This window comes from Onychostoma macrolepis, chromosome 05 (genome assembly GCF_012432095.1).
Source record: "Onychostoma macrolepis isolate SWU-2019 chromosome 05, ASM1243209v1, whole genome shotgun sequence".
Taxonomy (NCBI): Eukaryota; Metazoa; Chordata; class Actinopteri; order Cypriniformes; family Cyprinidae; genus Onychostoma; species Onychostoma macrolepis.
The window spans coordinates 26,710,951-26,783,039 of record NC_081159.1 but is presented as its reverse complement, the minus strand read 5'-3'; the positions used below and the strand labels follow the sequence as shown (position 1 = coordinate 26,783,039).

The window sequence follows — 72,089 nt, the reverse complement described above, 5'->3', positions numbered from 1 at the left end:
GAATGTAATGAGAAAATGAGAAGGGGGATGATGTATAGCCACCTTTGATCCTCCGCTGCTTTTATCAACTGAATCGACTAGCCGCAGTGTACGAGGTTGTAAATTTGACAAGCTGTTTATACGAGTGTGTGTGAGAGAAGAAATATAGAAAGAAGCAAGAACGACAAAGCCATTTATCACAAACCACTGAGCCATATCAGATGTGATAAGTCAGTCCCATGTCTCTGTTTAAGATGCTGCAGTTTTTGATCAATGGAATCGGATTAAGCGGCGGCCATCTTGGTAATACAAATAGCCGTATTAAGAAAAGCTACTTTGTAGCTTGTAACTACTAAAACCTTATTTTACTCTACAGGAGTTAAAGAACAGTCAAAATATGCTTTTGTAGTTAGCTAGCTATACACTACAAGCTACTAGCAAAACATGTTAATATGCAACAACTATTGAAGCTACTTCAATATATTAATTTAAAGATAATTTCTCAAATTGTTTTGAACCATGTTCATTTGGCATCAAAACAAACACCATGTGAGAGATTACTTTTGATTACTTCCTCAACATCCCTTACAAAAAAAATATATATAAATAACCATGGTTTTACTGTAGTAAAATTGTAGTAACCATGTTTTTTGGCATTTGATTAACTTTTGTATAACCACAGTTTTACTACAGATACCATGGTTAAACTATGCTTAGTGTAGCAAAACCATGGTTAATTTGTGGTTACCATGGTTTAACTATATGACTTTTTGGTTTTATTTGTAGTAAAACCACAGTTAATTTTTGTAAGGGATTGCTAGTATTTGAAAATTAGAGAGAAAAAAAAGAAATTAAGCTGTGAAGCTATGTGCAAATCAATGTAATATAAAAAGAACATAATCAAGAATATTAAACTGAATATTAACACTGGGGTGGACAATTCACCATGATTGTTGGTGGTTACAGCTACTGTATGCATAAATGTAGGTTCTTCAGTTCACTCACAAAAAAATAAAAAATAATTATATATATATATATATATATATATATTATTATTAATTTTAGTTTTCATGCTGGTCCAGAGCATTTAAGAGCAAACATCCATTCCTACAGTCACCAATTTGAGTGTTGTGTCATGTCTGCAAGTGGTATTTCTTCTCCCCTTGCATCAGCTTGCACGTCAATGTACATGATGTGCGTAGTGTGTTAGCATGCTTCATGCTTCTATAAGGGAACATCATTATATAGACTGAACACGTTGCCCTGGAGGCAGAATTCAGACACAGGCAGTGACGATCTAATCTTAAGAAGTGACATGGGAGAAATCATGGTTTGAGTCACACTGTCGAGTGTTGGGTACATGCTTGTTGGACTGACGTTCAAGGGCAAGACTGCGAGTGCACTCAACCGGTGTAGATAGGATTCAACATCTCAAATGCACATTGGCCTACAAATGAACACAAATTAGTTATAGAATATATGCAGCAAGTCATAAACACATAATAGCATGTAGGCCCTACATCTGTATCGAGACAAACACATATTTGCACAAGCGTATATATATATATATATATATATATATATATATATATATATATATTGTACATTTCTTCAAGTTTGGCTACACAAATCTGTTAATCATGTCCATTGTTATTTCCCAGGAAAAAGATACTGTGCAGTTTATTAAACGCTTTTTTTTTTTTTCTGACAAATTGCCCCTATAGCCTTTCCTCGGTTATCCTGATTTAAGGTTTTTGAGGTGTTATATGAGGTAGAAAAAACACATTTGACTCAAAATTTTATGAAAATTAACTCCATCGTTCCTTATACACAAATATACCAACGCTATCTCAAGGCAATTTGTACATATTTTACGAGGTGGCTAATTCGTACAAATTCGTACGACCTCACTCGTACAAATTCATACAATTTGTGCAAAATCGTATGTATTTTACGAGTTGCCAATTCGGATGAATTTGTACGAATGACCAACACCTAACCCCGGCCCTAAACCTACCCTTTAGACAAATCGTACAAAATCGTACGAGTGAGGTTGTACGAATTCGTACGAATTAGCCACCTCGTAAAATATGTACGAATTGCCGTGACCGCTTGAATTTAATTCAAATTTTTGTGGTAATCTTTGAAGCCCTAACATGTTGTTATATTTACAATAATACTGATCATTGATCATTCTGTGTTTATGTGTGTGCTTCATTGTGTGTATTTGATGGTTAAAGCTCGCATGCAGCCTTGTTGCAAAACATGCATTGCTGCTCAGTGAAAACTACAAATAGTTTTTGCCTTTAGTGTCTTAACATATCTTCATCATTATATACATACTGTATATATATATTTATACTACGGGGCCGTTGAATGCTTGAATCTGAAAGCACATACTCTATCTCTCCCGCTCTCTCTCCCTCACATACCGCACATACATAACAGTTACAGTTTGCACACACACTAGCATACATAGCGCCAATGTTGTGATTTTATCAGTAAACAACTTAAAAACTACATGACTTCTCACAAGCGAGGTAACAACAAATAAATTTGCAATTTAAAAACATAATGATACTATCAATATTACATTAATATTTCTTTCATCAATATTACATTTTTTTTTAAAAAGTCAATTAAATATTATTTTAAATAATTTAAATAGCATTTATGTTCATAAGGGTAAGGTTTTTGGCCTGTCCCTCACTATGATTTTTCTTTTTCAGCAGGACTTTTAATTTGCAAAATGAAGGCAAAATGATATAAAAATCACATTTGCATATTGTTTAAAATATAGTCTCATTGTTAAGCAATGTTTTTGGCACAAGTATGCATTTTTTCTATAAAATTTTAATCTTTTTATAGGTGTCCCCTGATTTCATGTCCTACACTTAAAACACAAGCATGTTTCTCTCTCACTTCTATAATGTTCTATTTTTGATGATTTATGAGGCTTGGCCATGATGCAGTGTCAATACTGTTACCATTTTTAAAATGTAAATTTAAACAATTATTTATTACATTTAATAATAATCAATATCTACAAGTAAAATCCTTTAAAATTGTACAACATGTGCTTTTGTGAACTTCACTATTAGTTAGAAATTAGCAAATTAATTTGAAATTGTCAAACCTATTACTGTCATACCTGTTACTTTTTAGGGTAACAGGTTTTGACATTTGGGTAACAGGAATGACATAGATTAGGTGTCGCCCTGTTTTTAAAGATGCAAACATTTTTAAAGGCCACCCTGGGTGTAATTTTGAGCTAATGCCTATATCATTCAGTGGCATATGAGCATGAGTTACATTTTAGTTACTTTTATTGGTATTGTTACTATTACTGTTGTTTTCAATGACCAGGATAGGATGATCAGTCTCAATAAAACTGCCCCCCCCATAACTCTTTGTCAATAATGCATCCATGTGAATTCAGTTACATACAAGAGCAGCAAGGTGACTGCAGACCTTCACCCCAGACCTTCAAAAAAGTCAAGATCTTTGGTTTCAGATGATCACAGAAAGAACAAGATCTGATCATCTTCCTTGCCTAATAATTGAAACAGATCAGTCAATTTGAACTTCTGTGAGGGGACACAGACAAACAGATGGACACATTATCTAATTACAATACCCTTAAAACATTAGATCTCTTAGAAACGTAATGTGCTAAATCAACAAAGTACTGACTTAAACTGAAAACTGTTTACTATTGTCATAAAACTATGCTAAGTGCAAAACAATATAATGCAATTTAAAGTTGTAAAACTGTGCAGTGCTGAAGAATGTGTGTGCTGTCATCCCTGTCAGTCCTGTGACTATGACGTCAATCCTGTTACTGTCATTAATTTCATAAAAATTGTAAAGATTATATTTGATACAGCCTTCGAGGTTTGTCCATTACTATATTTTATTTTAGCCAAAGCCCTTTTTTAATGTCTCTCTTGTAACATTTTTATATTTTTCATATTTGACATGTGGTCACCCTCCAAAATTAGGATGTTCTTGGTCATCTGAATGACAAATATGAATATATATAAAAAAAATTCACAATTTGAAACAATCCCAGTTAAAAGAGGGACTAAATTGCTGCTCATATATGTGAGAACTATCACATAGCTCTAATTAAACTAGTATCCAACGCTTGTGTCGGTAACAGGGTTGACAAAAATACCAAAACATGAGGTAGAAAAATAGTCACAAAATGTTTTGTTACATAGCCTGAAATGGCACAACAAAATTTCTTGTCATTTTAAGGTGTCTTCATTTCATGGATATTTAAAAAATGTTGATTTAACTTATTTTATTTTTAAAATTTTCCAAGTTCAAAAGTCACCGATTTCGTGGAATGACCCATATATATATATATATATATATCAGCTCTATTTCAATGAATGAAAATTCCTTTTTTTTCTCTCTTGCTGGGACAGAAATCTCCACCTCAGTAACTTTTACCTTCAGAGGGGTTTGTTCATATATGATTTGCCTGATTTATGTAACATTTTTTGTCTAATTACATAATGATTTTTTCCTCTGGCTGTTGACAATATTTTCTGATTTATGGAGTGATAAAAAGAGACATCCAAAATCCCCTTGGTAAACACCTGTGACTCTAATATGTCAACTAAATGAAACCAGACTTTGGAACATGTTCAGAAATGTATGCAGATTAACGTATATTTAATTAGATAATTAATTGGATCATTATGCATATTTAAACATAACAGTGAAGAAAACTTCTTATACAAAACAATTGCCTTTACTGTGATTAACAAGGAGAAGTATGACGAGATTTAACTGTTAAAATGTTTACCCTATCCATCAATAGTTGATAGCCTATAAGACATTTTACTGGAAGACAAGACAAAATACTTATTAAGAGAAAGATTTGAAGATGAAAGGTACAAAAAAGAAGTGGGAAGACAGTATAGGGGTATATCATGCACTGATGCCAGCTCGCTCCAGCATGTTTGAGGAATTGCCCTACACGCACCGTTTGTGATTACAATCGGAAAATCAACAGCTGCATTGAGTGTGGATCAGATCTCACAATCACGGCCGAGTGGAGATGTAAGATACTGCTACGGTTGAATTCTGCTGAATATTTCACTGCACACTGATAACTATTAGAATCCAAACAACCCCTCTCTGCTGAGCTATCATGCTCACAAAGGACTGTACGATGATTATAATGATGGCTGTAGCCTGGGAACTATTGCATTTAACATCACATACTGTTGGCATTGACATAATGTGCAAAATATGTTCCCCAGCATAACAAGGACACGATACCCTTTCTGTTTCACTCTTAATCACTTTTAATTTAATTTTATTTCAAATAAAAAATTCTCTCTGTATCCACTCATCTCACTACAGTCCGTCTTCACTTCCTGGCACAAAAGGGGAAAAGACCCTGACAGTTATGTCAACACATGTTAGTGCTTTACGGGTTGATGATCATGAATCACACAATGAGTAAATGAAGATTGTCCTGGGTCTGTTGGGTTACACAAAGTATTGTGAGAATTTTTTTTTTTCCAAACCAGTTGTGAATGATGCTGAGAGTAATTAGTTATAAATGATTTGCAGGTGAATATGGTATTGCATTAAAGGGATACTCCACCCCAAAATGAAAATTTTGTCATTAATTACTTACCCCCATGTCGTTCCAAACGCAAAAAGCTTCATTCGTCTTCGGAACACAATTTAATATATTTTAGATGAAAACCGGGAGGCTTGTGACTGTCCCATTGACTGCATAGTAAATTGCACTGTCATGGTCCATAAAAGTATGAAAGATGTCGTCAAAGCAGTCCATCTGCCATCAGACGTGCAATCTGAATTTTATGATGCGACTACAACACTTTTTGTACGCAAAACCCCCCCCCAAAATATCGACGTAAACGGCGTGACATACTGATGTCGAGGCCAGCGTACACCGTAAATGGCGTTTACGTACTGCGTCATCTGAGACGTGCTTGCATCGTGCTCTGCTAGTGAACTCATGAACACGCTTGCAGGAAGTGTCACGGAAGAGCAGAAAAAGTTGAATAAAGTAGATATTTTGGGGGTTTTTTGCGCACGAAAAGTGTTCCAGTTGCATCATAAAATTCAGATTTCACGTCTGATGGCAGACGGGCTGTTTTGACAACATCTTTCATACTTTTATGGACCATGACAGTGCAATTTACTATGCAGTCAATGGGACAGTCACAAGCCTCTCGGTTTTCATCTAAAACATCTTAAATTGTGTTCCGAAGACGAACGAAGCTTTTACGGGTTTGGAACGACATGGGGGTAGGGGTGGGCTATATGGCAAAAATATAATATCACGATATTTTAAAGAAAAATCACGATTCACGATTTTATCACAATTCTTTGTCATGTTAGTTTTACTATTTTGCAAGTTGTCTGAGCATTACAGCCAAACTAATTTCCCTATTATAAAGACAAAACCTTTCAAGATAACAAAAATATTAAAAAAGAATGGCGGATATTTAGGCCAAAGTGGGCGAAGATAAAAATCTTTGTCATTATTTTATCTTTGTTATTAAAAAATGAGAACAAAGATACACATTACAAACACACATACAAATAAAACAGTGTTTTATTTTCAGGTACAATAGGTGTATTTAGCAGGAGCATTCAATAAATTGAATAAACAAATATAAAAATAAAACACTATATAGATTGATTCCTATTAAATCAACTGTATTAACGTTTTTCAGTCAAGAGTAGTGAGTGATTTTTCTCTTTGTGTTTTGGTGTTTTATTAACATTGAAGAAATAATTAACCCCAAAATAAAAAGTGTTTTATATTTATACCATCATTTACTCACTCAAAAGTTTATTTAAACCTGAATGAGTTTCTTCTGCTAAACATAAATGCTATTTTGAGGAACTTGGAAAACCAAACAGTTGCTGGTCCCCAGTGACTTATTCCATAGTATTTTTTTTTCCTTCTATGAAAAGTCGATGTGGACCAGATACTGTTTGGTTACCCACATTCTTCAAAATATCTTCTTTTGTGTTCAGCACAAGAAAGAAATTAATACAGGTTTGGGACAACATGCGAGTTAGTAAATAATGACAGAAATTAAATTTTAAGGTGAACTATCCCTTTAATGACAGTCGGCAGCATGTTCAGTACTGCCCCTTTAAGACATGCACGCATCTAATATACAGAGGCACGCATCCGTTTCTCTCAGCTGTTTACTTACTCATTTTAGACATAAGCAACGGAGTCTATACATAAACCTTGTGTGTTTTGACAGTATTAGTGCACAAGATAACTTAGTTCAGTAATCAGGCGCTTTTTGACAGGCTTTAGCTCGCGCGCTTCGGGTTTACAGGCTCAGAAAAAGCGCACGTCAGACCAACGCATGAATAAAACATTTAACCGGCAAGGCTTTAAAGCAGATCCGAATAATGTACAGTATATTGAGACGGAGGAATATGAACTGCAGCTGATAGAATGTGCGCTGTAGCACGATACTACAATATTTCTTCAAAAGCAGATCATGGAGACATTTTTATCGTCCACGATCAAAAATCGTCATATCGCACACCCCTACATGGGGTTAAGTGATTAATGATAAAATTTTCATTTTGGGGTGGAGTATCCCTTTAAAAGCCCCCATGTGGTGAAAATCAATGTTTAATGTTGTTTATGTCAATACACAAAGACAAACCATGTGCAAATTCATCAGTCAACATCATTGCTGAACAGTTTCTTCTTAAAACTGCAGTGTACCATGACAGTCTCAAAAAAATAGTCCCTGTTTCCTACTGTCACAAACATCAACCAATCCTGTCATACATGTGATGTGGGACTTTTCATATCATTAGTGAAGCATGATGTTGATTTTTAGAAGGTAGCTTTTCTGAGAATTGAAAACAGGCACATGGTTTGTGTAACATTAGCAACACAATACTGGCTGTTTGATAACGTAGTCAAGCCAAAGGCTAATGTTCATTACTGTTACATGTCCCATGTTGTAGAGAGTGATAATGTTACATGAAATGCTTTACCATTCTGATACATCGACTTGTAGACAACCCTGTATAATTTGCTCTTCCACTTATTTTTCGAATCAACACATATGGTGTGATTTAATGGAATGCCGGGACTAATCTGCATATTCATGAAGCCATGTACTAAATTTGATAAGGGTGTAGAATTATATTTAAGCCATTTTAAGGCATGAAGAAACTATTTTCACCAAAAAAAATGTTTAAATTGATAATTTTGGTTATCAAAGATTAATTTTAAGGGATAAATCAGTGACTGCAGGGGGGCTTCAAATAAAATGTGCTGATGGAAATATGTACAAGTGGTTTAGGATCTGTATTGGATATGTATCCTAATGCATCTAAATAAAATAGGTTATTACTTTTATACCATAGACCCCCATTATCACATGCAGGGCCAGAGACTGTTTTTCCTCTTTGATTGGTTTCAGTGGGTGGTTTATTAAGGCTCTGCATGTGTCAGTTTAACGCAGCAGTATTTTAGGAAGGACCTGATGTATGAAATATTTGTTTTGATGTATAGGCTTTAGTAGAGCAAAAACTACTTGGTGGAAGTGGGATTCTGTGGGCTCTGAACAAATAAGTGTGGCAGCTGGCAAGCATTGAAAATGTCGATGACCTTACCCTGCCTGTATGCAGGAAACTCCTGTGTCCTGTTGAGGAAGGGTGAGGTGATGTATAAGAAAGACATCCTTGGATGAACTGCACCTTCTCTGCGATAAATTTACTTGCACCATTAAAATAGGGTGACCAGATCACACTATCAAAACAGTTAACCACACTATGAAAAGTTAATAGTGACCATTGTAAATAGCAAGCAGTTCAAAACAATAACAAAATTATGACGTTACAAAAACTCATTATGAAAATATAACAAAATAAATATCAGAAGAAATTATAAATAAACAAATAGTTTTACCATTTTCTAACTTAATATTCTAATTTAACCAATACACAGAACCGGTAAATTAAAGTAAATTCAAGATTGACGTACAATTTATTGGAGAATGAGATTCATCTCAGGTACACCGTAACAGACACCTGCACAGATATACATGCTACATAAGTGCTGTATGTCATGGTACTCTCGATAATGACGCAGACTGTCCCAGGAGATGAAATTGTTGAATAATGTCATTATTTTTGTTCTCTTTGCGCACAAAAGGTATTCTCGTAGCTTAATAAAAGTACGGTTGAATCACTGATGTCACATGGACTATTTTAACAATGTCCTTACTACCTTTCTGGGCCTTGACCGTGGTAGTACCTGTCTATGGAGGGTCATAAGGATCTCGGATTTCATCAAAAATATCTTACTTTGTGATGAATGAAGATCTTACGGGTTTGGAACAACATGAGGGTGAGTAGGCTAATTAATGACGGAATTTTCATTTATGGGTGAACTATCTCTTTAAGTTCATTACTCAAATTATTGGTAAACAGAAATCAACAGCTATTTTTGTGTAACTGTCTATCAGTAAAGTACTCTGTTATTCCAAATCTGCTTTCTATCAGCAGTTGTGAAACGAACCGGACATGTCAAAAAAACTGTTCTTGATTTGATTACTCGAGATTCACTACTGATTCTGATTCGTTCTGAGGTTTTGTGAAACGTTTTAAAGGTAGGGTAGGCAATATTCGAAGAGGCTAGTGATAGCAAGCTAGCTTTGAAAGCTAGCTTGCAAATCATTCTCCAAAGCCACACCCCCTCCAAAACACATTATCACATTCCGGCAGACCAGCGGGTAACCAGCGGCACGATGTGAGACAGCGTTGGCGGAGTGTTGAATAGAATGCTGTCAGATTACTTCATGTCTCATATACCAGTGAGAAAACATTACAGGACAAAGTGCATAATGTCTGAGCAGACAGGGTGCGCTGGAGGTATGCAAATACATACGTTGACAGGCAGTTAGGACAGCCTATCGTAGCCCTCGGACCGAGTGATATGATTGGACTAACATTTTATGGTCCTGCGTCTTCCACAGATAATAAATACATATACATTTATACCACTTAACTTAGTGATTGCTGTCGGGATGTGACTTTCAACCAGCATAACAAAAAATGTTTTTGAACCAAATCACCTACCCTGAAACAGTCCATGATCATGTAATCTGAATTTATTTTAAAAAAAGGGGAAAATATGTGCATTTTCTTTACAGATGTAGTCTAATATAAGTAGCCACTACTTTTCATTATTATAAAAACAAATAATTAGTGTTAAGGGACACATGCTTTATTTCAAATTCTGAACTTATTATTGGAGCTTTAAGAACAGCAAAACTCTGGATTTTCTCACTTATTATTGTTTGTTATGACCATATTAAAGTAAATAAACTTAGTGCAGGCATTTATATACTCTGTAAGATACGTGTTTATGGCTTATTGCAGGATGCTCCACATTTTACTAAAGATTAAAAGCTGCAGTCGGTTAATTAAGGAAATCGTGCCTGGAATGAATACTTTGCCGTTTTAGACGTCGCCATCTTTGATGTTTACTCTAGTTTCTGTCGCTATGGTTACAGGTCAGCCTAGTTCAGACTGTCAGCCCAAATCCGATTTTTGTGCAAATCCGATTGAAATCCGATCATATTTAAATAGTCTGAACGGCAACGAACTACATGAAATCCGATTTGTGCAAATCCGTTTCGAGTTACATTCGTATGTGGTTTGGAATCCTATTCAAATCGCATTTCTGGAAATTCCTTTCAGTCTGAACGGTCAGATCGGATTTAGCGTAGCTTTTTCACGTCCTCACGCCACGCAAAACGTAAACAACGTAAACAACGTTTTTGCAGAAAACATGCTGAACATCTTTGCAGAAACAAGCTTGTGTCTTTGCGAAGTGCAAGTCAAGTGTAAAAAAACTATGTACTGCTAGTATACTTACCTCTTTGTGTTTTGAAAGTAGAAGAGACCAAAAAAAAAAAAAAAAAAAGCATAAAAAAAAAAAACACACAAACAAAACAAAGCAAAGTAGCGGAGACAGCATCACAGAATAAAGCCACACATTTAAGCTTCCTGCGTTTCTGCCGCTGCCTCACGAGACGAAATATAATATTACAGCACAACCGCGACGGTAAGACAACAACACTGCTGTATTGCAAACTGTATTGCTGTTACTGTTGTTTTTAGCGTAGTCATAACAACGCAACGGCATTACCATAGAAACCAATGCACATTCAGTAAAATCGAAAGAGCGCTTATGGACACACAAATCAGATATGAACAGTTGCGATACGCTGTGTGGACAGTCAGTTATTCAAATCCGATTCCACCCGGATATGCACAAAATCGGATTTGGGCTGACAGTCTGAACAAGGCTTTAGTCGCAAAATAGAAAACACATTCATTATGTTACTTCTATGATGTCGCACTTGAAGAGCCGTATGCAGTTGCTTTGGATCGTGTTTGACTAGGACGATTCAAGATATCTGTCCATTTATGAAGGTAAATCTCTATAAAAATACATTAATAGAGCGAAAAGTATCGACTTGTTCAAGTTAATTCCACAAAAAGAATAGGCTATCTTAACCACTTTCACTACCAGAAAGGCAGTAATAAAATGTTAGCTAAGTTTGAATTTACAAAGAAATCTTAATGTCTAGCATAATACATTAAAACTGTGTTAATTCCAGCATGAACCTTTCATTCTGGAAAATCACTATTTCTGAACATGTTCGTTGTTTCTCTTTCCGTCTGCATGTCATGGTTTGAGCTGTCACAATGACAAAATGATGAAAAGATGTCATATTACAGCATATTGTATTGTATTTATATGAATACATCGGAAAAACTGTATCAACTGATGTTAAATTCCAGCATATGAACCTTACCTGGAAAATAACTGTATTTCTGAACATATCCATCTGTTTATTTCTTTGCATGGCTCATACATGCCTCTGTTTGATCTGAGATAATGGTATACTGTACAATGATGAAAAAGTTCATGTGACAACAATAAAGGCAAGTCAAATCTGAATTATGTGTATATGAATCAGGGGCGTAGCCACGGGTGTGCCAGGGTGTGCCGGTGCCACCCACAGTGGCAGCTGGCACACCTAAAAACAGTTTCAGAATTATTATTTTTTTAATCGTAATAAACATGGGCGGCGCTAAGGGCTTCAGCACCCCCAAGAAAGACCAAAGCACTGCCATAGCACCCATAAGAAATGAAATAAAATAAAAACATTTGACTTATTACGCATTCATAACTCGTGCATTGCAATATAACGTGACATGATTAGCAGGCGCACTTTTCGAATTTTATTTTAAAAATGGATCGGTTCCTTGTGCCAAGTAGGCCTGTCCCCGACTAAAGATTTCACTAGTCACACGTAAATTGATTAATATAATAACCCAGGCTACTAACCGTCCTTTAATATATAGGCGTATAGCCTATTCCGCGCTCAAGCACACGTATAAAACTTGCAATGGCAAAAGTAGGCTAATGATTATGAATCTGTTGGGGGAAAGGGAAAAGAAAACATTTTAATTATTTGTTAATAAACTAGTGATTTCTTCTCAGTCAGTGTCGGCTGAAAAGATAAAGTTGCCGAATGCGACGCTGCACTCGCCATCTCCACATGAACTTTAATAAAGAAATGCACCTTTTCATTCTGACTACGTAATTAGAGATGTTATATATTTTTACAGGCTATATCAGCCCAGTCTGTTCTGTTCTGTAACGTTAGTAATACACAGTCTTGGTGTTTTTTTTGCACATTAATCTGACAGTAAATGTGGCACACCCAGTTTTTCTGATGCACACCCAGAGTCTCTTTTCTGGCTACGCTCCTGATATGAATACATCAACAGATTGTATTAAGTGTAGCATGAATCTTACATTCTGGAAAATTACTGTATTTCTGAACATGTTTTTCTCTTTTCCTTTATTTGCATTACTTTTTTTTTGTCTGCATGCCATGGTTTGATGTGCCACAGTGGTGAATATGGTAAGAAAGATTGTGTGATGACATGAAAACAACCTGTCTTAACGTGTGTTAAACTGCAACATGATTTTTTTTTTATTCTAGAAAATCACTGCATTTATAAACATGTTATTTTCTGTTTCTTTCTTTGCATGACTCTTTCCAACTAAGGTTTGAGTCATCACAATAACAAACATGGTAATACAACAAAGAACTGTATCGAATTTTGTTAAAGTGCAGCGATTTTGTTTTGTTTTGTTTTTATTCTGGAAAATCATTTCTGAATATGCTGTTCTGTTTCTTGCCTTGCATGACTCTTGCCAACTACATGACTTGGTTTGAGTCATCACAATCGCAAAAATGGTAAGAAATGTCACAGGTGGCAACACCAAAAACCTGTATTAACCTTTGTTAAAATGCAGCATAAATCTTTTATTTTGAAAATCAATGTATTTCTGAACATGTTCTTCTAATTCTTTATTTGCATGACTCTTTCCTACATGCCACGGTTTGAGTCGTTACAGTGGTGAATACGGTAAGATAGAACACATGACATCAATTTGATTATGTTTATCTGATTATCTGATAATCTGATTATGATTTATTCAACCAAACAATACATCAAATACACTGAAACCTGTGTTAAACCTGTGAATATCACTGTATTTCTGAACAAGTTCTTCTCTGTTTCTTTCTTTGCTTGACTCCTGCCAACTACATGACTTGGTTTGAGTGGTCACAATGGCAAAAATGGTAAGAAATGTGACAACATCAAAAACCTGTACTAACTTGTGTTAAAGTGCAGCATAAATCTATGCATTTCTGAAAATGTTCTTCTGTTTCTTTTTCTTTCTTTTTTTTGACATGGTTTGAGCCATCACAATTGTGAATATGGTTAAGCAGATCACATGACAGTAATACTGTAAAAGGTAAGTCAAATCTGAATGTTTTGTATGAATACATTACAAACTGTATTAAATTGTTTTAAAGTGCAGAATCATTGTATTTCAAAACATGTTTTTCTGATTCTTTGCATGATACTTTCCATCTACATGTCATGGTTTAAGCCATCACAATAACAAACTTGGTGAAAAAGTGTCATATGCCAACAATAAAATGTAAGACAAAGCTCAATGTTTTATATGAATACATCGAAAAACTCTTTTAACTGATGATAAATTCCAGCATGCATAAACTTTTATTTCTGGAAAATAACTGTATTTCTGAACATGTTCTTCTTTTTTTCTTTATTTGCATGACTTTCCAACTACATGCCTCTGTTTGATCTGCTATAATGGTAAACATGATGAAAAAGTTCATGTGACAGCAGTAAAAGGCGAATCAAATCTGAATGTTTTGTACATGAATCCATCAACAAACTATATTAGCTTGCATTAAAATGCAGCATGAATCTTATGTTCTGGAAAATTACTGTATTTCTGAACATGTCCTTCTCTTTTCCTTTATTTGCGTTACTCTTTCTGTCTGCATGCAATGCTTTGAGGTGCCACAGTGGTGAATATGGTAAGACAACAAAAAACCTGTATTAACTTGCGTTAAACTGCATTGCGATTTCTTTTTTAATTCCATAAAATCACTGCATTTCTGAACATGTTGTTTTCTGCTTCTTTCTTTGCCTGACTCTTTCCAACTAGCCTATATGCCACAGTTTGATCTGCCACAATGATGTGGTAAAGTAAATCTGACAGCAATATAAAGTTGGCTAAGTCCAGTCTGTTTCTTTGACTGACTCTTACCAGCTACATGCCAAGGTTCTAGCTGTCACAGTGGTTAAAATGGTAAGATCACATGACAGCAATAGACAGTGCTCGAGGTGGGGCAGTATGCACACAGTGCACACTTTACAATACTTTAATTTTTAGTGTACCTTTACATTTTCTATGTACGTTGACGTCTGGCCACTCTACAACAAAAAAGTGTGCTATATGATATGATACGATATGAAGAAATCATATTAGCCAGATTAAGACTATGGAAAACAAAGTTTAAATCTTTTATTCTCAGTGCATCCCATGAATTGTGAGGTTTGCAGGATTTCAGAAAATACAGGAAAATGTTATTTTGTGTGAACACTGAAGCCCAGTGCTTTTGGTTGGTATTTTGCAGTGTTGTGGGAGCTATTCTGAAATTTAAGTGCAACTGAGAAAACATTGGTCATTATGCAGCGTCACATGGTATGTTTACCGGTTTATACCCAAAAACGATGTAGATCCACTGGCAGTAATGCAACACTATGGATGCCAACTGCCGTAAAACTCCAACGAAGAAGAAGAAGATGAAGCTGTAGATCCACATCGGTCCAGTAGATGACAGTATGCGCTCTGAGATCTGTGCACTGCCATCAATGAACAGAAGAAGAACTCAAAACCTGGCTCGAAGAAGGCTCAGGAAGAATCATGGCGGTGGACAAGAAAGATGCGCGATCAGGAAAAGCTCCTAAAAAAGAGTCCCAGCCTTTAATTATCGCCAAAACTCCAGCAGAGGAGCAGCGTTTAAAGTTGGAGAGATTGATGCGAAACCCCGTGAGTTTACTCTTTAACGCAAGCTAGCGGTTTTATTTGGAGGAGTAACTCATGCTAATAATGCTACTTAACTGTTGCAGAAGCATTGAACATAGTATTGAGTTTTATATTTTAATTTTCAAGGATAAACCTGCGCCCATTCCAGAGAAACCAAAGGAGTGGAATCCACGCGCTCCGCCAGAGTTTGTGCGGGATGTGATGGGTTTGTGTTGTTTGTTTACGGTCTCCGATTTAGAGATGAAGCTAATATGAATAGCTACTTAGTTCTAAAGATGTAATCAGTTTTACTTATTTAAATATGACTTTTCCAAAAGGAAATTTGTATTATCTGTTTGTTTTTGATCTTAGGAAAATATTAATCAGACTAAATGGAGAAACTCAAAATTTTTCTTATTTTCAAATAGCCTTTAAAGTTTTTCTTTTTTTCTTTATTTTTTTAAATCAAGAAAATAAGCCTTAAGAAAACAAGAATGCCCTTAGAAAAGTAAAATGTATCCTTTGCTTTTTAATTTTTTTTTCAAATAACATAAAACATAAGAAACACATGAACTTATACAGTGCATTAAACAGAAGTTGTTTTCAAAATTCCAAATTTGTGTTTCCAGTGGTTGGTCATAAATTTCTATTAAATAAAATGTCAAGTAATCAGATCTGTGGTAACATCATTCACTTTCAGCTGATTGCAGGAATTCATTCAAATTGATTCTAACATTTTAGAATTTATCTTTGCCCTCGCCGATAATCTGCCAGGATTAATTTGTGTTATATTTCTTTGTTGAATTTCCGCAGGTTCCAGTGCTGGAGCAGGCAGCGGTGAATTCCATGTGTATAGACATCTGCGTCGTCGGGAATATCAGAGACAAGACTTCCTGGAACGAATTTCTGAAAAGGTAAGTTTATTTTTTCCCCTAAAGCATATGATTATCAAATAGGATCTGCTTTACCATTTATGGAAGTTACTAGTTCACTAAGAAAAGGTGAAAATATAAGGTCCTCAGCATTGTTGCAAAACATTATATGAATGAATGAGGAGTACAAAAAGCCTGTGTAATGTTTATTGGTGATATGCAGAGTTTTTTTTTTCTTTCCCAGTCCTGCCTGAGATTTTTTTTACACTTTAAATTGCTGCCACAGAAATAAATCCAAGTGCTTCAGTGGAATGCGGACCCACTTGTTATTTGTAGTGGCTTAAATAACAGAATTTGGGTGTGAGCAGCGGTGGATCTGCTCGGCTCTCCGGCTCACAGGTGCAAACGACAGATGTTTTACTGTTGCTGTGACAGTCATGTGAATCAAGCAATATTTAATTGAGTTTGTCAATAACCAGGTTTCCATCCAAGGATTTATTTGCGAAAAAATATTTAGCGCTTTAAAATATTTACAATATAGCTGATGGAAATGCCAATTATTGATTCAATTTCTCATGTGTCGACACAATCTTTTTCCGTTTAACTTTAGCGCACAAATTCCATATCGATATTCCACTTAAAATGTCGCAAAGATTTGTTTGGAAACACTTTTTGTTGAGAAAAAGAGCTTTAACGCAAATAAATGTGGCAGCGTGTTCATGGTGTTGCTCACATTAAAGCACCGTTTCCCTGTATTTCAAAAGCGCATTAAATCATATTCATGTTATTAAATTGCATCTAAAATTATTTTATACATGGTAAGAAAAAGATGAGTTACCACTCAAACATACTTATCTTAATTTGATGTTCCTTTAGTAGGCTATAGCCTACGTTTACATTATTTTTTACAGTGCACTGTTCAGTTTAAATAGCCTGTAGTCCGTGCCTTTCAGCTTGACCACCATACATACCCCTGCGATATTATGCCAAGCACATTTTGTTTTACATGGATATTGGAACGCGAAGTACAAAAGTTTAAATTAATTCGTTTTGACTTGTTAGCTTCTTATATTTTTATTCTTGTTTTGTTCTGAGTTCTTTCTACCGTTAAATTTAAAGGATTTGTTGTGGAATGAGGGGAAATAAAATAGCTGACTGTATTTTATTATGACAATGAACAGGCTGCGTTGTCGAGTCAGTAGGCTATGCTTAACTGTGTGTGTGAGGCGCTGGCACGATCACTTGATTATTTATTTATTTATTTTATTTTTTTCCCTTATAAAAGTGGAAACAACTTACCATAGCCTACTCCTACTCCGTAAGACATTATTCAAAATATTTTATTTGTGTACATTCACAATAAAAACAAAACGCGTGCTTTTGTGAAATAAAGGAAACAAACAGGATGCCGCTTTCTCGAGCGCTAATTGTTGCACAGTTTTTTTTTTTGTTTGTTTTTTTTCCTTTCGTCACAGCCACCTATCAATTTAAATTTAATTGTAATTTAACATAATCTTGTTGGTTAACGGTTAATATGGCTTAACGACCGTAAGTTAGGAGAAATAAAGTAACCGAAATGAACATTCCTATTTCCTATAAATAATAATAATAATAATAATAATAATACAACTGCACCTGTTTATGATTATTGCTTAAGTAGCCTATCTATCTAATAGTCTATAACAAAGTACAAAAAAAAAAACTCATGACACTTGTTAGGCTAATAAAAATAATTTTATGTAGGCCTATACAATTTAATAATAGGCTGTTTTGTTTCAAATGGATGAAAAACAGGCTACTAGCCTATAATTTACGCAATAGGAGAAATTATGTATGGAAACAGCTCAAGGGCAATTTATTTTGCGCTACACCAAAACATATGAGACAAGTCGTTTTTTTAGGGATGACGTCATCACACACACACCATTTTATCGGTAAAAGGCCAGTTGGATGGAAACAGGCTGTAGACAGCAGTTTTTTCGATAACAAAACAGAGCAATAACTGGATGGAAACTTGATTAATGTAATATTCCAGTGTGTGATGCATTGTTCCCCACTATTGCATTTCCTTTGGAAATACACTTAGGTTACATCAAAAATCAACTCCTGTACATTTGTCACACCAAGTTCCTCTTTCTTACATGTGCTGTTGGAAAGTCAGATTCATTCAAGTGAAATTTGATTGAAATTTGGATTTACACTTTCCGTTCAAAAGTTTGGTTTTTGTAAAATTTTAAAAGAAGCTTCTTACACTCAGCAAGGCTACAAGGCTACATACTGTGATCAACACAGTAAATTCAGTAATATTGTGAAATTATTGCAAAATAAATTACTGTTTTGTATTGAAATTTTTAAAATTTGTAAAACTATAGTACAAAAAAAAATTTGTACTATAGTCTTTTAGAAATCATTCTAATATGCTGATTTGGTGCTTGGGAAATATTTATGCCGAGAACAGTTTTTGCTGCTTAATATTTTTTGTGGAAACAGTGATGCAATTTTTTTTGTTTTTTTTCTAGATTCTTTGAATGGAAAGTTTAAAAGAAAAGCATTTATTTGAAATAGATGATAATGTAGATAGTGTAACGTTATAAATGTCTTTTCTGACACTTTTGATAAATGCAATGCATTCTGGCTGAATAATTTTTTGAAAATTAAAAAAAAAAAAAAAACACACAAACAAAATAATAATAAACTTGTTTCATTATAAATTGATTAAAAATAACTTTTGCCAACACTATTTGAGTATGTTCCGGGTCTTGAACTGGGTTGATGGTGCCCCCTGCCCCCCTCCCCCCCAGTACAGTTAGTATTGGTTCACAAATAGTTTCTTTTACTCTTGCAGCAAAAGATGGATGAAGACTATATTGAGAAGGTGAAAGAAAACGAAAAGGCTGCTGAGGAAAGAACAGCCAAACGCAGAAAGAAGAGGTTTGCAAAATACTGTCTTGTCTATTTTAGATACTTTAGAATCATTAGAAAACCACTTTAGAAGTTTATTTTGTTTCTGAATCTTTGTTCTTTTGTGTCATTTAGGGAAAAGTTGAAACAAAAGAAGCTGATGGCCAAGAAAGCCAAGATGGAGAGCCAGAAAGAAGGAGGTACGAGATAATGAAATTATCTTAGAAATCCACCCCATTGTTCCTTGAACGCCAGCTGGAAGACATTTACTAAACATGAGTGTCCGAACACTTAAGTAAACAAATATTTTATAATACTAAAATTGTAGTTAATCGAGCTGACTGGTTTGTGTACATTTTCTCTGTTGTTTCAAAAAAGCTAAATAAATCCTATGTAATTAAATGTTGTAAAATAAAACATAAAAACATTCGTGAGGGTGAATGTTTATTATGAGTGTTATATTTAAAAGTGCTATTTATGGATGGCAACACAGGTCATCATAATCATCATTATAGTAACTGCAGTTCTTGAATTTCAGCATTCATCTGTCTAAGCAGTGAGTAATAATGTTTGTTGTGTCAGCAGGCTCAGAGGAGAAGTCATCATCCTCTGCTTCTGAAGCAGAAGAGCAAGAAGATGATGCAGAAGCGCCCAGCTTCATCATGGGGAGGAGGTGACCTAATGAAAGGATGGAAGTATCCAGCATATACTACCGTACGATACCAGAAACGCCTCCAGCAGTGAACATTTACTGAGCTGTGCTTAAAAATACTCAAAATCAGTTTGGAATCAATGTTTCAGAAGCGCATTCATTCAGATGTTCAACATTTGAGGTGGTCATTGGAAAAGCTGAATGTTTTTGATTGAATGAGTGCTGATGATAAAATAATGTGACCAGGATAGACTTATTCAGTTGTAAATATGTATTATTTTTTTTTTTTAATAAACAACAAAGGGAATCATTTTGGCATTTCAGTGTTTCATGAAACATTTTTCTTACTCCCCTTTAACTGCTTCTTATGGAAGCCCTTTTCCGCCACTGAATAAAAAATAAAAAAGGTTGTTGCGACTTTTTATCTCACAATCCTGACTTTTTTTCTCATAATTGCGTGATACAAACTCGCGATTGCAAGTTAAAAAGTCATAATTCTGAGATATAAACTCGCAATTCTGACTTTTTTCCCCTCAATTACGAGTTTATATCTCGCAATTCTGACTTTTTTCCTCACAATTCTGCATTTTTTTTTTCTCACAATTCTGACTTTTTTTTCTCAGAATTGCGTGATACAAACTCGCGATTGCAAGTTAAAAAGTCATAATTCTGAGATATAAACTATATCTTGCAATTCTGACTTTTTTTTCCCTCACAAAGTCAGAATTGCGAGTTATAAAGTAAGACTTGTGAGATATAAACTCACAATTCTGAGAACATATCAAATTTTTTCCCCCTCAAAACTGGAATTTAACTCGCAATTGCGAGTTTATATCTCACAATTCTGTGAAAAAGTCGCTGCAATTTTTCTTTTTCTTTCAGTGGCGGAAAAAAAGGGCTTCCATAGCTTCTGCATTTCCATTGTATGAATAAATTATATTTAAAAAGTTAAAATAGAAAAGCTGTTTCAAATGGTAATACTTGCTATGTACAATAATCACAATCGTATTGTTTTTACTGTATTTTTCCCAAGGGTCTTAATTCACCCCTTCACAATTTAAGGCCTAAAAAAGGTCTTAAATGAGAGCACAAAGTCTTTTAAATTCTTAAAGTAATGGCATTAAATGTTACACACATTGAGAAAAAAAAAAAAAAACTCTTTATTGTAGTTTTTGTCTTTCAGTACAAATATCTAAACTATCCAAAATCAGGATATCAGAATTACTCGAAATATAAAATGAAGTCTGTGTGTAATGTAACAATTGCATAACAGTTAAAGTGAGTTCATGCTTAACAAGAACAAATATTGGCCAATGGCAGATATTTGTTACTGTTTTACATAAGCTTCATTTTGATAAGTTTCTGCTTATCAAAGCAGGTTTTGCTTCTAAATGTCTGAGAACATGTCATTTTTGTTAAACCTGAAACTAAAACGTTGCTCTTTTTAATCATTATTCATGCACACCATTTTATTTTATTTTATTTTTTTGCCTTGTATTAATGGCATAATAGATATAATAGTTTTTGGAGATTAAAAAAAATACAATGTACGCACAGGACCATTTAAAATGGCAAAAAATTAAAAAATAAAATACAAAATGGTTCATTTTGAGGATTTTGGCAAATGATCTCTAATTGGCAAAAATCACCTAAATGCTAAATAATCCCTGCATTTAAAACATTACTGAGAGAGCTAGTAGTGTAATTGTTCGTTAGTCACTAATGGACCCTGTTGTCATGTGTACTACATTCCTTTGCAGCACACGCGAGAAAAAAACCCAGCATAATTCTCTCCACCCTGTATTACCACTCTGCAAATACTGTTAATAGCTCTAATTCATAGTCTGATTCACCACAATGGGATTCTGGATATTGTTGTTTTACTACTACGTCATTATTTCAACTCACCCGTCCGGTCTTTGCAAATAATATGAATTTTGAGTTTTACATGCTCACACTGAGAGAGAAAGTTACAGAGAGAATGTCGGTCACTTATACCTATAAACAGCGGTTCATTTGCTTCATGTCCAAGCAGATCAGGTTAAGCCGGTTTTACCAACAAACACAATTTTGATGATTTGATTACAAACACTTCAGACACTTGCTGGAGCTGCAAAACATACAGCCTAGTTTGTCCTAGAAAACCAATATAATGACGTAAAAACATTTTGATGCATATTACATTATTAATTACTATGTAACACTTTGCCCTCAAGACACTAGGAATAAACTCCACACCTCGTATCAACTCACGTCATGTGCTTGCTTGGTGGGAATTAAGTCACCAGTATGTGGAGGGTTTGTTGACTTTAACATTAGTCATTCAAACACGTTTGCTTTATTTTCCATTTTAAGTGTCAGTTTGATCACATATTGCTTGCCCTTGAATCGTGGCATCGGCAATGAAAACGTGTTCTGTGCTATAAGATTAAAGCAGAGAGTGTTTTAACATGATTCAAGCATTTTTCACAGCTTACAAAGTAGCAACAGTCAGTCTTTGGAATTTCAAAGCACTTTTTTTTATGTCCGAAGCACCTCCCAGTTTCTACCTGGGATTCACACACCCTCATGAAAAACTCTCCTCCCTCCCTTCGGCTTCTTTTTATAGGAGTTGATTAGTATCTTCCAGGCATATTGCTGAGCATAGACACCAGCCAGGTTGACTTCTACTCCCAATTTTATTAATAAGAATCTATCTGCATCCTTGTTACAAGATGAAGACAAACACAGTGATCCGTTTGATGTCACTGATGTCTATCTGGATGTGGACCGGAGAAGGTAAGTGCATTTTAGCCTTAATTATCAATGTTTGTTTGTTCTTTTCAGATGGGGGTTACTATAGAGATCTGGTTTCTGCGTTCTATCACAAATGCACTTCAGTTATACTTTAATTACATTGTTTGTCTTATCCTTCAGTTTAAATGGAGAGGCTTTCTTAGGTAATAGCTCATTAAGGACATTAAAGTGCACACAAATGTCTCATTAAATTTTCATCATGTTGAATTAGATGTTGGATGTCGGACAAAGATGATTATAGAATAACAAGCTAAAAATCTTCCTTCCATTCTGCGAAAATACCCTGGTGACAAATTAGTAAAATAATTCATGAAATATTATTGAAGAATTGTACTAGTGGCCCACTGATGCTAATGTCTAGCATATATGTGTGACCCCAATTATAATAAATCATAACAATTCATTGTGATACCTTCAGTTCAGATAATGTGCGACCCTGGACCACAAAACCAGTCTTAAGTCGCTGGGGTATATTTGTAGCAATAGCCAACAAATACATTGTATGGGTCAAAATAATCGATTTTTCTTTTATGCCAAAAATCATTAGGATATTAAGTAAAGATCATGTTCCATGAAGATATTTTGTAAATTTCATACTGTAAATATATTGAAACTGAATTTTTGATTAGTAATATGCATGGCTAAGAACTTCATTTGAACAACTTTAAAGGCGATTTTCTCAATATTTAGATTTTTTTGCACCCTATTCCTATTTTGCATCATAAAAATCCTCCAGGTATAACGACACCTCATTACAAATCAAACTTATTTAAACTTTTGAATGGGGTCATTTTTTAAGCTATTATTTCATCCTGTGTTCTATATTTGTTATAAATAGGTGAAATAGCTCACTAATTAGTAGTCATTAATTAGTAGTATGTCATAGGATGCCACACTCATCACACATTTTTTTAATGACCTACTACAGAAATACAGAATACAGATACAACGACTCCTTTCATATGTCATGTTCATAAAGCTGTAAAAACAGAATCTATATCGAGACTCGAGGGAAACGCACACTAGCAGGCAAGACTGAGCCTGTATGTTCTGTTTCGTGGCCACTTTTCCATCAATACACCTGTAGCACTGCAGTCACAACATTTAGGGTTGGTAGGTGTTACACAATCCATTTTTCCCTAGGACAGGTGCATGTGAATCAGACTGAACCTGCTTTTATTCTGTGACAGACTTGAATGGGGATCGAGTTGGAACAATGAGGTCACTTTAAAACTGGCTCTTTAAAGTCTTTTTCTCTGTCTACAGGTCAGGCATTCCACCCTGTGCTTACATCGAATGCTTTCCTAGCCAATGTCACCAGTAATACAGTGATACTGAAGCAGCCGTATTGTGTATTTAATCAGCCGTGCCCTGGCTGTGAGATATGGCTGGTGGCTGGGCTGTGCTCAGGTAAAACGTCTTCAGAAATTGTAATAATATTTTCACAATATTGCTGTTTTATGTATTTAATCAAATAAATGCAGCCATATTGAGCATAAGGCAAAAAAAAAAAAAAATCTAATGCAAATTCTCCCATCTGTTTGCATTATCAATCCTCTTTCACTTTTAGCAAACGGCAAATTTGATGCGCTAGTAAACAACTCAACTACCAACATCCTCAGCTTGTCACCCTACCCAACAGCATTCAACCCATCATCACAGAACTTCTTTCTGACCAGAGTTGGACTTCTGTCAGACTTCCCCTGTAATCAGTTCTCCAATGGTCCTTACTTCGTAGTCGGCGCTGATGGGATTTGTAGTGGCGTCAACTGTAATGGAGTATTACCTGATGGATCCACCGTTTGGTAGGACCTTTTAATGTATTGTGCAATGTGAATGGAAGACATTATTTAAGACAAAGTTCCAAATCTGCCATTCTAAAAACCCATAGGACATTTGCGTTGACTCTGAAATGCCCTTTTAAGATTACAAAAGTAAATAGAACTCTCATTTTGATGTCATGTGGTCATTAGGTGACGAACCTAATTTGTCTAAAATTTTGCAAGCAAAAATGAAATCCGAGAGCATTCTGACCCTGCATAGACAGCAATGCAATGGACATGTTCAAGGCCCAGAAAGGTAGTAAGGACATTGTTAAAATAGTCCATGTGACTTCAGTGGTTCAACCTTACTTTTATGAAGCTATGAGAACACTTCGTGTGTGCAAAGAAAACAAAAATAACGACCTTAATTAACAATTTCTTCTCTTTCGTGTCAGTCTTCGTTGCATGTTCACGAGAGCACGACAACACATGTGTTGTTATTTTTGTTTTGTTTTGCAAAACGTTATGGTTGAACCACTGATGTCACATGGACTATTTTAACGATGTCCTTACTACCTTTCTGGGCCTTGAACGTGTCAGTTCCATTGCTGTCTGTGCAGGGTCAGAAAACTCTCAGATTTCATCAAAAATATCGATGAACGAAGATCTTACAGGTTTGGAACAACATTTTTTGATGACATTTTTGGTTGAACTATCCCTTTAATGCTCACACAGAAATCACTTTCAAACCGAACAAACTTGAACCCAAACAAAAACAGCTCAGCTGTGATGATATTCAGATCCACAACTGCAAATATAAGATTTCTTTTATACCACAGCTAAATTAACATTTAGACACAATATTGACACTTTTCTCTGCAACAAAATTAGTTGAAATCTCAATCAGAGTCAACTTTTGCACATTTCAGAGCAACACACAGCAGTTCTATTCATTCCCGAATTAATCAGTTCATTTGAACCAATCGGTTGAGTGAATGATTCAGTGATTCACTGTCGCCACCTACTGGCGTAACAATGTAACCTGAAAGAGTTATTGAAAAATCCCCACCTCTAATGTGCAGACTGACAGTATTTATTTATTCTACACAAAATATACCGTTCAAATGCTGGTATTCTTCTCTAATGGTGTCCTTAAAGGATCATTTGATAGTTTTATATTTTAAAAGAGTTTTGAAATGACTTCACATTGTCAAAAGGGTGTCTTGACTGCAGTTGCGAAGTAGCTTCTTAAACACTAGATTTGAGTTTGCTTTTAATGCATTGAAACTATTTTTCCCTTACAGCTTCAAGTATCTTCTAATCGATGCTAATAGGACTCTTGTTAATTCGTCAAACTGGTCTGGCAACATTACTCTTACCAAACGTAAGAATTCATATAAAATCCTTTGAATCATTGCTAAATAATATTGGAGTCATCCTAATAGCTGCTGATATCTTAATAATCTATTCATACAGTAATACCCCTTCACACCATTTATGATGGTCTGAGTGCGAGATCTGGTGCCATGGTTGTCATTACTACCATCCTATGTGTGGCTGTGGCTCTGCTTTTACTTCTTTTCCTCATTATGTTATGCGTAACCTGGTGAGTAAATTACACTTAAATCACACTTGTGTACATATATGATATATTATCATCATATTTAATTTCTTAATTGTCCATATGTAATCTAACATATGACTCAATCTTGTCCATCCAGCTGTGCCAAGAAAGACGGTAAGCAAATCTCAGTCATGAACTCAATCCGTATCCCCCGCTACGACACCCACAACCTAAAGGAGCGCGTGCATCCCTACGACAACCCTGCTTACCAGTCGGACTTGAAAAATTACTCCACATCTTCCACTCTGCCCAAGGATGGCGCACGGAAGCTGTGATCTCCCACAGACACCATCACTGCACTACATATTCCAGGGGACAGCAAACTACGTTGCAGTATTTTCTCTTTCACAGTTACAAGGCAAAATAGAGGACAGGAAGTAAACTTGAAATTAACACGTCAACTCTATGAAACTCACATCATGCATGTGTTACATTGGTGTTTGGCATCAGAAATGTTTCTTGTGTAGAATCAAACCAGAATGGTTGTGCTAAAAGCTTCTTTTTAGTCATCATCTTCCAGCTTTTTGTAAACTCTTGTGGCCTCAGTATTGTTTGAGATCAAAGGAACAGATGGAACAGAACTGCACTACAATGACTACAACATGCACATTCACTAGATGGCGCTGTTTAGTAGGAAATATGTGGTTAGAGTGCCACTCATACTGTAGTATTTACTAGTGCAGTGTTTTCTAACCTTTCTTGTCTTATTAGGGGTCAAATAGGTCTAAATAACCCTTTATCAACAAACCAGGTGAATTGGTTTCTTTTAAGTCATATTATACTGGATATCTTTTATTATTAATATCACAAAACTTTTTTTCTTTTTCTTTTTAATGTTTAATCATAATTAGTCATCATTCTCTTAGTTAGTGGTTTTATAAGTTGTTTTAATCTTTGTCAGCTGTATGCTATATGTACACAAAGCAGTTACCCTGGTCTTTAATCATTTTGAGTTTAGGTTAAAATGTTATGAATTTACATATATCACAGGTGTTTTAATTTTTCTTTATTTTTATGATTGTTAATCATGTTTTATGCAGAAATCTTGCTTAAACAGTCTTGGAGTAATAGTCAAAAGTTCAGCCATTCCATGTAGTTTCTCTGTTAATACAATGCAATTAATAAAAACTGGATGTTTAATAATTATACAGTTAAGTTCTGAGGAAGCATCCTAACTGTGATACAACCTCATAAGCGAGTAAATGATACTCTAACGAGCATAAAAATAAAGAGAACACACAAATATTGGGTAACTCATTTTAATTTTTTTGTTGATACTGCTCAGTATTGAATGAAATAAAAGTTTATTTACAATGCTGCCTTAAATTTTGTCTATCTGTTCATTCATTTTTAAGCTTAATTAAGCTTTTGGAACAGTTGTAATATCGGGAGTGAAGCCTTCAAATTCTACCTTTGGAAACCTTTAAAATGTAAAATCTGATTATTATTTGGTTATTTTGGACATTATCCACTTTTATTGTCCGGGTAATTGTACTACTCACTATACCTTAAAAAGTCAAGTGATACATCAATGCAACACACTTTTAGGCAATTTGTAACTATTTTACTTTTTGGTGTGATAGAAGGACTAGGAGATGAATAGGAATCATTTGTCAAGTTCATTTGTGTGTTTATGTACTACCTGATTATGCCCCATTAATGGTCAGATCAGATTTATTCATGGGCTTCATACTTATGTTTCCGTACAAATTCATACAAATCGCGACCTCGTAATACATTTTATCATGACTTTTAACATCACTTGCTCATAAATGGATGACTGCAGTGAATGGGTGCCGTCAGAATGAGAGTCCAAACAGCTGATAAAAATATCACGTCTGTTATCATGTTTCTCTCCTGATTCAGAGGAGATGAGTGTTCACTGGACAAACCAATATTGAGAGGATTCATATTTTGACATTTAAAGTTAAAACATGATGAATCTATTACAAACATGCAGCTTTTCGCTGTACAAAACCTTAGCTGATGGCCTGGAGTCATCTGGATCACTTGTGGATTATTGTGATGTTTTTATCAGCTGTTTAGTCTCTCATTCTGACGGCACTCATTCACTGCAGAGGATCCATTGGTGAGCAAGTGCTACTTTTGCTAAGCGATAATACTACTAATGATAATTATAATTCTACATTTTTCCAAATCTGTTCTGATAAAGAAACAAACTCATCTACATCTTGGATGGCCTAAGGGTCAGTAAATGTTCAGCAAATTCTCATTTTTGGGTGTACTATTCCTTTAACATTAACAATGAAAAAAATGTACTAATTTTGTGTAAAGTCAATACCAATATTTACTAATACATTATTAAAATAAAAAATATCTGTTATTTAATATACCCTAGTAACGTGAATTAACAACAAACTGTTGCATTTTTATTAACTAATGTTAAAAAAGATGAATACTGTAACAAATATGTTGCTCTTTTAATGTTTGGAATTTTTAATTATTGGGAGCTTATTGTAAAGTGTTACTTGAAATAATATGCAAAAAATTGGGATATCCTCATATTCCAGATGAAAAGCCTGTGCTAAACACACACACACACACACTTTATATCTAAAAACTAAAAAGAGGGCTGCACCGGTTAACTCTTTGATACGGTGAGTCACAAGAAGCCCACACAGCACATCTCCTCCTCTGGTCACAGCTCTAAAGGTGCGTCTGTATTCCTGGATTAATGAGTCAGCCGTGCCCACACTCACATACATGAATTACGTGGCCTCCAGTTCGCCTATATTTTGTAAAAACATATAATTTTAAGGAAAACGTCACTGAAGCCTATATACAACATTCTCAAACATTTTACCTTGCTTGAGAATATCTTTGAATGAAGACTACCATTGTGTGAACTTCCCTTTCATTACTGTAGTATTGGTCAGTTTGTTTTTCTCCGTCTGGAAAGAAACTATGTTGTGATTCGTCAGTGAATCACCTTCCTTTTTCCATGATAAAGGAACACTTCTTGATCTTCCACCTGCTCATGTTGACAGTGCATATCAGAATATGTCAGTGCTGACACTCTGTGAGAGTCTATGCTTTGATTTCCACCAAATACCATAATCAAGGAGTCGTTCAGTTTTCCACCTTGCTGCATGCATTTAGTGAGGCTGTCAGCCTTCAAAAACAGCTAGAAAGGTATTTTCTTTCAGTTTTTGCTAGTATTTTTGTTTTTATGTGAGTCATTTCAGTTAAAGTGAAGTGTCTTTCCATTATGATGGCAGACTGGGGTTATTCGGTCAGATCATGAGCTTATCAGTCAAAATAACTCATGTTGAGGCATAATAAAAGGAAGTAGCCTACACAGTCATATTACACTTATAGCTCTCTGATGTTCTGAATCACTATTTTGAACGTAGCATTTTCTCTACTGCTTTCTTAATACTAAATGTTATATATACTGAATCATTAGAAAAAAGCACTTTAGCATTTCACCGAGGCTTGTGCCACAGTAAAAAAGGGATCTAACAATGCCTCTATGAAGATTTTAATTACAGAAATAAGAGAGAAGTGGATAGCTGCCTTCAAATAAACTTTTAAAAATAAATAAGGTTCAAAAAGGGGTTTTTATGATGCCATAAAAGAACCATTCTGGGTTCCCTAAATAACCTTTCAGTGAACAGTTCTTAAAATAACCATTTTTTGGTCTGAAAAACATCGCAATAATCTAAAGAATACTTTTCCACTAGATAACTTTTTGGTGTTCCATGGATGTTGAAGGTTCTTCAGGAACCATAGAAGATAGATAACAAAAGACAGATAGTAAAGAAATCAAAATGTGTGTTCCTATGTTGGTTTCAAACATCTAGTCAATTTCAAAGCCCCTCTTAAATTAGGGCATTGAATTCTGCCCTCCAGTATTATCATATCTTTGGCTAACCAAGTGAACACAGTAAAACCACACTGACATACATTCAGACAATTTTCAGCTATATCCTATATAATGAAGGTAGCCTAGATTTGAACTCAAGAGATGAGCTGTAAATGTAAAGTCAGGGCAGGTTGTCACATTTTTATTAGGGCAGTTGTCAGATAAACTGGCAATTGGCATATTTTAATCGTTTTGTGTTTTATAGTTATTTTACTGTTTAAATTTAGCTGAAAGTCCTGTAATAGGCTGTTTCCTTTGTGACAACTTACCCCATATATTCTTACGCGAGAACGTGCGTTCAAAGAACTGTATCTTTTATTCTAGACAATAACGCTGGAAATGTTCAACTGGTTTCTGCAGCCAAACCCTCAAGATACAATCGATACAAAAACTGACATTCAAAAATGAACCAACGCTGAGAAATATTTACTGGAGTAAAAAGTGTGATCCTATTAGTTCATAGTGTTTACTATCCAGTAGTCTATCAATACCATTGTTTGCTTATCTCAGCTATGTTAGCTCTTGTTAATCTCGAGGGTTAAGAAATGGCTCCTTAGTTTTCACCTCAAACGGAGAATTCATTTCACGCGTTTTGTCGCGTCGCGTCGCGCCACACCTCGTCTCCACTTGACGCGACGCAACAAAAGTAGCTACAACATTCAACAAAGCCGCCTAGTCGCGTACTTGTCTTGTAGTTTACAACCAGTAGTGTTTATTCTAAAGGAAGCGTTGTAGTTTGGTCGCGTCGCGTCTGTTTAATACCTTCTCTCTTCAAGTGTGTGATCCAGTCAGTCAGTCACTCCTCCTACAAACAAACCACAGAGATCAAACCCACCCGTGTCTAACGCGTGGATTGTGTAGACGACCGCTGGACCGACCGGCGGTGCTGCTTCTCAGTACAGCGTTAGATATGACAAGCTTTATTGATGGAACAGTTTATTTGCTATTTGTACATTGCTTATAAAAATGCGTGTTACTGAAGGAATAAGAAGTGTCGGCGCGTGATATAGGCTATTTTCTGAATAACAGAATGGCTAAACGAAGCACACTATTCATCAGGATTGTGGAAGGAAAGAACCTGCCAATCAAGGACATGTAAGTGCTGATGACTTTATGTGATAATTATAAGATAAATTGCACATAAATATATTGGAAGACGTGTTCAGTATACATGATGATAAAGAAACTGAAAGCTGTAGGCTATGGGATTTGACAGATATATATATTAGGTACATAGGCTATTAGCCTACCAGTTAAAAAAAAAAGAAAGAAAGAAAAAAATTATAATCATGCTACTTTACATTTTAACAATGGATTACAGGATAAAACAAATACTGTTTATGAATGGATAAAAAAAAAAAAAAACCTTCTGGCATTTTAATCATAAACATGAACATATATGTCAGGCTATTTGAAACACAAATAAATGAAAGTGCATCTACAAGCATTATCATATAAATATGAAGTTATATAAATATTTCTAAATGGATGTTTCAGTTATTTTTTGATAGAGACATTGAAAATCATAGCCTTTATGCACGGAACAGTTGATGAACTAATGAATGAAAGTTAAAAGGCTGTTTTATTGTGTAATTTGGCACAGATGCCGCCTGTATAGCGAAATGCATAACAGAAACATATAGCCTAATGTATTTCTCTTTAACCATCAGATATTATTCATCAGTATATATCAGCCATACCATCAGATTCAGTCAATTATATTCAGATATTTTACACTTTTTTCAAAGCTCATGCCAAAATACTGCATAAACACTCTTTTCAAACCCTTAATGAGTAGTATAAATGAAATAAGCTTGTTAATTGGTTCCCTGTTTGGAATTGGCAGCATTCCATTGTGAATAACACAAATTCATTTGGTGCGCAGCTCAATGTTTCCTTTGTCTGGCATGAGGTTGGAAATTCACATAGTTATGATTTTACAGCAGTAGCCCAGAAGACAACCGTTTATATGTTTCTATTTGTGGAAAGGACAGCTCTCCCACATTCTGTGAGGAAATGACTTTATTGGTTAGTAAGGTCATCCACATTAACATTTCAGCACTATGGTCAGGTCAATGTGAGGAAAATGTGATTCGCTGCCCTTCTCTTCCTGAGTTGCTGATTTCACTTCCTTGTATGATTAGATTAAATTACTAGTCACTTATCGAATTTGCTGAACTGTTTAGTTGGTGGGCCGAACTGCAGGAACAGATGTTGTGTGGAGTGTTTGCATTTATACTGTGGTGACGCTGCCAAAAGTGCACAATGGCAGATTGTACATGTTCTCTACAAACATGCTTTATTTACACAGGACCAGGGTGAGCTTTAGTAAAGAGTATGCACCTTTTGGGATTTCGCTGGATTTCTTCAAATGATTGCAAGGTTCTGGAAAGATTAGCTTGTATATTCTGGACTGTTTAGGTGAGCTAATTATTATCAAGCAGGCGGTGAGCAATCAGCACCCAGGCACAGGAAATATGAGCACTTGTTTTCTGAGATAAATGTTCCTTGATTGGGACATTTACAAGATCATAAGTAGAGAATGCTATCAGATAGGTCTACTAGATATTGTTGTCAGTCATCACCATTTTTTGTTTAATATTTTTGTAATTATATATCAACTTCGATATAAAATAACAACAATAATAATAATTTATTATTATCATATTATATTTTATTACACGGCTCTGTGGAATACTTGATTCTGATTGGTCAGTCACCACATTCTGAGGTATGTTATTCCCTGATAACAACTGGCAAAAACTAATAACACATGCTCATCCGGGTAACTGCAGTCAGTGCTATTTGCTTGCTGGGAACATTTTTTCTTCATGGAAGCTTTGCGTTTGGTTGGCTAATAAAATATTAAAACTCAAATCAATATTCTCTGTACAAATATTTAATTATGTTATCCTGGTATTGCGGACTCGCTCTCTCTTGTTTCATACAAACAGTTGCTGCCATTTTGCAATGATTGTACACTGTAATGGATTGTAAGATAACTAACAAATTGGTAAGATTTTAAAACAGTTTCATCTTAAATCAGTATCTTTTATCACCATAATTATTGATGTAGTGAAATGCCACGTAATAAGTAGTATGACTGTACCATATCTCTTAATGTCCGTCTAGTTTAAACTTTCTTCACTGAAGCTTTGCGTTCAAATATTTCAAGTCAAATCAATATTTCGTGTCATATCAATTATTTAGTTTTGTGGCAATTAGCCACGTAATAAGCGCGATAATGTACATCCAGCCGGTTGTTATAGCAAAATAATGCCCTTTAGCCTGTCAGGCTTTATTCTGCGATAATAACCGGCTGGATGTACATTATCCCTAACATAATGCTTTTGTGTTCTATTATTTATTTTATAAAATTATTAAATTAAATAAGAAATATTTGAATATTTTACTGTATTAGACATAATAATAGCTTAACCTTGACCTTAAAGTGTGACTGAGATATCAATGTACACATGAAGGCTGACATCGTATAGGCCATTGCAATATGTTTTTCAGCTTTTCGACTTTATTTTTAAGCAATGCATATTACTAATCAAAAATTAAGTTTTGATATATTTACGGTAGGTAATTTACAAAATATCTTCATGGAACATGATCTTTACTTAATATCCATGTGATTTTGGCATAAAAGAAAATTGGATAATTTTGACCCATACAATGTATTGTTGGCTATTGCTACAAATATACCCCAGCGACTTAAGACTGGTTTTGTGGTCCAGGGTCACACATTATCTGAACTCAAGGTATCACAATGAATAGATGAAGTGAAGAATAGAAAAGTGTTATAATGTATTATAAATGTGGTTACAATTGTTAATGAGAAATACTTTTTAATTGCATTATATATAAATGCTTCAAGTAAAGTGTTACCAAAATTTCCTTATTACATAGTTTATGTTTGAGTCAGGTGGCATTTTTATCATAAAGTCAAGAAGTATCAACCTGTTACTTAAAATCATGTTGAAATGAACATAGCGACAGAACTTTTCTTAGGTATTGTGATGTGAATCTGAGTTTAACAGATTTTAGAAAAAAAAAAAAGGGGGACTTGTTTCTCTCCATATTGTTGATTGGAATTTCTGATCAAAAATGAATTTGAACTTGCAGTCGATTGTGAAGGGCCCAGGTTTAAGTGAACTAAATGATTAGAGTTTTGATGACATTTTGAATAAACATTACAAGGTCAAAGATGCATTTACAAAATAAAGTGCATTTTCATTTCATGCCGACTTAAAATTTCACGTATGTGTTTAACTAATCAAATGACTCTGGGGTCTCAAAGTCCCCAAACAGAACATCATGGCTACAGAAGATAAGAGAAGCAGAGAGAATGAGAGAGGAATCTCTCCTCTTCCTTCTTTTGTCATCATCTCTATCCTGCTCCTGCAGGTGGCACGAGGATGATAGTATGTGGTTCAACTGCCAAGCTACAGTGCTGTTTGATGTAGCACCTGATTCTGACAGCCACAGGTTTCCCCATTACACTGATAACAACAGGCGAAGATGAATCACCGCATGATGCACTCATTCTCCTCTCCCTCAGCACACACACACGCGCTAGCACGCAAATACTCATACAGCTCACCAAAGTTGCCAAGGGCAGTCATTACCTCCACAGAGGAATTTCAATATCCTCACAGTGACAACAGACATCTCTACACATGCTCTCTGTCAATTCACGGCTCGTCTTGAGACGGCGTGCAATGAACAAATGCTCACCTATCAGACAGTGGGCTGTCGAAATGAAAATAGGAAATGCCCAATATATAGATGCAAAAAGGTTATATTCATGTGACAAAGAATAGGATGTCATGATTTTATATCTGAAATAGGAGTGTATATAGTTCCTATAGGAATCTGTGTGTTAGGATCTGCCATTCATCCCAGTGGAATTTGCTTCATTGGTTTGTGCAGGATGAAGTCAATAAACGATCTGCAAGTAGTTTGGCAGAATTTTTTATTAATAAACGCTTTTCACATTTCAGGGTCTCTCTGAAGAGTAAGTCATCATTGGGAAAAGTTCTACAGCTGTGAATGGAAGACTACATCAAATATATTCTTGCATTCCTATTTACTCAAATAGCAAAGAAAATCTCCATGATAGTGTTTTAATGACTTTCTAAAAAAGGAAAAAATAGAGAGACTGATAATGTTAGTCAGAAGAGAGAACAATATCAAATTTACTGCCGCTACTATAGCTGTTGAGTTGAAAACTTCCTCACAGCAGCATTAGTATTTTTTTTATTTTTTTTGTAATTTGAGGCAAAGGTAATATAATACAAAGAGCAGTTTTATAAATGTACATACTTTTTTTTTTTCTTTTAAATGTGATGCAGATCTGTGAAAATAGCCCAAGATGTAGTTTTGGTCAAATATTATTTTATTTTTTATGCTAAATCAAAGTCATGTTGTGTGAGCAACAAAGTAATGTGAAGAGACCAATGTGCAAAAAATGATAAAAAAACAGGAAAAACATAAAAAAAGGAAATTATTATAATAGATATATCTTATATAATCCTTGTAGATCCTCCTAATTATGTGTCAATATCAATAATTCTCTTAAAATATGACATAATTTGACCTTTTTATGACAAAGTTAGTTCAGTTTGTAAAATGTCATGTGCAGCAGCTCTCCAAAAGCTTAATAATTTATGAATGACTAATTTATGATATTGTTAAAAGGAAAAAAAAAAAAACTCTATAATAACCAACATGAATACAAAGACTGCATTTTTATGAATTTGGCACATGTGTTTTTAAAGTAGTGTTTTTAAATATATATTGGAAAGTCTTTGACCCCATAAATGACTTTCCTCTGGAATCTCATTAATATTATGGTTGGATTGATACCGATTCTGTGAAATAAAAGATTAATAATGTTCTTTCATAGGTTTCTTTAAAGCTCCAGAAAGGAAGATTCTTTGTGGGACTTGAAAAGGTTCTTCTATGGAATGAGGCTATAAAATCTTTTTTAGTTATAATAAAACATTACTTTTGAAGTGTATGATATATTTTTCATTTAACCTTGTAAACCATAAAAGTATATCATCTTTCTATATTTAAATACATGCCTTGTTGATCCGAGAGAGCAACGGCATCATAATTAGCATATAATTAATTCTTGATTGCATAAACAATCATGTGTGATCATGAGATTAATAACTATTGCTCAGAGATTTTACCAGTATGCAATAACATTATTGTTCATTTCACTTTCAGAACTGGAAGCAGTGATCCATACTGCATTGTGAAAATTGATAATGAGGCAATAATTCGGTAGGTATCCTAATCCTAGTCTTTGGGATCTAATATTGGTCCACGTTACTATACAGCCTATGATAAGTCAATTATCACAAACTGAACAGGTTAGAAATGAAATTTTCTGTGAAGCAGAACTAATTTAATTTGTGCCACATAATTGAAATCTCTGCTGTTCCATAGATTGCTGTGTGGTTGTACCAGAGCTTGTGTACCTCCACATTTGGCAGCTATATAAAGGTCACACTAAACAAACCTACGATGTGAGGAGTCTGAGGTGGAGGTTCAAAACGCAAAATATATATGTGCTGTGACCATAAGTACAGTGTGGGCATATTGATTGGTGGTGCTCCACATGGAATTAAGAGTAGGAGGTAGAAGGTAGAAGAAATGAAAATCCATATTATATGCATGAAAACCCATGCTAGCAACCACTAGCACAACGAAAGTAGTGAGAATTTTTTTTAACTGAACTTATTAAGTTTATTACATTGTTTTATTTGTTATTCGCTCCACCATCTCTTTTGTGACTCACTTTATTCCAAGTGCCTATAAAAATAACTTATTTTCCAGCTGAACTGAAAGGTTTAACAATCACTCTATTGATATCAACAGAATGTTACTGAGTGTTTTCTGAGCCACAGCGATTTTTTTGGGTCAATAATTTACATTCTTTCCCCAGAATACCAAATCTGAAGGTAAATAAATGTTAAGTGTGGATTGTAGTCTGATGTTTGTTTCCACAGGATCATTACCGCGGTAAATAAGCTTTGTGAGTCTGTTGGCGCAAGAGTGAAAATGCGATATGCTGTGTTTACAAAACATATTTGCCTTAAAAGATTAACAAAATGCTAATCTTTTCTGATCAGATATTGACATTTCTATGCGAACCACCTGTCTGCCTATAACTGTGGTTAAAATAAATAATTATTGTTTAAATATAAATCATCATCTTTATACTGATTCTCCAGACATTCTTTATTCATTTAGACTAGAGATATAAAATACATATATAACAAACATTCATTCAGCAATGATGTATACTAGTAAGAGTTGTTTTAGTTTTATATATAAATTATTATAGTATTTAATATTTTAAATTTTTATATTTAGTTAGTTTTTATTTTTAGATTTATATTTTATTTTAAATTGTAGTGATTTTTAAAATTCTATTTAGCTTTTTAATTTTAATTTTTCAGTTTTAGTAATATTAGTATTTTTTTATTATTTCATTTAGTTGCCAATGTGTGCGTGTAATTGTCAATAATAATTTCTTACTTTCATTTCAGTCTTTTTAAGTTTGTTTTTATGTAATAATTATATTTTATGTTATTTTAGCTTCATTTCAGTTTTTTAATTGTTTAGTTTTAGTTCATTCTTTTTTTAGTTGTTCTTAAAAAAACAATTTCGATGTCCAACATTTAGAGGATGACATTTTTCAGGATGATTTTTAACTTTTCACACATTGTGTGCAGAGTAATAATTTTCTTTTTGTTCATTCGTCTTTTAGGACAGCAACAATATGGAAGACATTGTCTCCGTTTTGGGGTGAAGAATACACCGTCCATCTTCCTCCCTACTTTCGTACGGTGTCTTTTTATGTCCTGGATGAGGACTCTCTCAGGTCTGAACCTACCATGTACTGCTTACTGAATGTGAAGAAACTTTCAACTACTGATGTATTAACTTTATTGAATTGAACAGCAGTGTAACTGTGGTTCAAATAATGCTTAGTTCTTATGTTTGCTCATTTTGCTTTCCACAGCCGAGATGACGTCATTGGGAAGGTGTCAATCAGTAAGGAGCTTCTCACTGCTAAACCTCAAGGTAAGAGACAGTATTTCCTAGAGAGCATTTACACCCTTTATTCACTCGCTGTGGTGAAATGGGAAATCAATATCCAGAGCCAACAAGGCATTTCTCAGTGTCAACAAGACTGAGACTGCAAGACGAGTGTTGCAAGAAAATTGTGACAAATAATCAAGTCAGACCCGTAGTCATATGTTCGTAAGAGTGGACTTTAAACTAAAAGACATTTGACTGTCATGTGACTGTGATAAACCACAAACTTCCTCTCAAGTCACATTCAGTTAATATTGCTACATCTATTCATAATACTAAATTTAGGGATTAGATTAACCCCCAACTCTAAATGTTCAAGGCATTTTTGACAATGGAAGAGGGGGAAAATTTACAAAGAGGGGAAATAATTAAAAGTGGAAGAGTGGAAAAAAACTGAGATTTACATTGAAAGGCAAACAACCAACAAACAATGTTTGCTTACAAAAAAATCAAGAGAAACCAGTCAAAATCAGTGATTATCAGTAGTCTTGTATTCAATATTCAAATTTGAAAATGTATATAATTAAAGCTTTATTTTTTTATTTTGTTTTGATTTTGTAATTATCTTTCAATCCTAATGGTGCGTTGAAGTGAAATAGTCCTTCAAACACAGGATTCACAATGTAGGAATGTCATGTATGTTACACTACTATTCATTATGGTTTTTTTTTTCAGAAATGAATTAGAAGAAATGAACTTTTATTGAGCAAGGATGCATCGACTTTTATTTCAAACAAATGCTGTTTTTTTTAACGCTCTATTCATCAAAGAATCATGACACAAATGCATCACAATTTCCATAAAAATATTAAGCAGCTGTTTTCAACATTAATAAACATAAGAAATGTTTCTTGAACAGCAAATCAGCATATTACAATGATTTCTGAAGAATGAAAATTAGAAAAATGACTGCTGAAAATTCAGATTTGCATTTTAAAATTATATATACAGGTGCATTCTGAAATTAGAATGTCGTGGAAATTTTATTTCAGTAATTCAACTCAAATTGTGAAACTCATGTATTAAATAAATTCAGTGCACACAGACTGAAGTAGTTTAAGTCCTTGGTTCTTTTAATTATGATTATTTTGGCTCACATTTAACAAAAACCAACCAATTCACTCTCAACAAATTAGAATATGGTGACATGCCAATCAGCTAATCAACTCAAAACACCTGCAAAGGCTTCCTGGGCCTTCAAAATGGTCTCTCAGTTTGGTTCACTAGGCTACACAATCATGGGGAAGACTGCTGATCTGACAGTTGTCCAGAAGACAATCATTGACACCGTTCACAAGGAGGGTAAGCCACAAACATTCATTGCCAAAGAAGCTGGCTGTTCACAGAGTGCTGTATCCAAGCATGTTAACAGAAAGTTGAGTGGAAGGAAAAAGTGTGGAAGAAAAAGATGCAAAACCAACCGAGAGAACCGCAGCCTTATGAGGATTGTCAAGCAAAATCGATATAAGAATTTGGGTGAACTTCACAAGGAATGAACTGAGGCTGGGGTCAAGGCATCAAGAGCCACCACACACAGACGTGTCAAGGAATTTGGCTACAGTTGTCGTGTTCCTCTTGTTAAGCCACTCCTGAACCACAGACAACGTCAGAGGCGTCTTACCTGGGCTAAGGAGAAGAAGAACTGGACTGTTGCCCAGTGGTCCAAAGTCCTCTTTTCAGATGAGAGCAAGTTTTGTATTTCATTTGGAAACCAAGGTCCTAGAGTCTGGAGGAAGGGTGGAGAAGCTCATAGCCCAAGTTGCTTGAAGTCCAGTGTTAAGTTTCCACAGTCTGTGATGATTTGGGGTGCAATGTCATCTGCTGGTGTTGGTCCATTGTGTTTTTTGAAAACCAAATTCACTGCACCCGTTTACCAAGAAATTTTGGAGCACTTCATGCTTCCTTCTGCTGACCAGCTTTTTAAAGATGCTGATTTCATTTTCCAGCAGGATTTGGCACCTGCCCACACTGCCAAAAGCACCAAAAGTTGGTTAAATGACCATGGTGTTGGTGTGCTTGACTGGCCAGCAAACTCACCAGACCTGAACCCCGTAGAGAATCTATGGAGTATTGTCAAGAGGAAAATGAGAAACAAGAGACCAAAAAATGCAGATGACCTGAAGGCCACTGTCAAAGAAACCTGGGCTTCCATACCACCTCAGCAGTGCCACAAACTGATCACCTCCATGCCACGCCGAACTGAGGCAGTAATTAAAGCAAAAGGAGCCCCACCCAAGTATTGAGTACATATACAACATACTTTCAGAAGGCCAACAATTCACTAAAAATGTTTTTTTTATTGGTCTTATGAAGTATTCTAATTTGTTGAGATAGTGAATTGGTAGGTTTTTGTTAAATGTGAGCCACACGAGTTTCACAATTTGAGTTGAAGTACTGAAATAAATGAACTTTTCCGCGACATTCTAATTTATTGAGATGCACCTGTATATATATATATATATATATATATATATATATAATGAGGGAAAATAGATTACACTTCATAGCAATATACTTTTGTACACCAATGCTCCAATACTCCAGCTATAGCAAGGAACCATGATGCACAGGGATGTTGTTAATAATACCAGCTGCGTTTTAATGTGTGACTTCATATGTGTGTCACAGGTAATCGAGTCGTCAGTGTCCCAAATTCATGTTCACGTTATACTGATTCACAACATAGAGAACTAGGGAATGGAATGAGTCACAGCCATATTCTCTTCAAAATGCACCAAGTATTTCTCAAGCAGATGTAATTTATTTACTCTGAAAACAAGACAACAATACTGATGAGAAAAATAGAAAAACTGCATGAACTGACTTTAAATCAGCTGTAGTAGGACTCCCTCGTGTACTATGACCACACGTTTTAGTGGGGTTCCTGTGAGGTGATGTTTTGAGATTGGTGCTGGTGAGTCATTGTGGTTGTCTGGGCTTGCAACTCATGTGTGTTGTGCCTGAGGGGCAAGGACACGGCAGGGTTATCCATTATCATGACACAAAATGGAAAAGAGCATCACTCTTTGTACCCCCTCTGACGTGTTGATGACTAGTCACACAATGCAGGCCATCCGTGATGGAATAGAAAAGCGAAATGACACCATTCATTACCATTGTTTAGTTCACTGTGTCGGTGTCTCAGAGAGATAGGGTATAATAATGATTGTTTGGATATGCGGCTCAGCTTCTTAGCATTAACAATAGCCTAAACATGATCGAGAGCCCGTTAAATGTTGCCCAGCAACCCTAGCCTCATTTTAGGACTGCAACAGCTTTGTCAGAGGTAGTGCACTTTTCAATTTAGGCTTAGTTCACACTGCTGGTCTTAATGCTCAGATCGGATTTTTTGCTGAAATCCGATTTTTTTGCGCTGTTGTTCACATTGTCATTTAAATGCGACTGCCATCAGTCTCATGTGTGAACCGTATATTGCCCTGAAGTGACCCGCATGCGCAGAATAAGACGTGACGTCAGATGCAGCGCACTGTGTTTGCGGAAATTAAAATGGATGCTGCTCGTGTTAGCGCATGTTTAGCAATTTTTAAGTTAATGTGCAATCGGAGCCTAAATAACGAAGTGATAAGAAGAAGAATATTAAGAAGAAGGAGAGCACGATTTCCTCCAGAGCAGAATTGTGACGTCTGTCGCACTTCAATGATGTAAAATCGCATGAAATGCGACATGGCCATTCAGACTGAAGTCGCATTGCAAAACATCGAATATGTATCCGATTTAGGACCACATATGAAAGTGGCCTGGGCCTGATTTGAAAAAAATCGGATTTGTGCTGTTCAGACTGTCATAAGAAAATCAGATATGGGTCACATTTGGGCAAAAAGTCGGATTTGGGCCACTTTAGCCTGCAGTGTGAACCTAGTCATATTGAGCTTTGGTTCTCATGTGGATAATGCTGGTTCGAATCTGACTCGCAACAGTTCTTTATCTGGTTCCCTACAATTTGTTGTCTATGACCATATGTACTTCCATATACACTATCAAAATCAGAGCACCAAATCAGCATATTAGAAGGATTTCTGAAAGATCATTTGACACTGAAATCTGGAGCAGTAATTAAAATAGAAAATTGTTCTATTTACATTTTTTTAATTGTAATAATATTTTACAATACAATTGTTTTACTGTATTTTTAATCAAATAAATGCAGCCTTTGTGAGCATAAGAGACTTCTATCAAAAACATAAAACCTTAATGGGGTACATGGCATGATGTGATAAAAATGAGCCTATAAATCTCTTAGATGCATCTAGAAGAAGTAGATCTGACAGTAACTGTAACACAAGTCAGCCTTCATTGACTTTTAAATGACTCTTTATGCTGGTTCTCTTCTCCTCCTCATCTGTCCTCTTCTCACCCTCACTCTCTCTGCAGCTATAACAAAAAAATGGCCTCACATAACCTTTCTCTCCAAGGGCTCTGAAATAGCATTTAGTGAAAGGACACGTTCTACAGAGAACAGAAATAGCCCTGCGCTCAAGTTTCCCTTGGTTTGACAGGGTGTGAACATTCAAGTTAGCTATAAGTCAAATCATAGTCTAACCACACCGATAACAGCGTGAGATAGTGTGTAATTAGCTGAAAGGGGAACGGTGTCTTATTATGCAGGTTTTCATAGACACTCTAATTATGACATTCTTAGAATAGAGATATAAAGAAGAATGTGCAAGCACCGATACAGTAGATATTAGATAAATCATTTTACTTGCATTTTTTGGTGTGGATCTTGAAGGAGAATGATCAGATCTTTTTTTTTTTATTCAAGCAGAACCGCTGCACATTTCTGAGCAACACAGTGAATAAATCATTTAGTTTCTGAATTAATCAGCTGGTTTTAATGAATTTTTTGTTTGAATGATTTGAACAATCACTCATTACAACTGGTTTTAGATTTATAGTTATAAAAATATAAAGTCATTTTATATTTCGATATTTAAAACATTAGTCCTACTGAATTATTTTAATTGCAGTCTAAATGGCTTTCATCTTAATAAATGAAAAACATAAATGCTACAGCTTCTGTGCTGCTTCTGCAGTGCAAAAATGGATTTTGTTGATAAAGATTTCATTTGAAGTGTCTTATTATTCTAATTGAATGTATTGGTTACATTTAAGAATTTGACCTAAAATATGATTCATACATATACCAAGGTTATAAAAATGGCCTTCTGAAGGTAAACATGCCCATTGGAATCAATTTAATAGGGCAGTAATTGCCTCTTAATGGAAAAGTTAATTTTTGTCAGTGCTGCAAATTAACCACCGCACAGAATATGAAGAATATGAAAAGCTTTGTGAGTCATCGTGCATCATCTGTCCATGATAGGCCTAAACCAAAGTACCAGCACATCACTTTGCAAAATATTGTCTAAATAGCCTATAATTTTCAATAATATATATAGTATATATACAGTGTATATATATATATAGAGAGAGAGAGAGAGAGAGAGAGACAGTATTGCACACTCCTAACAACAAATGATATTCACGTCAAATCAAGTCTGTGATGTGTTTCTAATAAAGAATTGCCACCCATAACATTGTAGCAAAAACCCAGCAATGTCTAAAAACATTTTCAATGTGCTAAAAGCACTTCATATATATGCACATGCATACATTTAGCCTGTATGTGCAGAAGAGGGAAGAATGCACTCTGTTATAAAGGACTTTGGCTAGTGGCTCAGCATCTGTTTGAAGCAGAGACCTTGACTCTTTAAAGGTTGGCCCAGTGTGTGTGTGTGTGTGTGTGTATGTGTATGTGTAGGCCACTGTTTTTGAACATATTTATGAGGCAGACCTTTAACTGTCAGCCAATGCTTCCTATACCTCATTTCAGTGAAGCTGTCTCAATGCATGAAAACTATATGAGTGGAAAAAATGCTTCTAGAAAATAGCTGTTTAGTTCAATTTAGTTGATTTTAGCTTATTTTTCCTGGTTCTGTTCTTAAAAAGATTATTTGCAGACAAATTCATCTGTATGAATGTCATGTTTTTGTCGTTAATTGTAGTGGTTGGATGTTTGAAGTGAAGAATGGGCTATTTCAGACTATTATAGTGATTTTGCATTCCATTCTCTTTTCAATTTATTTCTTTTGAGCAATACCGAGTAACAACAAATACTATTTTCCTGGAATGCTTAAGTTCATCTCTCTCTTTAAAAATCTGGCAGTATTGTCTGGTGTATTGAAGATACAAATTACAACTGAGCTTCAAACAAATATATGAAATGTATGCATAATCAAATGCTATAATGATGTTTAGTTCCACAGAATAAACTGAAAGCAGGAGAAACGTTATTTCCTTTCAGCTAAATGGAATGTTTTTCCTTGGCAGGCCCAATTTATTTTTGGGCTTCTCACTAGAGCAATAAAGGAAAATGGACCTTGACGAGTGATACACTTGAATACTAATTGAGAGGGAAAACCTGCTTATCAGGCCACAGGAATAAACAAGTCGCATGTCCACATCAGGAAAGCCAAAAGAACTAGCCAGTGACTGAGTGGTTTGATGGTCCTTGAGTCAGTCTTTCAGTGAAATATATTAAACATGGCTGCTAACCTTGATTTCCTAATAATACATAATACAGAAGCTTTCTAAAGTATGGAGCCCCACATATGACATGTGAAAATGTGTAGCTTAAAAGCATAAAAGTCATAATTTCCCACAGAATGCATGAATGAATTATAAATCTTTAGTTTAATTTGAGTCACTTTGGATTTAAGTCATTTAAATGCCTACACCTCAAAGAAAGTTAGTAGTTACTTTTATGATTATTATATACTAACATTAGGTGGACTTGTGGAAAAGGAAAGAATATGCAGTATGGCTTGTCTTATACATTATAGTCAGCTGTATACATATTTCTACACACATACACAAGGAATTATTCACTGCATCCCTTCCTTTTCACCAAAACTCTGAAATGTACATCCTTGTTGTTGTGTGTTACATGACTGATTGTGACACAACGGTTTGAATTTGCTGAATGAAGAATGAGATTTGAGAATATTTAATGAATATCTATGTCAGTAAATACTCTCGGTCTACCATAAGCTTATTTTGTAGAAATACAGCAAGGCCATTAATTCTATTACCCTAAGCCTCTTAAAGCCAGAGATACTGAGGAGGGACATGATACAGTATATTACATTTATCCCAACTGTTACTGTTTACTGACTTTCTCCTATCAGGTCATATGGGTGTGTTTGCAGGTATACAGTAATGTTACGGAGCAGTGGAAGCCATAATAATACTGCTCTGGATTCTGCTCTTGTATCATTATGGCACTGTGAACTAGATCACTTTAGGGTCCTTGAACTTATCATGACTTGATTGCCTGCTAAATGATTCGTATCAACGTCAATGGCAGATAAATGAACTCTCCTTTTTCAGATTCTTGTCATTTTTTGTTTAGGTGTAGATGGATGGATGAACCTAACAGAGATTGACCCAGATGAGGAGGTGCAAGGGGAGATTCACCTCCAGATTTCGGTGCTGGGAGATGGAGATATTCCACGAAAACTGTGCTGCCAAGTCCTAGAGGCAAGGTGAGGAACTGTGACGAGCGGCAAATGATTTCTGACATAAACTTGTTATTTGTTTGTATTCGTGCGTCTTTAACGATCAGTATATCCATTTTATCAGTCGATAGATGGGAATTGTAAACTATATAACAGTTCTGGTTCTGATTCCTCTACACTGTAAAAAAAAAAAAAAAGGTTGATACAACAACAATGTGAGAATCTCCCACAAAAATAAGTTGAGAAAACTCACAAATCTGCTGAAGCTGGTTGCCTTAAAATTTTAAGTTGGCTCAACTTTTTTTTTTTTACAGTGTAAGCAGTTCCGGTTCCTTAATGATTGCATTTGCAATTCTTTTAGTATGATTCTTTTAGTTATTTTAGATGTGAGAAATAAATATTTGGAATGTAAAACAAAAATAAAAAAAATGTTTGTTTACTTACTAGTTATGAACTATCAGTGACCAATATTTCTACAGGATTTATTAATCATAGTATATATATATATATATAACAATACAAAAAAAACAACAACACAAAATACAAGTTCAAATGCTATGCAGACAAAATGTTTATGCTGTTGAATAGGAAACTCTTTTGTTTTATTTTTAGGTCAGTATTTTTTGTGGTAGTCACACTTTAATTTAATGTCCAATTCTTACCATTAACAAACCATTAACTATGATTTTGCCTCAATAAACTCCTAGTTTGCTGTTTATTAATTAGTAAGGTAGTTGTTAAGTTTAGTTGTTGGGTAGAATATGGTCATGCAGAATATGTGCTTTATAAGCACTAATAAACAGCCAATATGTTAATAATAGGCGTGCCATTAAGCAACTAGTTAATAGTAAAAATTGGTCCCTATACTAAAGTGTTACCTTAGCATTTTATTTTAATAGAGTGTTCCATCTTCATCAGAGAAAGAATGCAAGCCAATTAGCATGGCTAGTACCACAAAAACCCTGAATTTTAATGCCAAATGTATACTTTTCTGAAGTAAAGCGAGTGAAAAATGGAACAAGATACTCCAGCATCACATACAATTTAGCCTGGGTTAACAATTTGATGTTTAAATACAATTTAGACAATGTATTTAAAAGATTTTGAATCGAAAAACATCTCAGTGTGTGTGAATCAGGCATTGACTGCTAGAATGGGGATTCAGAGATTTTATCTTCATAGACTACATTTGGATTTGTGTCTAATAGCTTTATGTACTTTTGGCTTTGTTTCTAGAGATCTTGCAAAAAAGGATCGCAATGGGGCTTCTGATCCTTTTGTCAGAGTGAGATACAATGGCAAAATGTATGAGAGCGCGGTAAGGCTGTGTCTGTATATTTCTGATTTCATCTGCCACACACTTAGATCCTTCTGTCTGTTACTGATTACCATGACCCTGCTTCCTCCAGGTGGTTAAAAAGTCCTGTTACCCACGGTGGAATGAGAGTTTTGAGTTTGAGCTGGACGAGACACTGGCTGACACTGGCCTTTTGAGTGTGGAGGTGTGGGACTGGGATCTGGTCAGCAGAAATGACTTTCTGGGAAAGGTGACTGTACAGACATTTCCTTGAGCATTTAGAGATTTGGTTTAGAGGATTTCCTCATGTTCTAAAGTTGACCTTTGTCTTAGTTTAAAATAAACCACAAAGCATTTAATTAGTACTACATTCTGTGTTTAAAATATAAACTGTTATTATTGTTTCACCCTCATGTTTTTCAAAATGAGTGTGCTGTACTTTCCATGGATCACATAAGTATAATTTTTAAATGGTCATGCAGCTCATATAAAGGGTATATTTGTAGCAATAGTCAAAAGTACATTGTATGGGTCAAAATTATCCATTTTTCTTTTATGCCAAAAATCATTAGTATATTAAGTAAAGATCATGTCCCATGAAGATATTTAGTAAATTTCTTACCATAAATATATCAAAACTTAATTTTTGATTAGTAATATGCATTGCTAAGAACTTCATTTAGACAACTTTAAAGGCGATTTTCTCAATATTTAGACTTTTTTTGCACCCTCAGATTCCAGATTTTCAAATAGTTGTATCTCGGCCAAATATTGTCCGATCATAACAAACCATACATCAATCTCAGTTTCGAAAAATTGACACTTAAAGGAACACTCCACTTTTTTTGGAAATAGGCTCATTCTCCAACTCCCCCAGAGTTAATAAGTTGAGTTTTACCATTTTGGAATCCATTCAGCCGATCTCCGGGTCTGGCGATAGCACTTTTAGCATAGCTTAGCATAGATCATTGAATCCGATTAGACCAGTAGCATCGCGTTCAAAAATGACCAAAGAGTTTCGATATTTGTCCTATTTAAAACTTGACTCTTCTGTAGTTATATCGTGTACTAAGACCGGCAGAAAATGAAAAGTTGCAATTTTCTAGGCCGATTTGGCTAGGAACTATACTCCCATTCCGGCGTAATAATCAAGGAACTTTACTGCCGTACCATGGCACAGTGATATTACGTAGCGCCTGAAAGTAGTCCCCAGCTATATTATAACTAGGTACCTAGCTGGGGACTACTTTCAGGCACTGCGTAATATCACTGCACCTGCTGCGGCCATGGTACGGCCGGATTCAATGATCTATGCTAAGCTATGCTAAAAGTGCTATCGCCAGATCCAGAGATCAGCTGAATGGATTCAAAAACGGTAAAACTCAACTTATTAACTCTGGGGGAGTTGGAGAATGAGCCTATTTCCAAAAAAAGTGGAGTGTTCCTTTAAGACTGGTTTTGTGGTCCAGGGTCACATATAGGCTACTTTAAATGATGGAGCACTGCATATGATTTGTGTGTGGGAGGAAACAATTGGGAATGAGAGAACAAATTATTAAAACATGGCCATGAATTAATAGGTTGTGGGAATGTTCTTAATTCATGGCCACGATATTCATGTCATGTTCATGGCTCCATACAAATAGACCTACACTGAAAAAAAAATGGTTTTGGGTAATTTCCATTTGCCCTCTTTCTATTTAGAACAACAACTTAAATGAAACAAGCAAACAGTCAAACAATGCAACCATATTAATTATTTATGCTCCAGTGCTTGATGGGAAAAGTGCAAATGGAACAGAACCACAAAAGCCTTTTTTTTCAGTATAGTGCTACTAGAACCAAAAAAGTATTTTTTTATTATTTAATACCTCTTTGTACTTTGAGATTGTTAAATACAGATTTATCATAAAATCAAGATACTTTAATAGCTATGATACTGTTTTTGAAATTAAATCTATGCATAGCTATGATGCTGGCATCTAACAATGCTTTGGAACAGTTAATCTTAAAAAAATAAAGCATATGCATAAACCCAAATAGTAAATAAAACAGTTATCGAGTAAGCATGTGTCCTATTCTGCGTCCTAAACTCCTGAAACATTGGTGTCATATAGTTTAGAGCAGTCAATGTAATTTGGGAAAGAAATCAATCAAATCTGTAATCAATCAAATACTAATTGCACTATAGTGCAATTCCTGAATTTACCTAAACAGTTGAAGCATAGTCACAGTTTCATAACATTGCGTTGACAGATGTTCACTGTGACATTGCCTTTGTCACCCAATAATAAGTGTTCCAATTGCTGTGTTTAGCTTCGGTTGCTTTGACAGCTAATTGTCACATCAATTGATGTGTTTTCCTTCAGGTCCTGTTCAACATCAACAAGCTTCAGTCTGCCCAGCAAGAGGAGGGCTGGTTTCGCTTGGGGCCTGACAAATCCAAACACAGTGAATATGAGTGAGTGTATTTGGAATTGTGGCAAATATACACACCGCCTAAGCAAACCTTGAACTTTGGTTGCCACAGCAACAAATATTCACCTTTAACGGTTGCCTGTGGCAGAGCACATTAAGCAATTGGCAGAAGGACAATAAAATATAATGGATAACAAAACTATACTTTCATGCAAAAAAAAAAAAAAAAAGTGCAACTTTCCTGGGAATTAGTCTGAGCTAACATTGGAGGATTGTTACGCACTCTTCCCTCAGGCTTTCGCAGTGTTACGCTTGTGTGTTCTGGTCCATGTGTTGACAGGAAGTACTAATCCTTTCCCTGGCTAAATCCTGGGATTTTTTTCTGTTCGTTTGCTCTATCTCCCCCTCCACCCGTCCTTCCTCTCCACCCATAAGAGATCATTTGGCCACGTGGATTGACAGTGGGGATTATATCTCAAGCTGGCACAGGAGGAGTGGGATGGAAAGGCTTATGTAAAAACTCCAGTAAGGGGGATTCGGTTGGGTGATGGCAAAAGCTATGCGTCATCTGAGAGCTTGTGTGAGTTTGTGGGTAGATTAAGACAGAGAGTGTTTTTGGGGTCAGTGTGACAGACTTGTGTCCACTTGGGCAAAGGAATCATTGACATTCATTCATTCGTTCATTTATTCATTCGCTTGACATGATTGTGCTGAAGAACTTACTGTCTAAATCCTTCTACGAGTCACATAGTTCAAGCTCCACTTCTACACGGATAAATGGATCACGCTTGAGCACCTTTACACAATGTTTGTGGACAAGGTGTAATATTATGTAAATGTCGGTAGCAGATAAGGGCATTTGAGTGTCATATGTAGACTCTTTTTTTATTATTTAAAATGTTGGACCATTCCATATTCATATATCTTCTTAAAGGCCCAGGGATTGTATTTAGGATGTACATGGACTGTATATCCATGATTATAGGATTAACCCGCATGTTCCATTGAAATTGGCTCATAGTTTGACTTTATTGTCCTTAAGTTTGGGGGGTCCTAGAGATAAGAAAATAATAGGAGTATTTCCAGAAAAATGAAATTTAAAAATGACAATTCTATCATAATTTACTCACTCTCATGTTGACTTTGTTTCTTCTGGGGAACTCGAGAGAAGATAGAATGTTGGTAACCAAATACTTTTGGTTCCTGTTGACTTCAGTTATATTTTTAGACCAGACAGTTCCCAAGTCAGTGGGAACCAAAATTGTTTGGTTAACCTCTGTTAACATCTTTTATTCACTTCAAGCTCTTGTAATGTGTTCCTCTGACCTAATATATACCAATTTGACAGATATTATTGAAACACTAACCCAAAACTAATGTAACATTTTTTCATGGACTTTTGTAATAACGTCAAAACGATATTAGGCTTATTCTCCTATTAATGTATAAAACTATTATTATTATTATTAGGCGGCCTATTATTATTGGGCTATCAAATTGCCCCGCTATTTCACCTCAGTGCCGCACTTCCCACGCACGCGCAAATGAGGATTAGGCTTCTCCTCCTCATTGGAAATGTTTTAAAAACCCACCCGTAGCCCATCCGTTTAATTTAACTTTACTCCAAAAATATGAACTTACCTGAACATACTTTTATCTTTAATGTGTTCGTTTATGTCCAATATTTAGTGTTAAAATGTTGGTCATTAAAATAAATCTACTTTTAATTTTCACCTTGACTGATTTTTAGACTGATAACTTCATATAAAAAAATATATGAACTAGCTGTTTTAAATATTTTTATATTTAACATATTAGTTTTTAAGTAAGTTTGAAAGTATATTATTTCGGTTATTGGTACTTCCAGGCTCTCTCTCTCTCACGCACGCGCTGTTTAAAATCACCAAATATGAAATAGCCTATGACAAGTACAGAGAGTCTCTCTCTTGCCCCGCCCACCCAAGCAAGATAATATCGTGTATCGGCGATCTCACAGGCTGGCGACATGAAAAATTACCATATCGCCCAACACTAGTCTACTCGTCACATTCCCTTTATTTCTTCGATTTATGTTCTATCCTTCTTGTTGGATTATGCCTGTGTTATTAAAGACAGTTTAAGTTATTTCATGCCTCCTCCGTTCTCCTTGCTCCCTCCTTAGGTGACAGTAATATTGTGAAATATTAATATATATATTATATTAATATATATTAATAATATTTAAAATACTTGTTTTCTATTTTATTTTAACATGTAGCCTATATTATTCATGTGATTTCAAATCCAAATTTTTAGCATAATTTCTCCAGTCTTCAGTGTCACATGATCCTCCAGAAATCATTCTATACTGATTTGCTGTTCAAGAAACATTTCTTATTATTATCAGTTGTGCAGTTGTACAATTTAAAGCATATTTGCTGAATAAAAGTATTCAACTCTTTCAAAAAAACATACCTCAGTAAGACCAATATTTTAATGGTAATTTATGTCTGTAAACTTTACATTAACTATTTAATATAGAAGACTCAAGAACAAAATTGATATCGACAGTTCCTTGGTAAGCCAAAAAGCTGGTGTTAAACATAGCTATATTTTAGGAATGTTAAACTATATTATAAAATATGTTCTCACAATTTTGTTTTCAAAATTGGCAGATTTAGGCTGCTTTGAATATGCTGATGTACAACCGTCTGTTCCATCTAAACAGTTTTTACTTTTTTTCTACTCTGACCAGATTTTAGAAAACAAGATGGGAATTAAAATGTCACAGCCAATCCTGAACAAAGGATTATTTGACTGTAGGGTTTTTTTTGCCCACATGCAATAACAAAAAAGCATTGTTTGATAATCATCCCTTGAGTCATCATTGGCCTATATATATATATATATATATATATATATATATTTGCATCATCTAAGATATTGTTATTAACTTATTTTTACATTTCTTCATGCTTCGTGAGGATGTCCCTGACGTTATTTGTGATTTTTCTTTGGGATGTTTTTTTTTTTTTTTTTTACTCATTCTGATGTCATCCTGATGAAAAGTTTCCCATTAAGCTCCTATAATCTCTGGCTCCCCTTGGGTGATCCGCTCTCATCTCAGTGAACAAATCAAGCTGTTGTTGTTTTTGTTTATTTTCTCTTTCTTCTCTTTTCACTCCCTCACCGTCTTCTTCCTGATTGGATTTTTGACGGCCTACCATCTGTTGCCTGCTGTTCAGTGACTGGCTGTTATGCCGGCACTCACCACACACATACATACTCTCTTCCAATTCCCACCTTCCCTTGAGTATTACCCATCTTTACAGTGAGAGAGCATGTGGTGTTTGGAGTGACTGCATGTGCAAGTTACAAAATATTAATGCTATTTAGAAAAACAAAGCTTTAAGAGGGTCATATAATGACAAATCTATTTTTCTTAACCTTTTGAAGAATAAATAAATAAGAAAGAATTGTCAATAAATAAATAAATAAATAAGAAAGAAAGAAAAAAAAAGAAAAAAATCAAGAAAGTTAGATAATTCCAGGAGTGTTTCATGAATCAATGTGATAATCCATTGCACTCAGTTGTGCGCTACAATACAGAAGAAAAAAAATCTGTTGCTTCTTCTGTTTTCATGGGCAAGAGGAGACTACTGTATAACAGATTGGATCTTAGTAGATCCCTTTCTCCAGGGCCTATGACATTCTCAGTTGTCCCCTCTTGTACCTTGAACCCTTTGCCGATTAAAGGGTTTAGTTCACCCAAAAATGAAAATTAGCCTGTGTTTCACTCACCCTCAAAGCATCCTAGGTGTATATGACTGACTGACTGTCGTACGTGGAAGCCGTCTAGGTGGATGACATAGGACGTTGGCGTTGTGTGATTAGTGACGAACGCGGAGAGAGAACAAAACAAAACGCCGGTCATGAATTAGGAGCACAAAACGAGGATTTGTAAAGAAAAATAATTTCAATTTAAGCCAAGAGGAAACTGGTTTTCCTTTGCTAAAGTAAGGAAACTTTGTTTCATTTGCTCCTGCATATCTCAGAGGCGTGCACGCGACTCATAAGTCCTACGTCATCCGCCTGGTGACGTAGTGAGAAAAAAACGTTTTTTTATTACAGCATATATTATCACAGATGCGCACACTTTATTTCACGTCTTCTGGACTGTTGACAAAAAGCTCCCACTTACCCCATTGTAAGGCTTGGAGGGGCCAGGACTACTTTTAATATAACTCCAATTGGATTCATCTGAAAGAAGAAGTCATATACACCTAGGATGCAATGAGGGTGAGTAAAATAGGCTAATTTTCATTTTTGGGTGAACTAACCCAACTCTTGCAACCTTCCTTGTGTTTTGTGAGTTCCACATGTAGAGCAATCCAAGAAAAAATAGGTCACAATACCATTTACACTATGAAAGCACTAATTATGCTTTTCAAAATACAGATAACTGTGGTTGAGTAAACACTGCATCAGTTTCTGCTTGTTTGGTGTGAAAACAAAACGCTGATGCTCAACATACTGAAACCTTGTGTGCTATGCGGAGGCAGTATATTAAGTCATCATAGGCCTGTAAAAATGTTCAAAAATTTAGGCAACTTAAAATGATAGTTCACCCAAAAATTTATATTTACATTTTTGGATGAACTATCTTTTTAATTATGGCGCTTTCTGAAATAACTATACAGTATAGAAAAGAATTCCAAAGAATTTCAAGATTTTGGATGCAAATGTTAATTATACACTTTTTAACATAATATTCCATTTTATTGCAAAATCAGTGCTATTAATAATTGTTTAAATAAGCATATTAGTAGTAGTATTCATAAAATAGTTCAAATATCTAGTTCAGTCATGAGCTCTAGACGGTGCAGGCTCATAGGTCCTTCACAAGCAATGTGACACCAATTAGATTGTTTACTGTTCATAGCACAAACTGATTGGCCTCTGTTGATTCCTTGTTTAACATTTAACTAGTCTTGTTCAGTATTCGCTGTAAGCTGGTCCTGCAGTGCTTCAGAGTTCCTCTGAAACCCTCCACCTCCCCTAGCTCCACCTGTCTAGATGTGCTGTGGGATTTATATATGCCTATTCATGCATCAGCATATCTTACATTTTACCAGCAGCATGTCTGTGTATCTGTTGGCAGTAGCAAGTCCATTTGCTCTACAGCAGTGTGTGTAGCAGATTTAGTCCGTGAAGACATATCCATTAACATGCTAAAACTTATCATGAGAGTTGTCATGGTTGATATAATATATTAATATTACTTAAATTAAATGAGACTCATGTCTTCCCTGTGGAGTGTTTTTAGTATGGTTTGCAGTGTTCTGCTTATAAAGTGTTTCAAAATGGTCATTTATGAGTTTTTATGCCGCCTACGTGGGCAGTAGGTTTGCAAGCTTGTTTTGAGGATTGTGCGTCTGCGGTCAGCATAAACCGAGTGCCATTTTTACTTTAGTGTGAAACATACAGTTCTAAAGCCAAATTGTCTTCAAATGCTTGCCGCAATATTGTGTTTTTCAGTTGGGCTGCCACGGTGTCCTCATTTTCTGTTCCATCATGACAGAGCTAGAAAACACAGCCACCCACATTCACAGTAATAACATGTACTGTTTGGCTTTTTTATGTATCACTGAACAGAGCAGTGTCCTTAATGGAGTCATTCTGGGTAATATTGTTTTTCTGCCATGCTGAGTTTTACTTCCTGGAAAGGTTTCACTGTGTTTTTTTCATTATGAGTAAGCCCTCACAGAATGTTTTCTTAGGTGAAACTAAAGGTTAATGATATTTTTACTCTGTTTTAGCATCAATCAAACATTAAAATCACATTATAATCCAAAAAGAGAAGTAGCTATATGTCAGTAACGTAATTTAGTATATCTCTCATTCTCTCCTAGAGGAACTCTGGGCTCTCTGCGTCTGCAGCTACGGCTTCGAGACGAGGTTGTGTTGCCATCCAGCCATTACAAGCCACTCACAGAGCTACTCAGCCAGTCGGTCGGCTCTCAGCTCAACGTGAGTCTGATGCCATTTGGACTGAACCTTATCTCAGGGAATATGCCTTGCATTATCTCTTAAATTCACATGGCATATTCCTCGTAACAAGATAACAAGACATAATTTGGTGTATGGATTGCGAAATGTGGCACTCGTTGTTATCTGATCTCATTTGTATGCATGTGCTGGATATTTTATTCGTGCCTGCTCATGTTAAAGGGACAGGTCACCCAAAAATTCTCACATCATTTACTCGCACTTACAGTATGTTGTTCCGAACTTCCATGGCTTTCGTAATATATGGTACATTTTTCTATCTGCTCATTTCTGTACCTTTTGTGTTCCAAAGTCATATGGGTTTTGAACAACATGAGTGTGAGGAAAGGACCACTTAATTTTCTTTTTTGGGTGTACTGTACCTTAATGTTGCACATTAAAACAAGCAATCAAGTAAGTTAATGGGTTATGGTTTTAGCTCACAGTGTTGCATTGTGTATATCTTAAGTAAATTTGAAGCATAACCTCATTTGTGACTGAAATGACTGTGTTAATTGTAGGGCAACTGGCCTGATTTCATCATGCTGATTGATGAGACCACTACAGCAGAGAGCAGACAGGAAGTAGCTAATAATCTAGTGAAGCTGTTTTTGGGTCAAGGGCTTGTCAAGGAGTTCTTGGATGTTCTGTTCAAACTGGAGCTGGAAAAGACTAGTAAGCAAACAAACATGAAACATATACGTAGCACCCATACTGGTAAGGAGCGTTCTAAATCCTATGTACACTGTCATGCAATATTGATGTTATGATTTTCTTTGTTTATCTTCAGCTGAACCCAACACACTATTCCGCAGTAATTCATTAGCATCCAAGTCTATGGAATCATTTTTGAAGGTAAATATGCTTATATAATATAATCCACATGATTTCTTAAACCAGAGAAATCCTAGTTCAGTGGTAAAAAAAATACATACAGTATATATAACAGAATTTTGTTGAATTTGATATGATATATGAATTAAAAAACATGAATAATATTGTGGTTTCACTATTATTATTAATAATAATCAAACTGACCATAACTAGTTCAACAAAAATATGAAATTCAACAAAAAATGTCACTATCTAACATTTTCTAATTTACTGTATACAGTAATTACAACTTTTTTAAACTTTTCAAATGTTGTTTAATGTTTGTGCTTTTGGAAATTAATCTTTACTACCTCTAATTAGGCTTATTACTTTCGGGAATGTTTAAAATGGTGTGTAAAACAGTCCCACTCCCTGTTCAAGGCGTGTTATGTGTCAAAAACCAGGACTGTCCCCAAAACAAGGAAGTCTGATCTTCTTTTGACATTTATTGTAGCTAAGAACTGCCCACATTTTGAGAAAAAATTGTAAAGACAAACATGAATCTGTAAATACTGTATGTTAATTTGGATTTCATATTAAATTAAGCATAATTTTTGCTGTGTTGCAGGTCTATTCCAGCTTAATCCTCCTGCTGTTTTGTTTTATTCCCGCAGTTTTCATAATGTGGTTATAGGCAATATTACACAAAGGCACCTTTGTCTTCGTTCTCTCACGGCAGGTGGCTGGGATGCAATATCTGCACAGGCTTCTGGGCCCGATAATAAACCGAATCTTTGAAGAAAAGAAATATGTAGAACTGGACCCAAGTAAAGTAGAACTGAAAGAGGCAGGGTAAGACAAAAAAAAAAATAATTTAAGACTCCTACTTCCATTTAGCCTTTTTATGGTTTGTAAAGGTCATTTATACAGAATTTTTCCTGGGTCTTTTGTTATTATAGGTGTGCAGGTTTGCACCGTCAGCAGACTGAGTCTGATATCATTCAGCAGAGCTCCAGCCTCCTGCAGTCGTACCTGTCTGAGCTTCTCACCTCCATCCTGCAGTCAGCCTCCTACTGCCCCCTGCTCATCTGCCAGGTTTTCCATCAACTCTACCTCAGAGTTCAGGAGCGCTTCCCCGACCCAGAGTACCGGGTCAGTCACATTCATCTTCAAAAACCATACTTAAAAGTTCACCTGGAACAGTATGGGTTCTCAAGGTGTGTCCTAGTGTGCTGACAATTCACTAAAAATGTAAAATATGTCCAGATTTCAGTTGTATTATTTACCAATTTTTACCCCCCAAAATTCCATAGATTTACACTGATGACAGGCCTTACTAGAATATAATGCAGATTTATGGGTGGACTACTTTGACTATTTTGTATCTGTAGCACAGTTCATAGTTCGTCACAGTACCATTTTAAAATGAGACATTAAAGGATAGTTCACACAAACATGAATTTTTTGTCATAATTTTCTCATCCTCATGTTGTTTCAAACCTGTAAAGACACCTTTACTTCTATAGTGCTTTATACAATATAGATTGTTTTGGGTTAAGTAATCAATTAAGTAAATACGTTACATACATACGTTACATACATACATACCATACATGCGTAACATACCATACATACATACCATACAGTCAGTCAGTCAGTCAGTCAGTCACGCTGCACACAGCAGGGAGGAACGAGGAACACAGAGACGAGGAATTACTCGAAATAAACAGTCTTTAATTCAATCCAACAGGGCTGAGACACACAGGGAACGTAACAAGTAGACCAGACGAATAACAACTGAACAGGCAGGAACTAAATACACAGGATAATTACAAAACACAGGTGCAGGGGATAAATCAATGAACCAAACGAGGAATAATCAATTAACCAAACAAGAACAGGAAAAAGACCATATAAGGGCATTAAGAAACACGGGGGAAAAACTAGAACATTGAACACATGGAAAACAAAAACAAAACAGACCATAAACGTGACATATATAACATGATATACACTATTAAATTCTACAAATAATTACAAAGAAACAAGTAACACACTGAATTAAACATATGAACACAGTATTACATTAAACATGGTATTATCTTGTAAAAATGTACTCCGATAATCTTTGCTTTATTTACAACTTAGAAAAATCATTTTTAGAGTGTAATGCCACACAAGCAAGAGTGCTGTTTTCCCCAAATATCAGCAAAATTACAAATGCTTATATACAATGCTTTTATAAAACAGTTCAATGAGCAAGGTTAACATTCAGTCCTTACATTTTTAAGACAATACTGTCTGTTTTTGCTCTATATCGCCAACAAAAATAGTTCCAAACAAAGCCATGGCTGATCCGTTGCATGTCTCAGAGCAGCTCACAGCAGTGTTTTGTTACTGAATGAATCTGCATTTTTGAATGAATCGGTTGACTGATTCAATGAGTCACTCATAAAGACAGTCACTTGCTTCGTTTCTGAATAAACTGGCTGAACGATCAGCTAAATTATTCAATGGCTCACTCATTAAGACAGCGACAGTTTCAAATTTAAAAGAATCATTTCATATTTTATTCAAAATAGTATATTTTTACTATTAAACATAAATCATGAGATTGTAATAGTTGAATAATGCATTAATGCAGTGCAAAGATTAATTTTGTTAATACTGATTTCAATTGATTGTACCAGCCCTGTAGTGTATTAATATTTAATATAATTAAAAGATTTGAAAGATCACACATACATTTAAAAAGGTAAAAAAAAAAAAGTATATATAAATATATTTAAGCTGCTCTTCATGACCTGTTTGTATATGTTTCCTCAGAAGGTGAAGTTCATTGCTGTGACCAGCTTCCTGTGCCTGCGGTTCATCTCACCTGCCATTATGTCTCCAAAACTATTTCACCTGCGAGAGAAACATGCTGATGCCCGTACAAGCCGCACACTTCTGCTACTTGCCAAAGTATGATTCTTTTATATATTTACGCATATCTACAGTAACACATCTAGTCACGTTGTCCAGCTTTTATATCACTTTAATATAACATAAATCAAGCTCAGATCCTTTCAGTTGATGGAGGATACATGTTGCATTCCCTTCTGCAATAACATCCACTATTTAGGTCACAGTATAGTCACAGATTATGACCTCAAAACATTCATAGAGCTCATTACGATTAACATATTCCATCTTACGTCATTGTTGTGTGTTTCCTCAGGCCGTGCAGACCATTGGGAATATGGACACTCTTGCATGCTGCTCTAAAGAGCCATGGATGGTCTGCTTGCAGCCAGCCATACAGCAAGGCATCACCCAGCTCAAAGACTTCATCACTAAACTGGTCAACTGCCATGAGTCAGAGGGTGAGCTGCGCTGAATTAGTCATTAGATGAAAAATTGAGTGAATCCTGGTGCTTGGCTGGAGACTCATTCATACCTGTCATATCTGATCTGTCTTTAGATAATTAAGCTCCATTTTTAATTTTCTTGTTGGAGCTGCAAGTTTAATTTTGACCCTTAAGACCCTTAAGAGATGGAGCTAATAGTCAAGACCCTAATTTTATTCACTTCTCTTGCTCTCTTTCTTGTTTGCTTTATTTTTATAACAGATCTTGAGCTTCAGACACGAATGAGTCTCCAGTGTGGCACTATGGAGAAAGAAGGCTTCCTTTTCCTCCACAGGACCAAGGACAAGTGCATGCCCATGACATCACCCTTTAAGAAGTACTATGTCACGCTCAGTAAAGACACTCTGTCGTACTCGCGGACGCAACACTCAAAAGTGAGTAGCAAAATATTCATTATTATTATTATTATTAGATAGTTGATATTGAGTGAACATCACCTCTGATTCATGTATGTTTTTTTTTTGTTTTTTTTTTAACTTACAAATAACTTTTATGTATAGGTCTGATCCTAAAATAATAAAATCCATTATAACAATTAAATATTATTTTATTGTTACATTTTACATTTTTTAAAACTATTACATTCTACACTACTATTATTTTACTATATTTATGCTGTTATAGTTTTATTAATGTTTTGAATTAGCATTTATTTTATATTTTCAGATTTTTATTTTAAATTTAGTTTCATTTTATTAATTTTGTTATGTGCTTTTGTCATTTTTTTATTATTATTTTGTAAATATTACTATTTATATTTAATTAATTAATTTATTAATTCCGGTTTATTTATTTGCTTCCCCTCAAACTTATTTCAGTGAGGTCCAAAGGTAGTATTTCTAAATATAAATAAAATATAAATTAAATTTTTTATTTTCTACTTTAAATTTTATTTAAATTATAAATTTTGTAGTATTTCTAAATATAAATAAAATATAAATTCAATTCAATTTTTCCTCAAATATTTATATTTTAGTTTACTTCAGCTTTATTTAAATTAACTAAAATGTTTTCAATAGTTTTGTAACAATAATAATCATGAAATAATCTATTTCAATATTATTTAAAAATATTTCAAATGAATTTAGTACAAATTAATAATGTCCCTCAAATATTCTGCATTATTTCCATCACAACCAACCGTTTTTCAAATGCTAGTCTACCTGGTTACAGTGTGGGAGCATACCTGAGATGAAATATGAGGGGGGTTTTTCTAAAAGTGGCTGGAATTGTCTAAAGAGACACAATATACAGTACAGAGTATGTAAGTTAAATTAAGTAGACTCCGTTCTCTGAATCTGCAGAAGAGCTCGTCTATTTCGCTGCCAAAGATCCGGGCGGTTGAGAAGGTGGAGGAGAAGTGCTTCGGCAGTGCCAACGTCATGCAGATTATCTCAAGTGAAGATTCTGGCCTGCAGGAGACCCTGTACCTCGACTGCAAAGTTAGTGTTGCACTGCATTCACAAATAAATCGAGAATGTGGCTATTCAGATTAGACCCTGACTCAGATATTTGTTTGTTGTTGGTGAGCTTATAAGAATGGGCCATGAAAAACCTCAAAAGGGTTACTTGATGTCTCATTGTTTCATACTCTTTGTCTCTCTGTGTGGCTGTAGAGTGTAAATGAGTTGAATCACTGGCTGTCAGCTCTGAGGAAAGCCTGCAGTCACAACACAAACACTATGAGCTGCTATCATCCTGGCATCTATAAAGCAGACAGATGGAGCTGCTGCCATCAGAAGGAGAAATCAGGTACTGCAAACATTGATGATCAAACATTTTGGGGGATTGGTAAAATTGTTATGCTCACCAAAAATACTTTTATTGGATGAAACATAAAGTAAAAATTAATATTGTGATTTTTTTTTTTTTCAATTTTAATATATTTTGAATTTGTAATATGTAATTTATTCCTGTGATGGTGAAGCTGAATTTTCAGCACCTCTCAGTGTCTTCAGTGTCACATGATCCTTCAGAAATCATTCTAATATGCTGATTTGATGCTCAAGAAACATTCCTTACTATTATCAATGTTGAAAACAATTGTGCTGCTTAATATTTTTGTGGAAACTATCATAGATTTTATTTTATGATTCTCTGGTAATTAGAAAGTTTAAAAGAACAATATTTATTTGTAATGGAAATCTTTTATAAAATTATAAATGTGTCCCTGGACCACAAAACCAGTCTTAAGTCGCTGGGGTATATTTGTAGCAATAGCCAACAATACATTGTATGGGTCAAAATTATCAATTTTTCTTTTATGCCAAAAATCATTAGGATATTAAGTAAAGATCATGTTCCATGAAGATATTTTGTAAATTTCCTACCATAAATAACCCCCGGTTTCACAAACAAGGTTTAGGCCTAATCCCAGACTAAAATGTAAGTCTGAGCTGTTTCAACAGAAAGAAACTTGCACTAACTGATTTTAAAATATGGCGGTGCCTTTGTTTTGTCTCAAGATGCACACCAGTATTGTTTTTTTTTTCTAAGGCATGTTTATAAAAACTACTTAAATGTCCTAATTGAACTATTGCCTAATCCTGGCTTAACCTAAGCCCTGTCTGTGAAACCAGGCCATAATATATTAAAACTTAATTTTTGATTAGTAATATGCATTGCTAAGGACTTCATTTGGACATCTGTAAAAGCAATTTTCTCAGATTCCTGATTTTCAAATGACTGGTTTTTATGACTGGTTTTGTGGTCCAGGTCACAGATGTCTTTACCATTACTTTTCATCAGTTTATTGTGTCCGTGATGAAAGTATATTTAATTAAAAAAAAAAAACCTGCACTGATGAGATCTTTGTTCATAGACCCAGGCTGTGATAAAACCAGGCATGGAGTGACTCTGCAGGAGTGGTATGACCCACTGGACCCAGATCTGGAGGCTCAGCTCATCTACCAACATCTGCGTAGTGTCCAGCATGCCATGCGGTAATGTAGCATTAACATACTGGGCCTGTGTATAAATTTGTCATCTGAAAGGATTGACATCAAACACATAATTCTATACAAAAATAATTATATTACAGTTAAATTGTATGCAGTTCAATGTGTTTATCATTTTTGTAATACCTTCTATTCTTGTCTAAAATCCATGTCAATTAGCTATAAGTCCAGGTCATCTAAAAATGTCTTATACTTCTTTGCAGAGATAAGTATTACAAGTTGAGAGAGCAGGAGGAGTTAAGGAGACAGATTCAGTAAGAGGTAAGTTTTCAAGCTTGCTATCTTTCTGTATTGTTATCGATAACTAAAGCTATTAAAAGCATTTTAGGTATATGAAATAAAGCTGAAATAAAATAAAATGTTTTTGGATAGAAAATTTAAATGTAAAATTAGAAATGTTGCATTTGACAATTAAAAAAAGTTTAAAGGAGGCCTGTTAGCCTATTATGCTTGTTTTTACAAGATGAAAGTCTTGGGTGTACCCAGAATGTGTCTGTGAAGTTTCAGCTTAAAAGCTCAAAATACCCCCACAGATCATTTGTTTAATCATTTTGAAAATGGCTATTTTGAATGGAAGCAGAAACATGCTATTTTCGTGCATGTCTCTTTAAGTGCAAATGAACTGCTGCTCCCCGCCCCCTTTTGCAGAATAGGGCTGTGCCTTTACAGTAGAGACCTGCGCTCCCGTGGGAGTACCGCAGGACCAGCGGGACCCAATGCAACGGGGTGCGGCGCGGGACACCTCTTGATGGGCGAGTGTGGGCGGGAAGACAGAGAATATAATTATTCGCGGGTCTCCCGCAAAATAGAAATTATCTAAGCAATTATCTAAACGTAAAATGTCTAAAACATATAAATTGTTATTTATCGGTTGCACAAAAGCAAAAAGAACAACTAATATTAAGATTAAAATGATTAACATACGCAAGCTAGGCAGACTTTCTATATATAACAAGTGTTTAAAGGGTTGCGCAATGTAGCCAATCACAGACTCAGCTGTTGATTTCTGGAATGCAATGGCCAATCAGAGGTGACTCTCCGCAGTGCTGAAATTGCATGCTCACGAATCGTCTCATTTTAATACATGAAGTGTAGACATTGTGAAAGATTCATTGTGCATATGTTCATTGTGTTATAAGAGAGCTTTATGAGATCGCGATGAACTGAGATGTCAGCTTTTAGTGATAATAAAACAAGCTTGCATTCTGCCATGCCAAACCATGCTTGCTTTATGCCGAGTTCACACTGCACGATTTTCAAACTCGTCGGATCGCTGTTGTTTTCACACTGTGTGACTATCTGGGGTAGCATTCAGTCGCTGCTGTGTTCACATTGCACGATGGATCGGCGACAGGGGCTTTCACATTGCACGATTTCACAATAGGAAGAATCGCCGACAACTCTGTCTGATCCGCAAACCACGTTTCACAACAAAACACACGCGAAGTGATAAGGAAATAACGCGAGAACCTGCGTGCGTCAGCCCGTTGTTCTCGAGCGAGACTGGAAGTATTAAAAAATATAGCCCGCAAATGGTCTGTGCACTGATTTCCAGCTACAAAAACAAAAACAAATTATGCAGGAGGGAGATGCAGGGAACAGGGATTGTGTTCTGCAAAGAGTGGTGAATAATAATTTGCAGTAACTGTTATGCTGATGTTGCGGCTGGTCAAGCGTTTGTGCTCATTTCTGTATGATATAATATTAAAATACTGATATGGTCTATAACTCCTCACGGAACTTCCCTCTGCCCTGTATCTTTGTCTCTCATTGGCTGAAAGTTATTGTGATGTAGTTTTCAGTCAGAAATCATTGCACACAGCGTGATTGTGAATCGCTGACAGCTCCAGATATTTAGCATGCCAAATATCTCACGGGCGTCGGCGACGTGTCGGCGATTCTCTCAGATCGCATCTTTGATAATTCACACTGCCCGATTGTCACTCGCGTGAACGAGCTCCGATTTGCCTCCGATGTAGGGCATTTGTCGGCGATTTATCAAAACCTGTCGGCGAGTGAAAAATCGGGCTAAAATAGTGCAGTGTGAACTCGGCATTACTGTTCAAAATAACAGTGGTTTGTGAATGTTGATGCTTAGCCTAAATAACAAATATTTTATCTGGAGCGTTTATGCTGGGATGTTGTGGAGCTTAGGAGATGTTACAGAACCATTTCAAGTAAATTTCTTCGATGTACAGAAAAAAAAATCTATATAGATTACTTTTATGTGGGTTTTTGCGGGCGGGAGCGGGACCAGATCAGATATATTTCTGTGGGAGCGGGTGGGCGCGGGACAGAATCTTGCGGGAGAGGGACTGAAAAATCCGTCCCGCGCAGGTCTCTACTTTACAGCTCATACCTCAGATACTCTGCTAAAAAACATCCACTTGGTTTTGATTGTCATGTCTGTCGCACTGAAATCATGCTGTTTAAAAACATAATCGCAATTAGAAGTTAAAATAGCATATTTTCTTAGCGATAGATGCTATTTACTCAATGTGCAAATAGCAATTATATTTACACTAAGTGAAAATAGAATTATTTAGCGATATGCTATTTACACTAAGTGTAAATAGCTATAGATTCTATTTAGGCTACTTTGGGCCCTATTTTAACGATCTAAGTGCATGGTCTAAAGTGCAGGTGCACTTAGGACGTGTCCGAATCCACTTTTGCTAGTTTAAGACCACTAGTTTAAGCATGGTCTAAAAGGGTTGTCCCTATTCTCTTAAAGCTGCAGTCCGTAACTTTTGGTACTCTAGCGGATAATAAACAGAACTGCGTGCGTGTTGCGGAAGAACACTGTAGCCGGAGCTACTTCTCTCTGTTTATGTCTATGACGAATCACGCAGGTACTGGGCTACTCCACAGCAGTACCCGAACCAGTCTAAATAGTGCGAATATAAACACTTATTATAGGTGTACAGTAGTGATTCAGGACAAGCCAAAAAACACTGTTTGGAAAATGGGTTCATGGTGTTCTCGCTTATTATATAAATTTTGAACATTTGAATACAGTGACCAGGGGCTGTCAAGTTTGAAAAATTATGAAAACGAAAGCAAAGCACTATCTATGAGCTGAGAATATATGTCTTTTATATATTTATATATATATAAATAATATAATATAATATAATATAATATAATATATAGTTAGGCCCATATATATCTGTTATTTAATAATTTCGGCTCTGTTTGCCACCAGAATATAATTAAAATGAAACAATCAAGATGTAATTGAAATGCAGACTTTAAGCTTTAATTCAAGGGGTTGAACAAAAATATAAAATTCTTAGGAATAACAACCATTTTTATACACAGTCTCCCCATTTTCAGGGTCTCAAAAGTAATTGGACAAATACATAAAATCTTAAATAAAATGTTTATTTCTAAAAATTACGGACTGCAGCTTTAATGAGTAATGGGTGTGTTTTGAGATGGTCCTCACTGCAGAACACAAGATCCAGGGGGTGTGGTTGGATCTAGATCCAACTCCTCCCACCTTACATTTACCTAAACCTTCCCGTCTCCGCCCCCTGATCCCTAAACCCACTCATCCCCACCCCTAAACCTACCAGTCTCCGCCCCCTGGATCTTTGATCTGCAGTGAGGGGTTACTGTGTGTTTTGGGCGTAACGTGCAATCAGGGGCGGACTTAGTGATTTGGGGGCCCTAAGCAAATTTCAGGTACGAGCCCCAACACAATAACTATGCTCTTTTACGCCTAACCCTTATTTTGCTCGCTAGCTCTCTGTCTTTATAGCTATAACTATTATTTATTATAACTATTACCCCTTCACAACTTAAGTAGCCTAAATAATTAGTCAACCTGATGCTATTCTAAAGCCATATTAAGCTACCTTTTTTTTCCTGGATCACCAAAGAAGACATTATATTAAAAAAATGGTTGCACTTGTCAATTTAATGAATTGTAAACTTCTTCAATATTTTTACAAAAAGGAATGCAACTCGTTCCGTATTCTAAGTGTACTTAAGGTATACGATAGGGTTTGCCGAGAAACAAATCGAAAATCTAATCTATTAAGTGAAAATCTCCAGTCATTGCATTCGTGCATTTATACGCGTTTTAGTTTATAGTTCATTTGCATTCATTTCGCTCTGGCGCGAATAGGAAAAGCACACAAGAGAGTCATTTTGAAACATCAAGACAAATAAAATTATGACTTGAAACACAATAATTTCTTTACTGAGGTGAATATATCTGTTCTGAGACAGTCAAAACAGCTTAGAATGCATGCAAAGAGCGCTCCGTCTATAATCACTAAAAGCTGTCACTTCAGTTCATCGCGATCTCACGACGTTCCGTTAATAAGCTCTCTGCACAAATAATCTCTTATTTACATTTTATCTACACGTTGTTATAATGAGAGGATTCACAAGCTTGCAGAACTCCGCACCTGACAAAAACTCGCTGTTTTGAGTGGTGAGTGAACATTTGACGCTCTCCATAACATAAATATACTGGTGCATTTACCAAGTATGTTTCACGAATATCAGACGGGGCCCCCTGATTCCCCGGGGCCCTTACCTCGCTTATTGGTTAAGTCCGCCCCTGTGTGCAATAAACCAATCAGAGTCTCATCATCTCCCGTGCCCTTTAAGAGCGAGTTGCGTTTGCACTATGACGGATTCGCTATTTACACGACGGAATGTGCAAGAGCAAAGACTGAACGCATCTCAGAGAGGAAACGGAGCTGTTCGTGTGCAAGCAAATAGGTAGCCTAATTCTGATACATGCAATCCATTATAACTTGTAGGCATTTTTATATTTATGTAGCCTACACAATAATAATCTTTTACATTGTAATCCTTTAATTTTTTTTATATTTGGCATGTTTGTGTGCTGCTGCATGTCTCTGTGTGTGTAATATGCAGAGTGTACGCGCCTTGTGGACCCGCCTAGGCGCATATTACTAACGCGCTCTTTAAAGGGATAGTTCACCCAAAAATGAAAATTTGATGTTTATCTGCTAACCCCCAGGGCATCCAAGATGTAGGTGACTTTGTTTCTTCAGTAGAACACAAACGAAGATTTTTAACTCAACCCGTTGCAGTCTGTCAGTCATATAATGCCAGTCAATGGGCACACAATCTTTGAGAGAGAAAAAAACATGCACACACAAATCCAAATTAAACCTTGTGGCTCGTGACGATACATTGATGTCCTAAGACACGAAACGATCGGTTTGTGCGAGAAACTGAACAGTATTTATAGCATTTTTTACCTCTGATACACCACAATGTCCAACCATCCTGAACTCATCCACAACATCCGGCGCGTGACACGTTAACGGCTCTGGAACATAGATATATATATACATAGATATACGTAGATCCTTAGTATCGTGGCTCATAGAACCCGTCACTAATGAGGCATCTATGTACAGTGAGGAAAATAAGTATTTGAACACCCTGCTATTTTGCAAGTTCTCCCACTTAAAAATCATGGAGGGGTCTGAAATTGTCATCGTAGGTGCATGTCCACTGTGAGAGACATAATCTAAAAAAAAAAATCCAGAAATCACAATGTATGATTTTTTAACTATTTATTTGTATGATACAGCTGCAAATAATTATTTGAACACCTGTCTATCAGCTAGAATTCTGACCCTCAAAGACCTGTTAGTCTGCCTTTAAAATGTCCACCTCCACTCCATTTATTATCCTAAATTAGATGCACCTGTTTGAGGTCGTTAGCTGCATAAAGACACCTGTCCACCCCATACAATCAGTAAGAATCCAACTACTAACATGGCCAAGACCAAAGAGCTGTCCAAAGACACTAGAGACAAAATTGTACACCTCCACAAGGCTGGAAAGGGCTACGGGAAATTGCCAAGCAGCTTGGTGAAAAAGGTCCACTGTTGGAGCAATCATTAGAAAATGGAAGAAGCTAAACATGACTGTCAATCTCCCTCGGACTGGGGCTCCATGCAAGATCTCACCTCGTGGGGTCTCAATGATCCTAAGAAAGGTGAGAAATCAGCCCAGAACTACACGGGAGGAGCTGGTCAATGACCTGAAAAGAGCTGGGACCACCGTTTCCAAGGTTACTGTTGGTAATACACTAAGGCGTCATGGTTTGAAATCATGCATGGCACGGAAGGTTCCTCTGCTTAAACCAGCACATGTCCAGGCCCGACTTAAGTTTGCCAATGACCATTTGGATGATCCAGAGGAGTCATGGGAGAAAGTCATGTGGTCAGATGAGACCAAAATAGAACTTTTGGTCATAATTCCACTAAACGTGTTTGGAGGAAGAAGAATGATGAGTACCATCCCAAGAACACCATCCCTACTGTGAAGCATGGGGTGGTAGCATCATCTTTGGGGTGTTTTTCTGCACATGGGACAGGGCGACTGCACTGTATTAAGGAGAGGATGACTGGGGCCATGTATTGCGAGATTTTGGGGAACAACCTCCTTCCCTCAGTTAGAGCATTGAAGATGGGTCGAGGCTGGGTCTTCCAACATGACAATGACCCGAAGCACACAGCCAGGATAACCAAGGAGTGGCTCTGTAAGAAGCATATCAAGGTTCTGGCGTGGCCTAGCCAGTCTCAGACCTAAACCCAATAGAGAATCTTTGGAGGAGCTCAAACTCCGTGTTTCTCAGCGACAGGCCAGAAACCTGACTGATCTAGAGAAGATCTGTGTGGAGGAGTGGGCCAAAATCCCTCCTGCAGTGTGTGCAAACCTGGTGAAAAACTACAGGAAACGTTTGACCTCTGTAATTGCAAACAAAGGCTACTGTACCAAATATTAACACTGATTTTCTCAGGTGTTCAAATACTTATTTGCAGCTGTATCATACAAATAAATAGTTAAAAAATCATACATTGTGATTTCTGGATTTTTTTTTTAGATTATGTCTCTCACAGTGGACATGCACCTACTATGACAATTTCAGACCCCTCCATGATTTCTAAGTGGGAGAACTTGCAAAATAGCAGGGTGTTCAAATACTTATTTTCCTCACTGTATATATATCTATGTGTCAGAGCAGGTTGACGCGTCACGCGCCGGATGTTGTGACAATCAGACATTGAGGTTTATCAGAAGTAAAAAGTCGTTTTCAGACCAGTACGCCCATGAGCACACAAATGGACGCAAATGCATTTGCTTTTGAAACCACGTGGCACAGGACGTGAAAATGATAACTAACGGTGCGTTCCAAATGGGATATATCGCCCTCCAATGGGCACTTCGGAGTGAAAACAGTCATGGCCGCCATATTGAAGAGTCGTTCCAAACCGAAGTGCTCAAAACTAGCCACTTCAAAGGGCCCTTCGGAATGAAGGATTTCGAAGGGTACAACTGATGGATACCTCGTGCTCCCATGATCTTTTGCGCAGATTCTTTACATGGTGACAGCGCCTCCGTGTGGGCACGGGATGATGGCGCAGAAGGGCACTTCAAGAAACAGTTGTTTGGTCCCCTACATCCTTCAAACCTTCGAAGCTCCCACTCTGGAGGGTAAACCCTTTGAAGGGATTAGGAACGCAGGGTGTGTTGGGCTGAAACTAGCAAAAAACACTTGCGTCGCGCCTGGCGCCGTACTGCACCATGTGTATGATAGGCCCCACTATGTTAAAATGGCAGGATTTTCTGTTATTTACTGTTTACTACTTAATGCAAATAGTGGTAATTATCTGCGGTACATTATAAAACCGTATGCAATTCTAAAGTATTGAGAGTAAATTATCATTTTAATTCAAATTATTAAATGGATGCCACCTTATTGGGACAGTAAAGCCCCCCCTACACTTACCCTAACCCTAGCCAATACTTTTTCAACTTGATTATTTCCCTCATTTTTATTGAAAATAAATGCCTTTCCGATGTGATATGAGTAAATAGATAGTCCGTTATAATAATTTACTAGGTTAATCTTTGTTACGTTTCCTTGTAGGGGACCCGACTATAGCACTTAAATATGGAAAAATCAGATTTTCATGATATGTCACCCTTAAGTGTTAAAATTACTAAAACCAAAATAAATAAAAAATTAAGCTAAATATAACAAAAAAAAAAAAAAAACGACTAAAAATGACAAAAGCTCAACAAAATTATTAAAATTGAAAAAAAAGAAACCTGAAAATATAAAAATAAAGCTACTTGTACATATCAACAAATATTATGATAATACATAAATAATGCTAAAATAGCACTGCTTTTTTCCTCCATTTTTATTTAATGATTAGTGACCATGTTAAAACACCACTCACATGTACCCTTTGTTCTTTGGCATGTGGCAGCTTCTCATAAATAAAGGACTGTTTTGATCTTACAGACAAGAAGAAAGTCGATGGACTATCAAAGCTCTTCAGTATCCTCCAAGACCTACATGATGCACACGCCGCGGTGGAAGAGGAGGAAAGATCAAAGAATAAAAATGTTTTCTTGGAATTACAAACGTAAACAAAAGGACTTTTTAACTGGTTGCATTTCATACTGTAATTCACAGTGTTATTCAGTCACTGAGCTCATACGCAGGCTTCAAACCTGCTATTATTTGACAAATAGACGAGAAATAAATGCTGTACTGTAAGTTGGATTTGTTCTTGTATTCTTGAACTTTTGAACCGATTCTTGATGGATAGATGGATATTTAGAGGGCTGCACTCTAAAAAATGCTGGGTTAAATACAACCCAGCGCTGGGTAAAATATGGACAAACCCAGCGATTGGGTTACTGCCCAGAAGGTTGGGTTAAGCATTTAACCCAACTGTTGATTAAAAACAACCCAGCATGTGTTCTGTCCAATATTTACCCAGCACTGGGTTGTATTTAAACCAGCATTTTTTAGAGTGTGCGATCACAATCCCTTTATTAAAGGATAGTCGTGGTGTATTTGCTAAATATTTGGTATTAAGGACAGTGTTACCTTACTGCAATGACTCAAGTGGGTTGCTAACTCAAAAACTGTGTTTTGTTGGCATTTTTGCAGCTTTTGCATGAATTCAAACAAATTTGCTTTACCTTTAACTTTTTCAACATTAACTTCAACTAATCAGCATTCTTTCTTGCTTTAACATGCTTTTGACTTTACAAAGCACCGTGGATATGCATGTCAGCTCTTCCACTGTGCAATTTTTCATTAAATCAGTTTTATTAGAATGTTTATATAGATTTTAAAGGTGTTTGTTTTTAATTTATTTTTTAAATCTGTAGCTTGATGGCAAGAAGAGGATTTGTTTTTTCTTGGATTTGAATACCGTGTAAAGCTGCCATTCCTGCTGTCTCAATGCCTTGTCTGTATGTGTCATGTTTTGTTATGTCTTTTTATGATATGAACTGTTAAAAAATATGCATTGTGCATTTCACAAAAACAGTGTATTCCTGTCATCTTTAAATGTGGAACATTACTTTTTTTCCTGAATGGTGGTGATGTTTAGTATTTGTCCACTAGGTGGCATTACAGTGTTCCTTATTGATGATCTGAATTCAGGCCTCATTTGCAGTACAGCAGTGCTTATGAACACAAACTCTTTAAAACTAATTCCAGAAGATATCAAGAAGAG

General features: G+C 35.6%; 3 protein-coding genes across 3 annotated transcripts; all 3 read left to right on the top strand.

Moving 5' to 3' along the window:
- The first annotated feature begins 15,160 nt into the window (after positions 1 to 15,160).
- prkrip1 (PRKR interacting protein 1) lies at positions 15,161 to 20,226 on the top strand. Its single transcript, XM_058774497.1, has 6 exons — positions 15,161 to 15,490; positions 15,614 to 15,692; positions 16,280 to 16,380; positions 19,184 to 19,269; positions 19,375 to 19,439; positions 19,825 to 20,226. Exons 1-6 carry the CDS (start codon positions 15,365 to 15,367, stop codon positions 19,914 to 19,916), a joined length of 549 nt encoding a protein of 182 aa, XP_058630480.1. The 5' UTR covers positions 15,161 to 15,364; the 3' UTR covers positions 19,917 to 20,226.
- A 2,308-nt stretch (positions 20,227 to 22,534) lies between these two features.
- upk3b (uroplakin 3b) lies at positions 22,535 to 27,388 on the top strand. Its single transcript, XM_058777103.1, has 6 exons — positions 22,535 to 22,669; positions 23,954 to 24,097; positions 24,258 to 24,492; positions 25,755 to 25,834; positions 25,927 to 26,056; positions 26,172 to 27,388. The coding sequence occupies exons 1-6, from the start codon at positions 22,606 to 22,608 to the stop codon at positions 26,347 to 26,349; spliced, it is 831 nt and encodes a 276-aa protein (XP_058633086.1). The 5' UTR covers positions 22,535 to 22,605; the 3' UTR covers positions 26,350 to 27,388.
- Positions 27,389 to 30,322: 2,934 nt separating this feature from the next.
- Positions 30,323 to 71,116, top strand: rasa4 (RAS p21 protein activator 4). The gene is given in 22 exon segments (XM_058777243.1): positions 30,323 to 31,055; positions 36,204 to 36,260; positions 37,753 to 37,866; positions 38,008 to 38,069; positions 45,517 to 45,649; positions 46,859 to 46,940; positions 47,032 to 47,169; positions 49,289 to 49,380; positions 55,229 to 55,346; positions 55,886 to 56,039; positions 56,155 to 56,219; positions 56,917 to 57,029; positions 57,137 to 57,329; positions 59,004 to 59,141; positions 59,398 to 59,542; positions 59,789 to 59,961; positions 60,892 to 61,029; positions 61,204 to 61,339; positions 62,409 to 62,529; positions 62,748 to 62,773; positions 62,776 to 62,805; positions 70,859 to 71,116. Coding segments are annotated over 22 exon segments (2,421 nt in total). The 5' UTR covers positions 30,323 to 30,990; the 3' UTR covers positions 70,987 to 71,116.
- Positions 71,117 to 72,089: the final 973 nt, after the last annotated feature.

Excerpts from the sequence above, each read along its gene's own strand:
- prkrip1 (XM_058774497.1), top strand. The coding sequence starts at position 15,365 with ATGGCGGTGGACAAGAAAGATGCGCGATCAGGAAAAGCTCCTAAAAAA. Across the intron at positions 15,491-15,613 it reads AGAGATTGATGCGAAACCCC|GATAAACCTGCGCCCATTCC; the intron begins GTGAGTTTACTC and ends TTAATTTTCAAG. Across the intron at positions 15,693-16,279 it reads GTTTGTGCGGGATGTGATGG|GTTCCAGTGCTGGAGCAGGC; the intron begins GTTTGTGTTGTT and ends GAATTTCCGCAG.
- upk3b (XM_058777103.1), top strand. The coding sequence starts at position 22,606 with ATGAAGACAAACACAGTGATCCGTTTGATGTCACTGATGTCTATCTGG. Across the intron at positions 24,098-24,257 it reads GGTGGCTGGGCTGTGCTCAG|CAAACGGCAAATTTGATGCG; the intron begins GTAAAACGTCTT and ends TTTCACTTTTAG. Across the intron at positions 24,493-25,754 it reads CCTGATGGATCCACCGTTTG|CTTCAAGTATCTTCTAATCG; the intron begins GTAGGACCTTTT and ends TTTCCCTTACAG.